Consider the following 72,089-nt stretch of genomic DNA (forward strand, 5'->3'; position numbering starts at 1 on the left):
AACCAAACAATATTTTTGAGCATTATAAATCCGAATATAGTGACTTTGTTCTTATTTAGATGTACCTTGAAGGGTAATTTAAAAAAAAATTATAAAATATACTGAGAGTAACATAAAATTTTAAATAATTGAACAAAGTGTAACTAGAATCCCCCTGTCTAATTGGAGAAACCCAAAATACCCCCATTTTTTTTTTCCTACAATTGATAAGAGATTAATTTTAAATATGAAAAGCATTTTTATCAAACTCAACAACTAAAGTCCAATAACAACTAGAAAGCTAGCAGATACGAAACCCCATAATTCAAAATACCCACATGTTACCATTGACAATTTGAAAAATGGACCGAGTTGAATGAAAATTTTCTATCACAAATAACAGCGTTGAAATTTTTAAAAATAATAATAATACCCACTTGAAATTTAAGTTGTTAAATAGAGAACTCTATTATTTATATTATTAACACTTCTCTTGAGTGTCGCATAACTCTCCTCTATTACTAAATCAAAAACATGTATAAATGGCGGTATTTAAACATACAATGTAAAACATGTTCCGCTAGCATGCTTAGGCCCTCGTTTGAGGATAGATTATTTTAATAATTTTTTAATTTTTTATAAAAAAATATACAAAAAAATAGAGAAAATGATATGACTACTTATAATAACTTTTTAGCTAAAATAGAGAGTTGTCAAACGAGATATTAGTCTTGTAAATGTAACAAAACAAACAACAAATAGAGAAGAAAAAAAGGCCAAGATTACATTGCATTGATCTACTTGTGTATGCATGAGAAATGTCTATATTTATATATGATAATACAATTATATCAAACAGCGTTGCTACGCAGTTCAAAAATAAGGTGGCTCGAATACAAAACGACATTGTTTTGGAATTAATTTTTTGTCCCTTTCTTTCTCTTTTCTTATCTGTTTCTTCTCTTCTTCTTCAATGAACAGTGTTCATCTCTTTCTCTCCATCTGTTCACAATCACCAAACTGAAATCAAAATCATTTTTTTTTTCTTCCGGCCAGCCAACAGACTACAAATAAGAAGAAGAAGAAAGAAGAGAAGATGAGAGAAAAGAGATGAACAAAACATCATCATCATCATCATCACACACACACACACACACACAAAGGTATAGATTTGTGTATAGACACAGATACACAAATATATATATATATATATATATATATATATAAATTGAATATATAGATATAAATTTGAATAGATAGTCAACGAAAAGTCAAACAAATAAAAAAAAATCAATGGATAAAATTGGAAACAAAATCAGCTTGTTTGATTTTGGTTTTCAGAAAATTCCACTCTTTTATTTTTCGTATTTTAATGTTTTCAATGAATTTTTTTTAATATTTTAAGAATTTTTTTTTTAATTTTTAGATACACCTAATATAAATACACTTAAAAAGTATAATATTTGTAAAAAAAAATTTAAAAAATTCAATAAATACCAAAAAATATTTATAAAAAAAAGAAAAAGAAAATTCAGTACATTTTTCGTATTTTTGTGTATCTATTAATTTTTTAAAATATTTTTCACAAATATTTTACTATTTAGATACATCTAAGTAAAATACATCTAAAAAAATGGTTAAAATTTTAAAAATATTCGCCAAAAACAAAAAAAAAATACGAAAAATAAAAAATTCAATTTTCAAAATGCTAAAAATTGAAACCAAATACATTGAATGTCTTCCGGGACTTCTCACAAAACTATTTGACAAAGTGTGAACCTCTTACCAATAAAAAATATATAAAAAAAATAAAAAAAATTACTAGACTTAATGCCTTAGACAATTAATAGAGTGGATTTTTTTTTTTTTTATATATCAATTTTCTCAAAATATTAAGCATTCCTATTATATATTAATGTAAATTTACTAACTTATTAAACCTTGGAATAAATTTTTTTTTCCTGATGGTACACTCTAATCACATATACATATTTTTCATTTTTTTCTTTAAGTTTCAAATTATTATTATTATTTTTTTCTTCCACCAAAATTCTAAAGCTCCCTAGTGTCCTTGATTTGAATGATGATGATGATGAAGAAATCCATGAGCATGCGTGAACAACTTTGCTAACTAATACATCTACAATAATGATAGAAATTTTCACAAAATACAATCCCCACAATTTTCAAAATGATCTCAATCATTCATTTTACTGTTAGACATAATTTTCAAAAAAAATTCAAACACATCAATGGTCAATACATCATTGGGATCATGTAAATCCTCCCTTATGGGGGTCCCAAATATTTTCCAATACCTCTATATATATACTTCATCAAAACTTATCATTATCACCAATATTATTGTTTCTTATCCTTGTGAATAGAAGAAAGTTTGAATAAAATTAAACAAAAGTTATGTTAGAGATCCCAAATAATCTATCAAAATTTCTATTAAAGCTCTCACATGGGTGTGGGACCCACACAAACCCACATGTGAGAGTTTTGGTAGAAATTTTGATAGATTATTTAGAGTCTATAGTATTTTTCATTAAACAATTGATAAGAATAATAATGAAAACTGCTTTTTGAAATAATTCATTAAAAAGAAGATAAGTATTCACATAAATATTAAAGTACAATTCTTGATTATTGATTATTGATTTTTTTATTTTTGTTTTTGTTTTTGTTTTTTATTTTTATATTCAACCTGTTTAACGGCATTGTTATTCGAATCTGAAAGTCTAAACCAAACAATATTGTTGGGCATTATAAATCTGAATATGGTGGCTTTATTTTTATTTGGATATACTTTGAAGAGCAATTTGAAAAAAAAAATTATAAAATATACTAAAAGTAACCTAAAATCCTAAATAATTGAGCAAGTGTAACTAGAATCACCCTTTCTAATTGGATTATCGACTAGGGAAAAACCCAACGTAATTGATAATACTCCATCTGTCTCTAACATGACGAAGATGAATGAAGGAGAAACCCAAAATACACCCAATTTTTATTTATTTATTTTTTTTTTCTACAATTGATAAGAGATTAATTTTAAATATGAAAAGCATTATATTAAACTCAACAACTAAAGTCCAATAATAACTAGAAAGCTAGCAGATACGAAATCCCACAATCATAATTCAAAATACCCACATGTTACCATTGACTATTTGAAAAATGGACCGAGCTGAATGAAAATTTTCTATCACAAATAACAGCGTTGAAATTTTTTAAAATAATAATAATACCAACTTGACATTTAAGTTGTTAAATAGAGAACTCTATTATTTATATTATTAACACTTCTCTTAAGTGTGGCATAACTCTCCTCTATAAATAAATCAAAAACATGTGTAAGTGGTGGTTTTCAAACATATAATTTAAAACATGTTTCGATAGTATGTTTAGGCTTTGTTTGGGAGTAGGCTATTTTAGTATTTTTTTGATTTTTTACGAAAACATGTACAAAAAAATAGAGAGTGTGATGTAATAACTTATAGCAACTTTTTAGTTAAAACAGAAAATTGCCGAATGAGATTTTAGTTTGTAAATGTAATAAAACAAACAACAAATAGAGAAGAAAAAACGGCCAAGATTACATTGCATTGATCTACCTTTGTATACATGAGAAATGTCTATATTTATATGTGATAATACAATTATATCAAATTTGAAATAAATATCAATTTTAATAATCACGGGATTTGATTATCTGTGAATCATAAGATTTTATCTTCAATAAGTCGATTCACTGATAGATCATGAGACAACATACCCACCCTCACAACTTCAAACTCTATCATGTGCAACTGCAAGTTGTATAAGTGAAAAAACATGACTGTTGCAATGTTATATATGGGATCAAGAGGAACCAATGGTCCACTGAGAAACCAAAAGTCTAACAAGTAATGTTGATTTTTCATAGAGTTTCTTTTCGTTTGTTTGGACGAGAAATATTTTTTGAAAAATATCTTTTTTAATATTTTTTGACATTTAACGTGATGAAAAATAAAAGTTATTATGAAATATTTTTCATGATCAACAGAAAAGTAAGTCTATTTGTACAGAAAATAATATTCACTTCTAAAAGGTGAAATGTTTTCAAGACTAATATTACTAATGTCACCACACTACCACCCCAATAGCAGAGCTAGGAAATTAAACTAGAGGGGACACCTTACAATTTCAAATTTTTTTTTTCATGGTTAACTATAAAGTAATAATAATTTTATGAGTTAAATTTAAATATAAAAATTTAAATATTCGTTATTAATAATAATATTAACAAATTAAAATTCTATAATGGCATCATGCGATGGTAATATAAGTTTACAATTCTAGCACAAAAAATTACAAATTAAAATTCCTAATTTTAAAAAATAAAAAGATGTCATTTATAGTATTATAAAATTTCTTAAATGTTTATTTGAGAGAGATAGTATTACTTATAAATGATATGTTTTGAATAAAAATTATTAGATTGTCCGGAAATATCATATAATGTTACCTATGTAGTGCTCCCGACATGGGAAACACAACTCACACTAAGTGAGCCATTCATTATCACCCAATCAGGCCCGGCCCTAAGATTTCCAGGACCCAAAACCGATAATCAACTACTAAATTTCTGGGGGCCTTCACATTTTTTTTTTCATTGAATGATTTTTTTTTTTTTTTTAAGGTAAAGGACAAAAGATTTAATTATGTGATATGAACAAAACACAACACAAAACTTTGAAATTATGTGATATGAACTATTAAATTTAAACAAATTCTTCTTAATGATGTAAATACTAATATTATAATAACAATTAATTAAGCAAAAGACAAGACAAATATTTAATTAATTAAATAGAAAAGAAAAGAAAAATTACATATGCTTGCTGCTGCTCCCCTTCGTGTGCTCTGCTCTGTTTATGTGCTGCTGCTTCGTTGCTTTGTTGGCTTGGGTTGCTGTCAAACAAACTATAGGGAAAATTGGATTAAGAGAAGGTAGGGTTAGGAATTAGGAATTAGATTAACTGTTAAGCCTTTCAAACTACTGCTTTGTTGGGCTGCTGCTGTCAAACTGTTGGGCCTTTCAATTTTTTAGCAAGTACTTAAAACATACTTAATATATTATACTAAATTATAATAGGAGAGACCCATTTTTTGGGTCTATTTTGAGAGGCCCTAAGCCATGGCCTTATAGACCTATGGCGAGCCAGGCCTCCACCCAATTACCTAACAATAGTGAGATTTTATATTTCATCCATAAATTTCAGGTTAGACTATTAATTTAGACCCTTACCTAAACAATATCACATGGTACTTCCAAAGTACCCAAAAACTACCTACAAACAATGCAAAAAACCTCAACTAAAGAACATGTTGAGATGAGTGTGAGGACACACTTTGCATAGGAATATATATTCAAAACTGAAAAAATAAGTAAATAATAATAATAAAAATAAAAAAACTTATTGAGAAAGCCAGGGAAACACATGACCCTCCTAGTCCAATGTTAGCTCCGCCACTGACCATCCCCACTCTCACCTCCACCATTACAACGGCCATTACAACCATCACTGTCGCCACTATACCACCTCCATTTTTGTCCCACCACCACCACCAAACATAGAAAAATATTTTGTTAAAAAAAAAAAATTCCGAAAAAAATATTTTTGTTAGAAAATATTTTCTACCCAAATAAACAGAAAGTACCACTCCCTTAATAGGAGTGTAGGACACATCAAATGAACACTCCCATTAATTGGTCAAAGTCAATACTTCTGCAATTAATTCTTCCCTGTCCTAGCTATTTCAACAAGAATGTAAAACAGAAAATGTATGAAATATCTCAACATTTAATGTCAATCTGAAATAAAAATTACATATTTACAAATAACAACTCTAAAACAACACAAATGAGACAGAGAGAAAAGAAAACTGCACAATGAGAGTACTACTTAGGCCATGTTTGTTTGGGTGGACATGAGCTTGGGATTGGACTAATAATCCAATAAAATTATTAATCCGATGTTTGGTTAAACAATTAAAGTACGGACTAATTATTTTAAACTTGACTATTAGTTAAGATAGGATACATAATCCAATGGATTCGTAGTCCTAGGACTATTAGTCATGGGAATACTAATCCAGTCCGCCCAAACAAACATGGCCTTAGAGTGGTGTATACTACAGCATTAGCTCTCCCATTCACTTCGACTGTACAGAACAGATTGCTAGTCATTTTCCCTAAAATAATTTCAAACCCGCGGCTTATTAGCCACAGCAAGTTCAACAGATATAATGAAAGTCGACTTTCCTGCTTCCCTCAGATACTGAACGTCGCCGTTCATGAGCTTCACCAATTTTCTGCTTACCAGCAGGCTGATGCCCTCCTCAGATGCATCTGCATCGCCTCCAAACATCTGGCTCAAAAGTTCTTCTGGCATGCCACCTCCAGCATGTGTTATCCTAAATCCAAGAAAATAGTTCTAAGAGGTTGAGTGATTTTGACCAACCTTCTAAGAAATCAGTCTATAAAAGCAAGCCAAAAGCACTACCACTTCATTAATTTACTTGTACAATTATTTATCATTCTTCCTCTATTTTGCATGAATTTCTTAATTAATAAACATCAGCTCTACCATTTTTGTTCCTCGTGGCATAATGTTGGCACAAACCCGCTTGAATGTATCCATTTAATGTTAAATTATGTAATTGTACAAACTGTAAACTAATTTACATAGTAGAACCATTTAGATGAAGTAGTATACACACACTTGAGGTTTGAAATGTGTATTTAAGAGCCTCATGCTAAATAACAATCTACAGGGTTATCGGAGTACATTTGGAGCTAAAAAGCACCAAGACTCCAAGATTGGTGTGGTCTCCTTGTCCGACATTGCGGAGACAGTGTCCATGTGTCTAACACACCACATGGTGTGTCAACGTTTTTAATTATTTATTTTTTGTAGGACATGTTGGGGACGAGTTAGGATACTTTTATAGTTTTTTTTTAATATATAATTTTATAAAGTAAATCTAGAGTCAAAGAAAAATATATGAGAATAAGTAAAAATAAATAAAAATATATCCACATATATCTCTATGTTCTAAATTTATATTCATACACATAGTAAATAAAAATATATAACAAATATATATATTTATATATATTTTATCCCCATTGTGTCTGTGTCCTAATTTTTCGAGAATCATTGTGTCACATATCCGTACCCGTGTCCGTGTCCGTGTGTGTGTCCATGCTTCTTATATTTGGACCACTTATATCTCATTTTCTTTAAATTTTTGTATCCACAATTTCAAAGTAACATTTTCTTATTGAAAACACTATAGTGAAATTCTTTATGCAAATAATCATACCCCACACATAGAAAACTCAGAGGAGGCTAAATGTTGCTTAGCCCTGCATAAGAATAAGAATGACTCAAAGTCTCAGTGTGTTAGTATGCATACCTGAATTCCAAATGCACAAGCTGAACAGATTGTCCTAAACGATCTTTGGTCAAATTAGCAGCAACAACGATCTGGCCTCCATTTGGTGTAAAAGTCACCGACATTAACAAGAAATCGGCTAGGACCTGTTGAAGCCTCAGACTATCTCCATACAGGGTTTCAGACATGGTCTCTTCCGTTAAATTATTAACTATTCTAATACCTTTCCCATTGCTCTTCATTGTTACTTGGCTAATGGAAGCAACCAATACTTCATGAAGAGTAAACTGAACCATCTCAAGATCGGAGTACCTGTCAATATTTGGGACAGAAATGCTAAGGTTAGAACACATAAGGACAAAAATCAACAAATAAACAGAATCGTTCTACCTTGTGGTCCTCTTTATCTTTTCTCACGCATTATGCATTCATAGTTTCTTAGGACCTGCTATGTGGGCAACCACACAAGTCCCAGCAAGTGATACACTTAATTTGGATCGTACACTCCATGTCTTCATGGTGTTTGGATCTTGGATTTGGGGAGGGAAGGGAAAAGAAAAGGGAAGAAAAAAATTAAAAAACTTAACTTATATTTTATTCACATTTCCCCTTTCTGTTCTTTTCCTTCAGAAATCCCTCTTCAAATCCAATATCCAGACGCAACCTAAAGGGTATCTCATTGGAAAAACACTCTTCCAGAGGACAAATAAATGGTTTAATTTTCATATCATAAAGTTCAAATTCAGTTCAGTATACCAAATCGGGAAACTTGAGCAAACTAAGCCAAACATGGAAGAAAATATTATTATAACTCCTTCAATTAATGACACATCCTTTATTTTTGGATTCGTATTTGATCTATTAAGCTCAACAAGAATTTAAAGCTGGTTTTTGTCAGGTTTCAATGTGGAATCCCAGATGTAAGATAAGATAATTTAATATTACCCAATGTAATTAACGACAAAAGCCAAAGCAAAGAGCTGCTGTGATCTCATGTTTATGGGGAATGCATATATGTATATATATATATATATTTTTAATGCAAATGGATAAGAAAATGACTCATTATAGTGAAAAGGGATTTATCATACCCGTCAATGATGGAATCAAGATCTGTGTCATCAAGAATTTTATTCATCTGACTCTGGCACTGGGCACTGGTACACAGAAGCTGTGTCTGTCCTTCTCCCAACTCCGTTCCCTCCATCATTTTCTGAGAAAATATAATCCCAGAGAGGGGATTCCTGATCTGCCTCCTAATATAAGATAATGCTTTTAATCTATTTAATGCAGTTTTCTCTGTCAACCGCTGAACGTGAAGTGCTTGTTGCAACTCTTGACTTGCCAGTTGCAAGAAGCAAAAAGCACCAGTGACAACACCCTCTCTATCCAACTTCTTGCTCACACAAAGAATACACTCTACATACTTCCCACTCCGCGAAAAGAAACCAAAAGCAATCTTTTCTGATTCCTGGCCCGTCATAGCATTGTTTAGTACGATACCAAGGTTTACAAATGCCTCTTGATTCTTGAGGCGACAACATGCCATGTGGGTCCCAAAAACCTCAGATAAAAGCATTTTATCCATAATGTCTTCTCTGTTCCACCCAGATATCTTTTCCATAGCTGGGTTCCACTCACAACACCAGCCAAATTCGTCAGTGCCAAATATTGGAGGGATCAAAGGATTTGGGTCCCGAAGAATAGCCTTGTAATCACCTTCAATTCTGGTGAACTTGTCCATAACGGTCTTCTGGCCAGTAATGTCTTGTGCCACAAAACAGACCCCCACGACATTATCTCCAATGGACCTACTTGCACAAGCATTCACAACTAAGCTGATGGGACCGGAGTCTCTCCTAGATCCGTGTGTTTTGATCTCAAATTGGATACTTTGCTCCTCTTTGCCTGATCAGAAGACAGCACAAGAACAAAATCAAAAATCAAATGCACGTTATGACATAGGTATATAAATTGTATATCCTTTCTTCCAAGCCTTGTGGACAAGGGAATATTTTGAAAATTCTCTTACGTCATAAATATATAAATAAAAAAAAAGGGCATAGCTAGAGCATGAAGCTCCTGCTTAAGCGGGGTCTGGGAATTCTGTTCCTTCATATCCTAATATTTTTAGTTTAAATAGGTTGGCAATACAATATTATGCTTTGCTGGTCTTCTTTGTCAACATAATGAATCTACATAAAAATTGAGATTAGGCTTTATTTGGGCCCGCTTATAAGCCCATTTTGCATAAAAAAAAGCTTCAGGCAATTTGCCATTCATTTCCCACCAAAAAGCCAACTTAAGCCACTTAAAAAAGACGTTAGAAAAGCCAAAAAATCTAAGAATATGCCAAGCAAACTAGCTTTTATAAGCACTAGCTTATTTGAGAGCGTATTTTAAGCCAATAAGTTAGCTTATAAGCTGAGTACCAAAGGAGGCTTAGACATGCTTGTGCTATTGAACAAGTATATAACTAATGCTAAAGAGATAACTAATACTAAAGAGATAACATAGAAATAACTCAAATTAATAATTCCAGTAGGACATACCCTGCAATGCCGCGTATAACATCTTCTTCACAATATCAGCTGAAGAATCTTCCACGACTGAGAGCAAATGCCTCCCAATTGCTTTGTCAACAGGAAGACCAGTTAACTCTGCAATTTTCAAATTCCATCCATTTACCAGCCCATCTACGTCAACTGCCAAGATTGGTACTGTAGCAGTTTCAATCAGACGAACCATCTCACTTGTCACTGCCTCCAGTTCCTGTATCCCTTCAATTTTGAGCTCAGTGAGCCTCATATGGATAGAATCAGTACTTGCATCCATGGCTTGATCATCTTTAAAAGCATTTCTCAAAATAAGCTGCAAGGAGTGAATTGCATCCATCTCATAGTCCTTCCAAGCTACACTTTTCGTTTTCACAACTTCAAGAAAAGCTTTAAACGACAACCTTGGGTGCATCTTCCTACCATCATCCTTCTCACCCGGTTCATGCTTTGCACCACCCCATCGAATTTCTGCAGCAGTATGAGACCTGAACCAGAAGAGCATGTCGTTGGAAGTTATCCTCACACTTGCCATTCCACATACTACATCACCAACAGCAAGAGCCCCTGGGAAACCAGCATCGTACAAACTATCTGTACTTAAACCCGTGGAATCCGTATGGTACTTGGAGAGCCAAGAGATGATGTCAAAAATTTGGAAGTCAGTTGGAGTTATACCCATTTTGTGAATCTTATTTTTGTACACAAGTGCAGCCCCATCACATTTCACGAGGTCCATTACATTCGGGCTCTGTGACACAATACCTAGTGGTGCATCGCTCATAAGCACGTCACACAATAGTGTTTGCGTACGTAGGATATTCTTCTCCACGATCTGATTTTCCAACTCTAATTCCTTGTTGACATGGATAGCAAACACTTGAGCAAGAAACTCACACGCATAACGAAGAGGGAAGGGAACAAACCTTGGAGTTGTGTTATGACAAACCACCAAACCCCAAAGCCTCTTTCTCTTTTGTGGCTGCGAAGAATCAGAGCTCTCTCCTCCCTCTTCGTCCCCATCATTGATTACAACTGCCATAACTAAAGAAGCAATAGAGTTCATGTTCTCCATATACTGTAAATGGCAACTATGTGGTGCTCTAAGGGTTGAACCGCACAAGGTTAGGTCAAATGGAAGCTTATCATCTTGAAGCACCTTCACATGTTTTGCACGACAATCACAGATCATACGGACCTTATTCTTCATGAATAAAAATCGTGCAGCTTGAGGGATATCCGTTGCTGGGTAATGTAAACCAAGATAAGGCTCAAGGCCCGGTTTTGTGATCTCAGACACAACCTCACCGTGATCATCATCATCGTGAAATTTATAAGCCATCACTCTGTCATAACCAGTGAGTTCAAAAACCTCCTGAACCATGGTATCACATAGCCTTTCCATGCTGCCACTTGGCAAAGCCTGCAAGCGAGTAATTGCCTTAGCAGCAAGCTTGTAGGATTGCAACGCTCCGGCAGCAGTCATGGGGACTTCAAAAGGCTTCACGGGTTCAAAATCAATTATCAAACTACCGGTTACTCTATGGACAATTGCATAGAAAGGCTTCCCGGAAGTTTTGCAATGGACTAAAATGGGATTCAAAAGTGAAACCTCACCCAAACCAAGAGCCTTTTGCAATGCAGCCGCGCTAGGGCCAGCAAAGATGGTTCTCATATCGGTTCCAATGCCAAGAGCTGAGTGATCTCCGACACTTGGAACCGTGTGATTAACCATTGTTAGCATTTCAGGAGCATTCTCGCTGTAGGCAATCACTTTGAAAGTCTTCTCATCGAGGGCTAATAAACATCCAAATGGTTGGATCAGCTTGCCTTTTTGTATTTGATTGAGGTAAGCTGTTGTTACTTTGTCAAACCTAGGTTGTTGTTGATCTCCAGTGACTGCTCCAGTAAAAAGTACTGAAGATGAGTAGTTGAATGAACTACCTGACTCCTCAAAATCTGCGTGAAGCTTCGCATCTACGGTGGTCTGAGCTATAATTCTAGCACTGTGTTTTGATCGCCCTGAACTGCCTGAAGACTGGCTAGGTCTTGAAGATGACATATTCACTCAACCTGAAAAGAGAAACACACAAGAGAGAGAGAGAGAGAGAGAGAGAGATGAAGAATTTATAGAGCAGTGATACACGTTTCACATTACCAGAGAAAAGAAAATTGAACAGAGAACAACAAAAAAGAGTTTCAGAATCTATTTTACAAAATATTATAATTTAATAATTTTATTAGCTGTCATTATTATCGTGATCATCATGATCTTCATACTAGAATTCTGGAATTTTATGTGAATATGATTTCTATGATGCACAAATCAAAACATCAGATTTTCATAAAGCCTTTATTAAGATCAGAAAATCCAATAATAATAAGAATCAAATACTCCACCTAATTAAAAGCAACTCATCTTTCTCTTTGACAGAGAAAACTACTAGGAATTAAACTAAATTATGCTTTTAAGTAAATAGCAATTCTATGCAACCAGAAAAAATACTCAGAAAAATGTCTAGAATTTTAAATGGGTGGATCAGATTGATGTAGGGTGTTGTCCACATCACATCAAGTTAAATTTATACCGTACATTCAAATTCTAGGCACTTTTCTACATACATGTCATTTTTGTTAAGCAAGAATTATAACCAAAGCCATAGTTGCTGTTATTTATAGTTACTCACTTTATGAAGTATAACTTCAAAGTAGCTGCAGTATGTAACTATGATATATGGACTGATGTTGGCTCAAATCATTTCGAAAATACACTCCCATAATTATATTTTATTTTAATTTCTTTTTTAGATAATAATACACTAGCACAAACTTCAAAGAAAGAAATACATATTTTGATACAAATAGCTCTTAATATACAATTGTTTCACAGATATGCTAATGCTTATGCAATCAAAACTAAAACTTGTATTAACTAAAACAAGAAAGAAAGAGACGAAGAAAGAAATAAAAAGAAGAAAAAATTTATGTGAATGTGCTTGTTACTTTCTATGATGCTGAAAACATCAGATTTTCTTTAGCTGGTTGTATTCGAAGTATGGATTTTGGTAGGGATTTGAAAAAGAAAGGGAAAAATGTGTGAAATTCTCTTTTCCTTTCCCCTTCCCTTTCCAAATTCCTATCCAAGTCCGTGATTCAAACACTACTTAAAGATTTTATCAAGATCATAAAGCCCAATAACAAGAATCCAACAGTCCACCCAATTAAAGGCTACTCAGCTTCACCTTTGACATAGGAAACTAAGGGGTTTTTTGAGTGTCCTAAATAAGTGCATTGTTTGTTTTTTTGGACTAAAAAATTGAGGAAAAAAATATGGATGTTTGAGTTAACTTTTTAACTTTTTATGAAAAAATGTGTATTAAAAAATTATTAAAATTGGTTTGTAGAGAAAAATTAAGATTGGGAGTTGTACACCTGTAATTGTTGGAATAGTGTTAACTTTTTAACTTTTTAAATAATTTTTTGACTTTTTCTTATCTCACAAACTTGGCCTAATAGTAACTAAACCAAGTTACGCTCTTTAAGTAAAGACCAATACGTAGTCAGAAAAAATATCCATATGAATTTGAAATGTGTGGATCAAATGGCCATACCACACCAAGTTAAATTTATATATCTATGCCATATATTCAAAATTTAGCCACTTTTCTGGGTACATTTGTTAAGGAAGAATTATAACCAAGCCCTAGTTGCTCTGATTCAAAGTTACTCAGTTTATGATATGTAACTTCAAATTAGCTGCACTATGTAACTATGATCTATGGACTGACTGGAGTTTTCTCAAATCATCAGAGGACAAACTCACACAAACTTCAAAGAAAGAAGAACAATTTTGATATAATAGCTCCTAAAATACAATCATTTCAAAGATATGGATACACAATTAAAACTAAAACAAGTAATAAACTAAAACAAGAAAGAAAGAAGAAAAACTTAAAAACCTCAGTGAATATAGATATAGACACATGAGAAAGTGAAATCTAACCTGGGTTTCAGCTTGAAGAGGCCAAAACAGAGAGTGAGTGTCTAATATCAGATCAAAACTTGTGCAAAATGATATACTGAAACAGCATGCAGAGCTAGAAAATAAAAAGGCCAAGTTGGCCAGCAGTAACCCTCAATTCCACCATTGAAAAGCTGAATTCCATTACCCCCAGAATCTCGATCACCACCTCTCTCTCTCTCTCTCTCTCTCTCATCCTTTCAATCACCAAAAATGGGGACCACACCCACACCACCACCTCTGCTCACTCATCAGAAAAATAAAAGAACATTCTCCAATACATAATATTTATTTCCATTAATAGTAAGAGAGAGAGAGAGAGGGATTAGCAAGAAGACATGAGGGTGGTGGTTTTGTTTCCACTTTTTCCATACATAATGGATTAAAGCAGAGAAAAATGTGATTTTGATTAGCTGGTTATACTTTACATTAGCATATACAAATATAAAATTGTATATTAAAATCATTAGTCGGTTGAGTTGGGTTTTTTTAATGAATATATATAGAAGTGGGATCACAAGTGCATACACACTTACCCAATTCTTATCATGATAAACTGTGTGTGTATATAATAAAATATTAGTATATATGCACGAGGTCCCGTTTCTGGGATTTGAGATTTGCACTTGAAACATAGCAAAAAATGGGGATTGAAAAGAAAAGAAAAGAAAAGAGGATTGGGATAAAGAGCCCATGATGGCCATCCTTGGTCGAATAGGAACAAAGAGAGGAGTTGTGGAGTTCACGTGGAGACCTCACTCTTCCCAGACAGATTTCAGGTTGCAGAAGATGGATGACCCAACCAAACCCACATTCTGTTGGGTCAGACTCCCAGATTAACCGACATCTGACCTGACCTGACCTGACCTGACCATGCGCAGGCACAGGACGAGGGAAGGGAAGTCTATCTCTATCATCTCTTAGCACCCAGCTCTAAGACCAAGTTCAATGGAAATTGTTATTATGGTCAAAACATGAATACGAGGGTCAATGGAGACTAGCCTATTATGGGTTGCCTATTTTTACTATTTTGAGAATACGATTAAATGTTATTTTTAATTTTTAATTTATTTTAAGTTATATTTTTTTATATTTTTAATTTTTTTTAAAAAAAAAAGGTTTAAAAAAAATTTAAAAATCAACTTTTAATCATTTTTTTAAAATAATCTTAAAGTTTCGTTTGGGATGTAGATTGACTTGTTGACTATTTTAATTTGAGGCTAAAATAATCTCGTTTAGAATGAGTTTTTTAGTTTTTTTTCTTATTTTTATGAGAAAAAAAATAAAATGATTATTTTGGGATATGATAACTTTTAATATGAGACTAAAATATTTATTTTATCTTTTTGTAACTATTTTACTCCTAACACATCCCTAACCCACATTCCAAACCAAGATTAAAATTGTTAATGTGTAAAATTATTTTTTCAATTGTTATTTTTGCAGAGTCTTTGTTATTAAATCAATTTGGTATTTATAATTATTTTAATTTATTTTGTTTTGTTATAAAAATAGAGTGAAGCACTAATAAATCTTAAAATATGATCTTATGAATTGTTTAGTCTTTTTTTTCTATGAACCCAAAAGTCTCATTAAAGTGGAAATTACAAAAAATGATAGTCACTTATACATTTGGGTTTAATTTTTTAGAGATAAAAATGAGTTTCTTCAAGTGTAAAATTATACATTTGGACAATCTACACTATAGAAGAATTGGATTTTTCTTCCTTCTAGAACAAATCTTACATTACGAACAAAAGCGAAACACTCTAATATAACACTCTAATAATATAATACTCAAATATAACGCAAAAAAATTCATTAGTATACTTTTTTCCCAACGTAACAACATAACACTCCAAAACAACTCTTTAGTGTTCTTTTTCCAAACGTAATATTCTAATGTGACACACAAAAAAAAAACTTCTTAATGTACTTTTTTTCCAAACGTAACAACGCAACACTCCAAAACGATTTCTTAGTATATTTTTTTCAAATGTAATATTCTAATGTAATACACACACACACACACAAAATTCTTAGGGTACCTTTTCTCAAACGTAACAACGTAATACTTTTTTTAAACGTAATACTCAAATGTAACACAAAAAAACATCTTCGTGTACTTTTACCAAACGTAACACTTCTATGTAACATACAAAAAAAATTTCTTAGTGTACATTTATCAAATGTAATACTCCAATCAATGTAATTCCAAACGTAATGTAACACACACAAAAACATAAAATAAAATAAAAATAAAATAAAAGCTACATAGTGTACGTTTCCTAAACATAATACTCATAGTTTGAAATTATATAATTGTTCAAAGCTTACTAAGAAATTTTTGTATTTCTTTTGGAATGGTTATTTTTTTGGAATAGTTTGAAAAATCACACATATTTTTTTAGCGTGTTACATTGAAGTGGTATGTTTAGGAAAAGTATATTAAAGAATTTTTTTTGTATGTTACATTGAAGTATTACACTAAAAAATTTATTTAGATTATTATATTAGAGTGCTACATTTGGGAAAAAAAAATACACTATTTTTTTTTATTTTTTTGGAGTATTACATTAAAGTGTTGCAGTTTCAAAATTACACATTTGCTTAATGCTTATTAAGGAATTTTTGTACTCATTTAGAAATGTTTGAAGAATCCTATATTTCAAGTCATTTTTGTACTTTTTAAAAAAAAAAATTGCAAATAAAAAAGATTCTCATATAAAAATTTATCCTAAATTTGATTCCCATAAATTGTGTATCTTACCTTTCTAAAATATATATATATATATATAATGGAAATAAGGGTATGACCGTAAATCTAATTTATAAATAATATATTAAATCTACATTTTCAAAATTAATGGGACTAATTGGTCTATAAAAAAATTCGTGGGACTAAATGGATCACCATTTTTGAATATGGGATTTATAGGTAAATTTTCCATAAATATAGATCTCAAATATATTTTTAAAAATAAATTATATATTTTTTTAGATCAATGTAATAAAATAAAAATATTATGATTATTGGATTAATTTAATTTTTATAGATAATATACACAAAGGATATGTAAAATGAATGGTTTGGATCATTCAAAAAAGCTCCCTAAGTCCCTCAAGTTTTCTTTTAAGTTTATATTTGAATTTAAAAAAAACTCAACATTTGCGTTGTGTTTGGTTGAAAAATTTTGGAAGAGATTTGGAAAGGAAAGAGAAAAGATAGATAAAATGTAACTATACCTATATTTTATTTAGTTTCACACACTTTTTCTTATTTTTTTTCCAAATTACTTCTCAAATTTCTTAACCAAACACAACGTTACTAAATTACAACCATTTGATCCCAACAAGAAGTTTCAATGTCATATTAAAAGAGTTATTATAAAATTGTTAAATTTTGCATCAAATGTAGCACAATATTTGACACAACCCTAAATTATGACTAGAGTTTTTATCTCTTTATCTTTCATAATAAGATTTACAAATGACATTTTAATTTAATTTTTTGTAAAAAAAAATAATAAATAAATAAATAAATAATTAAAAAAAATGTCGAATGCACCATTATTGTTAAAATTTGACAATTTTTTTTTTTAGGAACTGATATTCTTTATACTATAGCATTACCAAAATTTAACTTATATTTAGTTGCTCGAATGGTTCTCTTGTTTGGTGTATCTAGGGCTGAGTAAGGAATCTGTAAAATCCGTAATTCGATCCAGTCCAATCTAATCCAGTAGGTTTGGATTGGTTTTTTGAATCCGTAGTTCGGTTCTGGATTGAAAAATTAAAAATCCATAGTTCACGGATTGGTTTCGAATTGAACCCCACGGTTCCGGATTCGAACCGATCCGGACCGTATACAAATAGTCTATATTTTTAGTATACACCCTCTTGCATAGTATCTTCTCTTATTTCATATAAAACTTAAATACAAACCTAAACTTGCATAGTATCTTCTTTTATTACTTTTGTTTGCTAGTTTTTAGTGTTAATTTGTAATGATCTAAATACTTATGGTAGAACTAGTTTTCTTGTGGTTGTTTAAATTCTTGAACAATTTGTCGCTATTACGAAAAAATATGTTGCTATTGTGAAACTAATATGGTGCTATATTTATATTTTTATGAAATTAAAGTGTTACATATATATTTTTTATTATTTAATTATGTAAATCTGTGGTCCTAAACCGATCCAATCCGTGTTTAAATAGATTGGTTCGGATTGGTTCCACGATTTAAACGGATTGGATTGGTTCCAATTTTTCAGGATCCATAGATAATGGATTGGTCCTGATTTTACTCCAATCCGGACCATGCTCACCCCTAGGTGTATCCTTAAGGTGTGTGTGTTTTAAAGGATTAGGGGACTAATAGTCTATTATTTGTTTGAAAAATTTTGCTCCGGAATAATAGTCTCCCGGACTATTAGTCCCACAAATATGGGACTATCCTATCCCATGGGAGGGGGGATAGAAACCAAGGGATAACTCATCCCATGTGATTAGACAATGAAATTACATTTTTTCCCTATAGTATTTAATTACATATTATATTTAGTAAAATTCAAAAAAAAAATTAAATGTCTCAATTTGAAAATAAAATTATTTTATTTAATTTTTATTTTTGTTTTATTTATTTAAGTTTTTAAAATATTTTTTTATAGATATTTTATTGATGTTTTATTTTAAATTTTTGTTTATATTTTATTTAATTTCATTATTTAAATTTTAATAGATGTTTTATTTTATATCATTATTTAATTATTATTATTATTTAAAATAAATTTATTTAAAATTTTAATTAAAAAAATAACATATATTTTTATTTATATTTAATTTATTTAATTTTTTAAAAATAAATTTATTTAATTGTGCAAAAATAAAATAAAATAATTTTTTATTTAATCTAGCTAAAAATAATTAAAATATTAAAGGGGTTGTTTGGGATGACCTAAATACGTGCACTTTTTGTCTTTTTACGAAAAGATGTGCAGAAAAGTAGAGAAGTGATGTGATGGAAAAAAGATAAAAAGATAAAAAGATGGATTATTTTTGGATTGCCAAACTTGGTCTTAATATTGCTATTACTTAGTAAATAATTAAAAATGATAAAATAATCATTTGAGTATTTATCTTTCTCCATAATATCCCAAACAAACATTGGATAACTAAAAATAGTCCAATCCAGACATCTAATCCCATGACTAAACAAACATAGGATACAAATTCAGTCCAATCAAATAGCCCCGAGACAATGTATCCCAGGACTAATAGTCCGATGGATTACAATCACCCATTATCTAGTCCGTCCAAACAAACACACCCATTGCATTCTGAGAATTCGGATGAGAGTGTTTGACACAATTTCTTTTATAATTTGTTAGATAGAAATCATTTGAACAAATTTTTTCTTTTTTTGACTTTCTCAAAATTAGGGAGAAGTGTTTTTAATTTTTACTTTCTGATTATTAATTTTCAGCTCAAGAAAAATTATACTAAATAGGCCCACTATATGAATTGTCATAACTATATTTTAACAATTATTGTGTTTTATTGATGAGAAAATTTTATAATACACAATAAAAAATGAGTATATTATATGCCCAATTACAACATTTTGTGGTTTTAATTAGTTGTGATATTAGTTATAATATATTGTGATATTGATTGCAACTTATAACTTATTATAGTTGTTATTTTAGTTATAACGAAAGAGATATCAAAATCACAAAATATTATAACTTAAATACCGTACACCCCAATATAAGAGTGTGTATTGTAGAAACTCTCTCAATGGAATTTTCATTGAAATTATCAAATTTTTGCATTGCTATTATAATATCAAATTTTGACATTGTCATCAACGTGTAAATGTTATTGATAGGGACCCAATAGTGATTTAAATCATAAAATGTAAGATTGTTGTGTCAAAAATACGCATGTATTAAAGTATGATTGCAATGTTTTGATATTTTGGTATTATATTATAGTTAAAATTTGACAATATCTCTTATAATATTGGTTGATCCAAGAATAAAAACCTAATCCAGACTAAATGTTTAAGAAAAATTTCACTCTTGTAGTATTAGTATGTTCTAAAAATAAAGGTTCAATTTAACTAATTTAAATTCACAATCTAAATTAAAGATCCTTACAAATTATGTGTAACATTTAATAATTTTGTACCTAAAAATGTCATAATAGTGACATTTGACTGATATTGTAATTGGTTTAATTTTTATTTGATATTACAATTTTCTATTTTGTTTATTTTTTTCCCCCCTAGATTGGGTGATTTTGTAGATTGAACTTTGCTAAATTACAAAGGGCTATTTTGGGAAGATGATTACTTTTAACTCATTTTTGGTCATATTATCTCTCACATTTTTTCAAAAAAAAGTCAAAAAAATTAAAAAGTCAATTTTTAACTATCTTTTCAAAATAATCCAAAGAAAACAAGACTACATTTTATCTTTTTAAGTTTTGTAATAATTTTTTTCATGCCTCAATTTGTACAAGTAAATTTTCTCAGTAAGTACGAGAGTTCTACAGTAGGAGGTATTCCTGTTTATGTGCTTTCATGGAGAGAGTACACTGGAATCATTCCAACCCCTTTTGGCCTTTGTTTGGCAATTTGGGTCGGGTTAGGTTGGGTTTGAGGCTATTTTACAAAAATGTAAAATAGATTTTTTTGACCTAATAAGATAAAACATGACATCCAACTCATAATCATTACATTATTTCTCTCACAAAAATTAAAAAAACCGTAAATCACATTCCAAACGAGACTTTTTAGTCTCAGTCTAAAATAGTCAAAAAGTTAAAAAGTCAAAAAGTCAACCCATTTTCCAACGAACTGATCGAGTATTAAAGGACCAAAAAAGGTCTAGCTAATCAATTGATCGAAAACAAGATATATTTTTAAGTGCTTATTATTTTACATATATAAGTAGGTTAAATTGCATTTTGCATTCTTGTACTTTGCACCAAATTTTACTTTGATCCCTACACATGAAATTATAACAGTCAACCCTCTGTACTTTTAGTTAAATCTCACTTTGGTCCCTGCACATAAAATTGTAACAGTCAATCCCTCTATACTTTTGGTAAAATCTCACTTTAGTCCATATACAAGTGTCAATGTTCCCTTTCTGTTACTCATTTTTTTAAATATTTAACAGAATCTAATCATGTGGTAAGAATGTGATTACAACATGAGTGTAAGAAAGGAAAATCATCCATATTTTTCACCATTACACACTTTGTCCCAAAATTTACATCAAAATATGATTGTATTAGGTTAAAACAAAACGCATATTATAAACAATTAAGAAGATGAATTAGGGTTTTGCATAAATTAGAATGACGAAATTCTATTTTTCACGATAACATTGTTTTCTGTCTATTTATCTTGCTTTATGTTTGATTTCTTTGTCACATATTTTTTTTTTATTTCAAAAAATCTATTTTCTTACCTTTTCATCCTAATTTTTACCATACAAACATATATATATATATATATATATTATATAACTTTCATATGCTTATTACATAGGACAAAGTATATTGGTGGAAAACATAGATAATTTTTCTCTTTTGTTCTCATTTTGTAATCACATTTTTGTCATATGACTAGATTTTGTTAAAGATTTAAAAATAAAATAACAAAAGATGGATATTGACACTTGTATATGGGATCAAAGTGAGATTTGAGTAAAAGAGTAAGGGGTTGACTGTCACAATCTTATACGTAAGAACCAAAATGAGATTTGACCAAAAGTTTAAGAGGTTGATTATCATAATTTTATATATAGGGGCTAAAATGAAATTTTGTACAAAATACAAAGATATAAAGTGTAATTTACCATATACATGTATATATATGTATATTTTTCAGTCAGTTTGCCCTTCATTTTTTTTTTTTTTTTTTTTTTGAACGGAATTTTGCCCTTCATTTGTTCCTCATTTAATCCTTTTTTCCTCTTTTACCTGGCACCCTTTGCCTCTTTTACCTGGCACCCTAAAGCCCATCCCCAACAACAACCTAGCAAAATCATGAATTTTCTCTGCTAAAAGATAAAGGAAAAAGGAAAAAGGAAAAAATAAAATTTTTAATTTCTCACTTGTTTTTATGAGTGACGTAAAATATTAAAAAAAAATATGAAATATTAGATATTTAAAGTAATCTTTGAATATTACTATTCAAGTAAAAGATAAGGATAAATTACACTGACACCCCTTAAAGTTTGTTTTTAATACAAATATTTCTTTCACGTTTTGAAAATTATATTCTTCTCCTCAAGGTTTAAATTTTCATTACAATTTAATTCTTCTTATTAGTCAATCATTAAGTCAACTAAGGGGGAAAAAAATGATATACGAAATTAATTTTTTTAAATACCTATTTTACTTTTGTTTATATATATAAAATTGACAAACAATTTACCGTTTAAGAAAATTTTATATGCCTCCGTCATGGCCTTTGGTTATGACTTATTATTGTATTAGTTATAATCAAAAGGTATTTGGTTATAACTATTTTTTTTAGTTATGATTAAAAATGATCTAATTATAATATTTGTGATAATTAACACCACAAAATCTTGTGTAACATAGCATTACCTAAATGTTTAATAGTATAATAATATATGTATTAAATGAATTTTTGTCATTTCTTACGGATTTTCTTTACTCATCTACTAATATTATTATTTTTAAGTGTTTTTTAATAAGAGTAAAATAGGCATTTAAAAAAATTCATTTCTTATATTAGTTTTTGCGTTGGTTGACTTAACGAAAGGATTAAATTTTAATAGAAGTTTAAACTTAGGGATGGGATATAATTTCTAGAATGTGATGGAGGTATTTGTATTAAAGACAAAGCTCAAGAAATGTCTGTGTAATTTATCCAAAAGTTTAAAACTATGTAATTTATCCAAAAGTTTAAAGAAAGTACTATTCACCCTATTTGGTTTAAGTTTTCAGAATTCACTTTTCATAAAATTCTACTTTTTCATTTTTTCGTATTTGTTTGTTTTCACTGAGTTTTTTTAATATTTTAAATAATTTTTTTTTTAATTTTTAAACATGCTTAACATAAATACACTTAAAAGTATAACATTTGTGAAAAAAATCTTTAAAAAATTCATTAAATACCAAAATTACAAAAAAATACAAAAAATCAGTACATGTTTTGTAGTTTTGTGTGTTTATTAATTTTTTAAAATATTTTTTCATAAATATTTTACTATTTACATATATCTAAGAAAAGTGCATCTAAAAAAGTTTTAAAAAATTACTTAAAATTTTAAAAATATTCACTAAAAAAAATATGAAAAACGGAAAAACTCAATTTCTAGAAAACTAAATTTAGAAAACTAAAACCAAACACACTGATAAACGTTTTGTTTGGGAAGAACTTTTTTAGTCTGATTTTTTTACTATTTTAACTTGGCTAAAAAGGTTTTATTTGGGTTAAACTTTTGATTTTTTTTTAAAATTTTATGAGAGAAAAAAAAAATGATCATGATTTGAATATGATATTTTATTTTATTAATTTTTTTAATCTATTTTATCTTTTAATGAGCCAATTCCAACCACGTTGCCAAAGGAGGTCTAAGTTGCTAGCAAAGGGGAATATCTAATCTGTTAAAGATTATCCGAGTCTGATTAAAATATATTGAGTGCAACAGTTACACTATCGCATGTGGTATTATTGGGTTAATAAAAAATCACAAATAAAAATTAAGGAACAATTATCTCTTAGTAACCTAATAATATTATGATCTGTACTATAAATAAAAATGACTCATTAAATAGTAATGTTGTCACCTAATATGGTGGTTAATACTTACGGTTGACTGACAAAATTAAACTTGGGGAGAAATTGCTGGGCTTGTTTGGTTTGTTTTTAGAAGCGTTGTTTTTGAAATTTTTTTAAAAAAATTTGTTTAGTTTGTGATTTTTCTCAAAAAAAATTCAAAATCACTCTCTTTTGCACATCAATCAATCACTTTTTCTCTTACACACATCTACTTAATTACAACAAAATATCAAATTATTCCAAACTTTCCCAAACTACTTTCAAAATATATAACCAAACAAACCAAAAAAATTTTTAAACTCTCTCTCCATTTTTTTTTTTTGAAAATCACTCTTTCAAAAGCAAACCAAACACACCCGTTATCTCTTACCTTTTTTTATACAAAACATTCACTACAAGAAAACACATTTTTGGCGACCACTTTTGGCTACCAAAACAAATTTAGTCGCCAAAAGTGTGGGAATTGGCTACCACAATTAATTTTAGTTGGCAAAAGTCATCTTCTTAGCTACTAATTTTTTTTCGTAGGGGAATGTTGATTATTGGCGACTACAAAAAGTTTAGTAGCTAAAAATATTACAATTTGCGACTGAAAAAAAATTTAGTAGCTAAAAATATTACAATTGGCGACTAAAAGAAATTTAGTCGGCAAAACTGCCAGAAATTGGCGACGAAAAGTAAATTTAGTCGCCGTAGGTATAGATTTGGCTACTAAAACCTTTAGTCGGCAAATGTAAAATAAAAAATTAATTTTGAGCTTTGGCGACTAATAGTTTAGTCGCCAAAAGTTAATTTTTAGCGACGAAAAATAAATTTAGTCGCCGTAGGTATAGATTTGGCTACTAAAACCTTTAGTCGGCAAATGTAAAATAAAAAATTAATTTTTATCTTTGGCGACAAATAGTTTAGTCGCCAAAAGTTGATTTTCAGCGACAAAAAATAAATTTAGTCGCCGTAGGTATAGATTTGGCTACTAAAGCCTTTAGTTGGCAAATGTAATATTAAAAAATTAATTTTTATCTTTGGCGACTAATATTTTAGTCGCCAAAAGTTAAAATATTTGGAGGGAGCTATTTTAAATTTTAAAGGGATTTGAAAAATTAATTGGCGACTAAAAAGTTTTAGTCGCTAATGGTGTAATATATATAAATATATATAGCATTCGCTCCTGTTCTCTGTTTATTCTCCTTCACCACACGAAACCTCACCCCACTTTACATGACCACAGACCACCGCCACTGCCTCAGATGGCAACAACCACTGCCGCAGATCGCCGCCGCCACTGCCACCTCTGCCGATCGCCATCGCCATTGCTGCAGAGCACAGGTTCTCTCTCTCTCTCTCTCTCTCTCTCTCTCTCTCTGCGCGCTCGCTCTCGCTCTCTTGCTCTCTTTCGATCGAGCTGTGTCTCTGTGGTACAACTTAAATTCTTAATTTCTCAAAAACAAAATATAAGAACTTGGGTCAATTGAAACCCCGATCAATTTATATGACAATGTTGTTTTCACAATTTGCCCTAATTTATATGATAATGCTGTTTACACAGGTTGGCCTTACTAATATATATATATATATATATTATTGAACTTTGTAAATAAATTACTTACAAGAATATATGCATGAGTAGCTAAGAGTGTGGAAAGACTAAAATGTGATACATTGGTAGCAGTGTTTGGTCTCTATCTGGTTTACTGAAATGCAGGTAAAGTAGTGTTTGGTTTACTGAAATGATTATAAATAGGAATAGAATATATGAGGCTCGAGCTGTGTCTCTATCTCCCTTCCTCTATTTCTTTCAATCTTGACAGGCCAGATTTCTTCAAGTTGTTTTTTGTTCACATCTACATTTTTTTTGCTCACCAACTGTTCGACATTTGGTCTGTGACATGTAGAAATGAATTGTTTAAGTATATATGGACCCCAAAGCATCTCTAGTTTGCTCACCAACTGTTTGACAATTTATTTGTGATACATAGGAATGATCTGCTGGAGCAATTTTAATTGTGTAGTTTTGTGGATTTTTGTTAATTGTTTCTATTGATACTAATGTCCTCGATAGTAATTTGCTGGAGCAATTTTCTGCTGGCAAGATTGATGCAAATGGTTGAGCAATTTTTTGCTGGCAATTTTAATCTGCTTGATAGTAATCTGTTGGAGCAATCTATTGATACCAATGCTCTGTTTGAAAATTGGTTTGTGATGCATAGTAATTTGCTGAATTTTTGTGATGCATAGGATTTTTTTGAAGATGAACAAGTTCTATACTTTTAGTCAGCAGATTCGACCTTCATTTCATTACACTTTTGGCCACAAGAGATGAAGGAGATAGGTCAAAAATGAAGAGAAGGCTGGAGGAGACGAACAAGTTCACATCTTCATTTCATTATTGTGTTTGGTATGCAATTAGGTGCTAAGCTTTCCTTTGTTCTTTCTTTACACTACCATTGAGAAGATGCTCATTTTTCTTTCAATTCCTAGATGATGAAGAACAAGAAACCAGCTAAGCTCCTAATGAGGCTACTAGGCACTGTTTTTTTCTTTTTCTTTTTTCTCTATACAAAAACCTATGTTAGTTAAACCTATGTTATGTAATAACTGTATTAATGTGTTTTCTATCCAAACTCGGATCGGATAGATATTAGTTGTTGCTGTAAAGTGAGAAAATTAGAAAGATTAAGAAAGACAAAATACTTAAACTTAAGAAGGACAAAGTGTAGTTTACTCTTTTAAATATTATATGTTGACATAAACATTTAGTAAGAAAGTCTAATAACATATTAATATATGCATACAACAAACTGTTTAAGAGTACATTTTAAACTCATCCTAATAATCTAAACACAACTGTGCTTGAAATAGGGTCTAATCTAAACACAACTGTGTTGGATGATTTATTAATAGCAGAGGATGAAATGATTGATAACCATAGAGATGTGGACAGCAAAGTAGGTTTATTTTCTGTAAGGTTGTCATAGGTTTTCTATTATTTAGATGGTTTTATATATATTCTATCAACATAATTGTTGAATTAATCATTGAGAAATGAGTTATAATTGATAATGTAAATAGAGTCTTAATGCTCAAATGACTAACGGCATTCATGGCAAGGTAATATGCGAAGTGCTTTATGTATCATTCAATTTGGATTTACCTGTGGAATGGAGTCCATGTTTTGATCTGTACAAGGAGTGTTATTATGTATTATAATACTAGTGAACTAATCAAGAAGGAAAAAGATTTTTATTTTTTAATAGAAAAAAAACTTACTGATGCATAGTCTCCTCCTGACTATTAATGCTTACTGTTAATTTTCTAGTCAGATACATTATATGTTTGGTTCCAGTTGGCTTGCATTGCCTGATTGAATTTTGAATGTCATTAAATTTTGCAGCAATCTCTATTCATGGTTTCATGCCACAACTATTCATGGAGATAGGACACAGCAGGTGAGTTGGTCACTGGTCACATTATTTCCACGACCATTGGTGGCAAAAGTGGAGAACCCAAACAGGTAATACTACCTTCTTGAATACCCTTTTGACTTGCTCTGAACAAGTTGAGGCTTGAAGAGTAATGAGATTTGTTGTTGAGGCTTGAAGAAAGTCCCTCATCAACAGTTTGGGGTGGGAAAATAACTGGAATCAAGTTTGGTTTGCCTACTTGTCAGGAAATTGTAAGCATAATCTCTTTTTTGGCGTTATTTGTTCAGGAAAATAACTGGAATCAAGTTTGATTATCACTAGGGATTTTGAAACTTTTTTTTTGCTTCTTTTCTTTTCTTTTCTTATCTTTTCAATTTGAATAAAGAATTCCTATCTTATCCTATTTTTGAAACTCATGTTGTTAGGGTGGGGCTTGGTAATGCCCTGTTTTCTGTCTATCCATGTTTTTGTTCTTTTGTCTTTGTTTTTGCATAAAACAAAATAAAAAACAACATTTGGTACATCATACATGTGTTTTTAAAAATATAAAACGAGATTAAGAAAACATGTTCAGTGAGTGGAGGGAGGAGGTAGTGGTCCGAGGGATAACACAGGAGATAGGGAATGAAAAATTGTTTTGAAAATAATATTTTTTCTTCAGATTTTGAAATTGAAAATTGTTGTCTTTTTTTTGGAAACTAAAACAGTTCTCAGATGTGTTTTTTCATTTATAGTTTTAAAAATTCTTAAAAAAAAAAACTGGGCCCTAGAAGATTTGAGTCCTAATATTGTTCCAGACTTATTTTAGATCTTGCGATGGATGTAAACCTCCTTCCGAACAAATTGTCCTACAATTGGCATTTGATTAAGTGCAACTTTGGATCTTGTGACCATTCTGGTTGAATAAGTTGGTATGATTCCTTTTATTTATTTTTTTGTTAGTGCACATCATCCAATAGTGATTTCCCTATAAGCCATGCTAGTCAGTTTTCAAATTCGTTCCTTGGTTTGCCGCTTGAATCTGGAAAATGTGAATCATGTAGTGCTGCGGAACCCGGGACATGCGAAGGTATTTTTCATGTTTTAATCCTTTTTATTTTCTGATTACACTGAGAAGTTTGAATGGTCATGACCGCTAGACACATTGAAGTATTGCTAAAGTTTTGTTCATTTTTTTACCTTTCAGGTCACTTTGGGTATATAGAATTACCAATTCCAGTATATCATCCTTCCCATGTGAGCGAACTAAAGCGGTTGTTGAGCCTGGTTTGCTTTAAGTGCTTGAAGTTGAGAAGTGGGAAGGTAATGGATATGTTTATAGAAGGCTCCACGTAAAATCTATTTGTCATAAGTAATTAAATCCTTTTGCTATCTTGATTGAGAGGGTAGCAGATTATTGTGTTGTGTTATGGTAAGAATTTGAAGCTCTCGGTGATTATAGATCATTCTGCCATAATATATCCTATATTTGATTATTTAATAAAGGAAGTTGGTAGACATTTGAGTGTGGTCACATATGTGGTGGCCCTTTTCTAAAAGTGTTGTGTGAATATCATTATTTTTCTATTGTTTCTCTGAGACATTTAATTTTATAAATTGTTTCTCTCTCCTTATTTTAACTAAAATGTAGAGTTAATTTGTGGAACTGATATCTCAACATAGAAGTGTTATATGTAAGAATATCTATGTCATTAACAGGGAAAGCTTTTAAGCCTTCTTAACATTTTATAGGCACCAAACTAATGAATTTTATTGAAGCTGCAATGAAGATTGAAGTATTTGTAATTTGTGATGCATTAAAACTAGTTGATTTAGATTGTCTTTTTTTTTTTTTTTTTTTTTTTTTTTGGGGTAATGGTTTAGTATTAAAATTTAAAATTTTATGAATATATATAAATTCATTAACAATATAAGAGAGTTACATTGCTTCAAATCTAAATGTAATGTTAGAAATCATACTTTCCTATCCTCTTTTTTATTTTCAATTTCAATTAATTGAAGCACAAAGCAATACACTTTCTGAAAAATCTATTTAGTTGGGTTTTAAATCAATCTGCATATCATAGATGACTGCCTATGTGTTTCCATGATAACCCAAAAAATAATAAAATAAAAACCAAACAACTGACATTGTTTATGAATGGGAATTGAAGAAGCAGGCCATCAATTTCCTTCTTTGCATTGTTGATGGAAATGTCTCCGATGAATATAATAATGAACATGTGGAGTGTTCGATGTATATGCCTAGTCTTTTTGCTACTTTGCAGATATATTGTGAATCCTTGTTTTAAAATTATAAAGGTGGATCAAATTATAAAGTTTTTTTTTTTCTTCCTAGTGCTGAACAATGACTCTTTGGTCCTTGTGGAAACTCACAATGGCCTTACCGTAGTTCTAAGAACTTTTATTTGATATAGATTTAGGTTGTTCTTTTCATTAGTCATGAGACCTTTGATTTGGAACTCTGATCTATGCTTAGGAAATTTGGGAATTCATTCATTTGTTCTGAGCAACTTCTATTGGATATAATAATTATTAGGACAAATCTACAATGTGTGTGCACCCCTAAAAAGGGTATGGAAGTGGTTCCTTTTCAAGATAATGGCTTAATCCTAGATGGGAAAGGAAGTGATCCTAATCATTGTGCAGTCCAATTGTAATTGAAATATTCTCACTAACAGGGACATCAATAGATTTTGTGGAAGGCAAAACACTCAGCAATTTGAAGAGAAGATTATTCCTAAAAAATCGTTTTATTAAGCACTGAAAATGCTTTTCATTTCTTTATTATGGTCACTATGTCCATTGTAGTTTTCTAGTTTGCTCGAGAATATTGCCTTATCTTAAGTGGGAGCATCGTGTAATGGATCACATTTTTTTTAAATTATCTTAAGCAAGATAATTATTTACTGAAGGTATCCAGAGTTGTTCATCATTTGCGCATAACACAGAGCAACATGAGTCAATGGTAGGGCATCATTTTATGTTGACCGATTAGTTGGTAACCGTAGGCATCGTAGCTCTGCAAGTAGCAGCGTGCATGATCTGTCAAGGAAAGTGACTGCATAATATAATCCATTGACTTCATCATTTTTTAAAATAAATAGGGGAGCTTAAGAGTTAAAAATGAAGCCAATGCTACAGACCCCCACCATTTTGGCACCCCCAGCACCCCCAGTGCCACATGGGGGGCTGCCAATGGCCAAACACAAAGAAAAAAAAAAAAAAAAAAAAAAACAATTTTTTCAACCAATCACAATGGACCCCCAGCACCCCCACTGGGGGTCCCAAGCTTTATTCAATTTAAAAATGGGTTTCTGTAATTTCTTGTGAAATTAAAATATGATCATCATTGTAATTTGCTTCAATTAAATTTATATTGTATTTTGTTGTTTATTTCTTTGATTGCTATCAATGACTTGCAAATGCATCACCCTTCTGTTTGTATTAGTCGTTTCTATAATTATGATATACACTCTTTGTCCTAGCAAACATATGCAGTGAATCATAATCAATTATGATGTAATTTCTTACAGCCAGAAAACTATTGGTCACCGTACCAATTGCAGCAAGTGCAAGTTGGGCTGAGGGCAGTTTTGTAGAGATTGCTTATACACAAGGTAAATTTAAAAACATATATTGTCTATCAAAAAAATATTTGAGGATTTTATTTTTTCCCCAAATATTTGCAAACTATGTGATGCAAAATAAATGGAAGCTGTGTTGAGGCTTATTGAAAATTGAGATTTTTTCTTTGTTGTCAGAAAAAAAAGGTGAACCATGTTCTGTTCCTTATCGAATAAAATTTGTATGCATCAAGCCATAAATAGCGATTTGATGTTTTTTTGCAGTAATTTTTAAAATTTGAACTCTTAATAAGAATAAATATGCTTTTATCTTACTAGCTTACATGATATGTAATCCTAATCGACATGTTTAAAGTCTTACCTCCATCATATGAATAAATACCCTTTTCTGTGAATAAACATTTTGGAAGATTAGCCATTCAATTAGATATACCACTTGTAATGGTAGTGCTGCCCATGAATAAAGAGAAATATACAATTGGAGGTGTGCAATTACAACATGAAGCATTTACTTTATTTTTAATCTATTAACCTTAAGATGCTATACGACATTGTTTATTTTCAATATATGACATTGTTGTTTGTGATGTTATTCCTCTTAAGATTGGTGATCAGGTGAGTGTAGCCTATTTAAGTGGGTTTGATTTGTCGGACATACAAATTTGTTTTTATGAATCCACTATTGCAACTGTAGATATTACTGCTTATGAACACGAGAAAAAATAGGTTGTTACCTTTCCATTTTTCCCAGGTCCCAGCAGATGGAATCATAATTTCTGGTCATTCTCTTGCCATTGATGAATCTAGCATGACTGGGGAAAGCAAGATTGTAAGTTATTTAGAATCAACACAGAATGAGGATTGTTGATGGCAAGTATCTCGGAAGTATTTGAGCATTTAGTTTTCTATGTGATTTATTTAAATTAATTCACCATCAAAAAAATATATAAATGTGTATGTATCATATTTATAATCACCTAATTTCAAATTCAACCCAGTGGGATTCATTTTATGCCTTTACTCATTTTAGCTGTGCTCTAGCAACAATGAATTGTACTCTCCTTCACAAGCTCTGGTCAGGACCCATATGGTGTGGAAGAAGGACAAGAAGAGAATCAGGAGAGTGAGGTGCACCTGCTATTTCCCTTCCCACTGTAGGCATCCGTAGTGTGTGTGTGTTGGGTGGGGGGAGCCATCCTAACAATAACTCTTTGGTCCTTGTGGAAACTCAGAAATGAATGTATATTTAAGAATGCAGCACCAGAATTGTATATTTTACACTCCAATTTTATTTACTAATTTTAGGATTGATTATCAGGTTGATATTTTGTATTACATATGTCGAATGGGGGGAATATATTTTGTATTACATATTTTGTATTACTAAATTATTGAGGTTGGAATATACTTGGGTCGTATGGAATATGTATTACATATGTGGAATGGAATGGAATTGGATGTCAAATGGAATTTTTGGCATGCACATTGTCGAATGGTTGATAATATATATTTAGTATTGATGGATTTTATTGATTATACATTGTATAGGTTGTACTAATAATGGATACAGGTGGTTCAGAAATTTAAAAAAAAAAAAAAAATTGTAATATAGTATTTGGCTACTAACTATTTTGGTAGCCAAAAACTATTTTCAAATGCTTTGGCCACTAATAATGTAGTAGCAAAATGAATAAAAGTTGGTATCCTTTGGCGACCAAATGCCATGGTCGGCAAATAGTTCAATTAGCGACTAAAACTTTAGTCTCTAAATAGTTCAAATTAGTTTGGTTATAACTTTCGGCGACTAATATTTTGGTCGCCAAAAATATCACTTTTGCCGACAAACCCAACTTTAGTAGCCAAACGTTGATGTTTGGTGACCAATAATTTAGTAGCTAAAACTACATTTTCGGCGGCTATTTTTTTAGTCGCCAAAGGGTCACATTTGCCGACTACACAAATTAGTGGCCAAATGTTGCATTTTTAGCGACCAAACTCGCGTTTAGTCGCTAAAACATTCGCCGACAGGGTTTAGGGGAATAAATTGGCGACAAAAAAATTTAGTCGCTAATTGGTTTTGGTGACTAAAAAGGTGACCTTTGGCGACTAAGATTTTGGTTGGCGAAAGTCTAATTTCTTGTAGTGATTAAGTGGAAATTTTGATAGAAAATTAGTTAGGGTTAATTATCTTTTAATACAAACATAAATATAACATGATTTAATAACATAAATATTCAATAAGTGAGATTAGTATTGAATTTGCAAAATTGACACAAATAATCCGTTTAATAAATAAATAATTACTACCTAGCGAAAAATAAATAAATAAATAATTACACATTTTAATGTTATTTCTATTAAAGGATGCCATAAATTATTTATTTTTATTTTTTTATATCTATTTTGTTACTCAATCCAATTAATAAAATGGACAAATTACCTACACCTCCCTTGAGGTTTAACGAAATTACAGATTTTTTTTCTGAGGTTTCAAAAATTACATCCCGTCTCATCGCAAATAATGCCGTTAACGGATATCATAAATTGACTAAAATGTCCTTTTGACAAATAAGGGAAAATTATTTGCGCCCCCTTGAGGTTTACCTAAATCACAGATTTTCCCTTGAGGTTTAGCTAAATTACATATTCACCCCTGAGATTTAGCTAAATTACAAATTCTTCATAAGGTTTAGCTAAATTATCATTTTTAAATAAGTTATGAAATGTAAAATTAAAATGGAAAAACACCTATCACACTAAAAAAAATTAAGGTTTTAGAGTTCAAAATTTAGGGACAAAATTATTTTTAGGGACCAAATATTTTTGTTACGAAAAGTGTCGTTATTATATTTTTAGCAACGACAATTGAATATTAGTGATTAATTATTATCTTTTTCGCATCAAATTTTTTGTCTCAAAAAATAAATCATTTTGGGACCAAATTATTTTGTCTCTAAAAGTTTATTTATTATTGATATTTTCAAAATTTTATTGCTAAAAGTCTTATTTTTGACTTTTCAAGACGACATTTTAACGATTATCCTCACGACGATAGAAATTAGTCCCTAAATGTCTTTTGCAACAAAATTTTCACTTTTAAAGATAAAAAAATTGATATCTAAAACTCTTATATGTTATAGTGTCATATGGTTAAAACATCATAAAATTAACAAATAATTAAATAAGTTAAGAACACAAGAAATAGCTTGTCAAAAAATTGTTAAAATATGTTTGGTTTGATTTTTAAATATTAATTTTTAATTTTTAATTTTTTTTAAAAAACTTAAAAATTAATTTGGTTAAGAAATAAAAAAATAAAAAATAATTATTATTTTTATTTAATTTTATCTTTTGAGTGGTTAGAAATAATTTTTACAAATTAAATATATTTTTTCATATTTATTTTCATTAAATTAGTTTTTATTTATTTTTTTTAATATTAAATTTTTTTTCTAAACAAAAAATCAAATATGGTTCCAAAAACTTAACTTTTTTTTTTTTTTTTCATCTTACGTAATTCTTTTGTAAATTTTGTTGATTTATCAAAGGGATTTCAGTAGGGGCAATATCGTCCATCAATTTATATTTTGATGATGTCAGCTAACTATTCTTTATGTTTAGTTAACGGTAGGAGTTAAATTGTTATGCAAATATAAATCTTGGAGGACGGGATGTAATTTTTAAAACCTCAAGAAGAATCTGTAATTTAGCTAAATCTCAATGGAGGTGTTGGTAATTTGCCCTAATAAAAAAGTATGCAAAACAAGATTGTATTAATTACACTAAGGCCCCTTCAATTACAGTGAAATCACTTTAGTCTATAATTTATCAACATATACACATTAAATCACTCAATTATGAAAATCATATAGATTGACTCATTTTAAAGGTCGTGTGAGAGGATCTGAAAGGGGTGAAAGTGATACATTTTAGTAGTTGAAGAGTCAAAATGCACAAGTTTATAAATAAGAAAGATAAATTAATGTTTGTTAATAGTTAAGAGTGTTTTAGCATAAATAACCTAATAAAATTTTAAAACTAGTACAATTTTTTTACGATCAAATATTTTTTATTTACTATTTTAAAATTAATCTAACAAAAGTATATTATTTAAATTAAAAAAATAAAATTAAATTGAAATCAGATATTTTAATCAATAATTCATATGATAAATTTTAAATTATAAATTAAATTAATGTAATGATAATTTTGATATGAACCCGAAGGAACAGATACAAGCACAATCAATACCACATGATGCCCACCCTAGCAATCATGGCACATAATTTTCGGCTTTCCTTCTGTCTTCATTATTTTTATGACTTTTTATTCAGCTCTATTTTAAAGAAGATAATTCATTATTAAAAAGACAAATGACAGAAAGTATAATTAATAATTTTGCTTTAAAAAAGATTTGCTCTAAAAAAGATTTGCTCATATCATCATTGTCAACCTAATTCACATCCTTGTCTCTTATCCAAAACATATAATATATATATATATATATTGATAGATAGCATAAATAAATGGTCTCTATTCATCTGGTACAGCCTTGGCTGATTTTGAAAAACATTTTTGAATAGCATATATATATAGAAAGTAGGTCCATCAATTTGGCTGAAATCACTGTACTTTTTCTAGGATTTTGATATACAAAATTACTAATTAAATTTTCATATTAAGTTTTGTTAATATTTTTTTTAATTAATACTATGCCATTTTGAAATAATAATTTTAGGCGTTCTTTCTTAATAGGTGTAGCCTTTTTTTAATAAAAAAAAAACGATAATATTTTATAGGCCTTAAATATAATTTCTGAAAATTTATTTGCGAACAATGTTATGTATAATTATATTTTTTACATCATTTTCTCATTGCTAGACATAAAGTAATGAAATTTACATTCACAAATGCACACAATATCCATTCTTTTATCTCTATGAATAAATAATAATAAGTAATAAAATTATGTGTATCATTTTCCTAATTTTCCCTATTCGACTGTCCTAGCCTAAGAATCCTTATACTGGGCATGGGCTGATGGCCCACTTAGGCGTCCATGATTTATAGGGTGTAGACTTAAGAATAAAGCATAGGTTCGATCTCAAGCCAAACCAAGTTAGGGAAATGACTTAAAAGTATTCTTATGTAGTATGGCCCGAACCTCGCCAAGCACAACCCATGTCCACCCCAATCTAAAAGGAACACTTTGAGTTAAGGGAAAGTTAAAATTTTAAGTGTATATATGACTTTCACAAAATGAGACAACATATATGACAAATAATGGATAACAAAAAGGCAGTTTCAATGCCCGAGACTCCTACTACTGAATGAGAAAAAGGCACACCCCATGTCCGACGCTTAGTCTAAAAGGAAAACTATGAGTTAAAAGGAAAGTTAAAAATCTAAGGCCAAGTTTGATATGTGGTCAAAAAGTCAAAAAGTCAAAAAATTATTTAAAAAGTTAAAAAGTTATCACTATTCACCAAAAGTCAAAAATTACGACTGCACAACTCCCAATCTTAATTTTTCCCTACATACTAATTTATACAATTTTTTAATACACATTTTTCCATAAAAAGTCAAAAAGTTAACCCAAACAATCATATTTTTTTCCTCAATTTTTTAGTCCAAAAAGTTAAAAAGTGCACTTATTTAGGACATCCCAAACAACCCCTAAGTGTATATATAACTTTTACAAAATGAGACAACATATATGACAAACAATGAGTAAGAAAATGACAGTTCCAATGCATGAGACTCTTACTACTAAAGGATTTGAGAAAAGTCAAATGTATATAATCTTACCATTTGTTGGCTGTATAAATTGTATAAGCCAACTACGATTCAACACATGGCATGAGAAGGGCAATTTAGGAAAGTAATATAAATCGCCAACCATAGTCAGACATGTGTCAACCCATACTGATAATAATGGGTCTGCGTAGCACTGGAATGATCGAGGGATATAAGGTGATGTGGCTTAACGGTTATTCACAAGGTTCAAATTCAAAATCAAGAAGGAAGCCTAACTGCAAACATGGCATAATGAAGCTAACTGTGAGAAAGCATGATCAGAGATCATGAAGGGACGTTTCGACGATTAGAAGTCCATTTCGACGGTTATCATTGAGAAGTATAAATAGCAGAGAAGGCCCCAGAAAGAAAGACCCCGGTCTCAGATCTAGAAACTTGTTTTTATCTACTTTATTTTCCTTCCAATTTTTACATTTCTTGTTCTTTACATTTCTGTACTTCAAATTCCTGTATTACACTTTATTCATAGGAGTAGTTTCGAATAGTTTGTTGCTGTAAACCTCTACCAGACTAGATCAGATCATTGTAAGTTTTCATTTTAACTTAATGAAATGCTACAATTGTTCTTCATTTAATTGTTGTTTACTAAATTCTCCTAAACAAGCGACCACTAAAAGTCCTCTTCATTGAATCTGAAAGAACTGAAACACAATCGTCTGATAATTGGTTGGCAATTAATCTTCTGTAAAGACTTATTGATCCTTGCTAGCACGCTTAAAATTACAATATTAACCTTCGAAATCCAAAAAAGCCAATATATATTTTTGGCACGCCCGGTGGGACTAATTGAAATGGTTAGACGTAGGAGACAAGGAGAAAATGAATGACTAGAAGAAGGTGTGGAAAGAGGTAAAGGTACTTGATCCGAAGGATAATGTGATAACACATCCTATAGAAGCACCTATCTCATTAGAACCTATGGTCGAACAGACCAGTAATGCAGAACATGCACCACGTGTCCAGAATAGTGGACGAGACCATGGAATTGGACCATCTACTGTTCCATCTACTCAGCCAATGAATCCGTGGGGAGGCCTAGTAGATGCCATAGGACAGCAGTTAATGAACACAATGGAAAGATAGGTAATATCCTTTATGGATCGGATGAATACCCATCAACTAACTAACACAAGGCATATAGAGGAAATTTCAAATGTCTCTCAGCAAAGATTGGCTAGAGACAAACAACGTATGCAAAGTAATGGACATACTAATGGTCAAACTAGTAATCAAAATTTTGAAAGACCATCACCTCAGCCTTGGTATGAGCCTCTTTCGAGGCCTATAATAAATCAAAATGCCTCATTACTTAACAGTGAAGCCATTGGTAGATCTGGGCCAACACAAGAGAATGGCATGGTGATGTTTCCAAATCCCATGTTCAAAGTCATACCTGGCACAAAGGGATTCACTAATCCTTTGTTCGAATTTGTACCCGGGGGGTTAGAAGGGTTTCCTGCGGTTGGGAAAGACACAACACTTGTTCCTCTTATTACAGCACATTTCGCAGATCCCTTTGCAAGGCAGGCTCAGAGAGGTCAACCATACCCTCAACAGTAGCCAGCACCACAGGGACAGCCAGTCTCAAATATACCTCCCTATGGACCAAGAGGACATCAGGCACAAGGTTTTTCACCAAATCCTGTGTTTGTTCCTCCAGTGGTGGTTCAACAAGCACAAAATATGGTTCCTAGGAACTAAATTGTTGATATTGTTAGAGAAATGTATGGACCTATGGCTTGGGGGGTTCAAACTCCTGTGTATAGGAAACCATATCCATAATGGATGGATAGGGTACATGAATACCCAAGAGGGTTTAAAATACTAGACTTTGCTCTTTTTTATGGAAATGAAAACCAGTCGACAGTAGAACATACTGCTAGGTTCGCTGCCTAATATAGTGAATTTACCAATAATGATTACATGAAGTTAAGACTTTTTCCAAATTCTCTAACCGGGGCAGCTTTTGTATGGTATATTAACCTTACACATAGCTCTATCCAAACTTGGCAACAAATGGATAAGGCATTTCATGCCTAATTCTTCCAAACGGAGCCAGAAGTTTCTATGGCAGATTTGGCAAGGTTAAGCCAAAGGCCTGATGAGAAGGCTGTTCAATTTATTTCCAGATTCAAAAGAGCACGAAACAAATGTAGAATCATTCTACCATAGCCTAAATTTGTGAGATTGGCTCAAAATGGTTTAGAGTTTAGGCTTTGAAAGAAGTTTGACTCAACTGAGTTTTAAGACTTAGTGGAATTAACCTATAAGGTGTCTAAATGTGAATCATTACTTGAGGAAGAACAAGATCGAAGTAATGCATCATACAAGACATATTATAGAGATCCTAATTATGAGATTGATGCAGCAGAGATCGTAGGAAAAGAGCTTGTGATCTGTGCGGCGTTAATTCATAAAGACACTACAATAGATCAACAGTTTAAAAAGAAAGACCTTCATAGGAAATATTCTTTTGATTTAACAAAAGCAGATGACATTTTTTTATCATTTGCTTGCAGCAAATTTCCTAAAGTTACCAAAATGAGTCAAAATTCCTTCTCTAGAAAGACATAAAGGAAAAATACATTATAAATGGCACAATTCTTGGTCTCACTCAACTTAAAACTGTATTGTTTTTTGGGACAGGATCCATGAACAGATTCGAAAAAGGAGTCTAAAATTCTCAGCTAAAGCAGAGAAAGCTATGGGGATTGATACTAATCCATTCCCAGAAATTGCCAGTCATACTGCTGTCAAGAAAGATGCTAGAAGTTCACCAGCAAATAGGCAGAGCTCTGCAGATCAAAGGGAAGACTCTGATGAGGAGGCACTGGATGATGACTCTTTAGAGGCAGCTGTCATGCAAAGAATGTGTCCCAAATGCAGGTTAAGCTACAAATGGTTAAAAGGGCTCCTAATTGATGAGAAGCAATATTACAAGGATGTGCAGAGACGCCCTAAACCAACTAGTGCCTTCAATAAAAGACCATACCCAACTGGTCCTAGATAGCAGCCATTCTTGGCTGGACCAACAGCCACTAAAGTATATTCCAAGGGCAAGAGACCTCTACTTGAGTTCAGACTACCCAACTATTATAGAATGGAGGGTAATCATTCTGAGAGGAAACTTGAAGTGGGCTCAAGTTATGGGATCAGAGCCAAAGATTGGCCTCCTAAACCAACCTTACACAAGATGGAAAGTAGCCACCCTTATGGAAGGCCTAAATTAGGTCCAAGACAAGGGGGCAGAGCCAAACAATGGTCTCCACAGACGGCTTCGAAATTGGTTTCGAAGACAGAAAGAGACAGTTCAACAACTGAGCTAGTGGGTTCATGGGTACTTGGGGTTCCAGATTGGTTTGTCATGCAGAACAAGTCTAAGGAAATTCCTACCTAGAGAAGTGTTGTTGGAGATCAGGGTAGGATGGTTAAACCTCCCTTAGTGACTCTAAATAATTGGGTGTTACTAAAACATCCAAAAACAAAGGAACCAAATATGGTCCCAAGTGTAACATGTGGAAGCTTTTCTTTGAGGGATGTAAGATCATTATAAGAGGGTTGAGTGATGTTAGCCATATACAGAGTGCTAACTTATTTATTTACCTGCAGGTTTTGACAACTGGCTGGTACTTGGTAGGGGATGTTATTGTTGTGGGTTGAGATTTGTGAGCTATAAATTGTTGTAGTTTTTTTATTTCTCTCTCAGAGAGTCCATGGTTATTCCCGAATACCTATCATTGTTATTAGTCTTTGTTGAGTTGTGTGTACAATGTGAGTTGAGTGACTTAGCCCATATATATTGTGAGCTTTGTGCAATATAGTGTCATAGGTGTTATTGTTTTCATTGTTTTATATATGTGTTGTTGGTTTTCCCAGGTTACTCTAATCAGTGGTGGAGTAAGCACTGTGTTGTCCCTATTGAGGCTACAGCTTGTCAAAGGATCACCAGGACCAGGCTGCATTGCTGCACCAGTCTAAGTAGAGTTCCTTCACATGGAGAATACTTTGTCTTTCCTTTTACTTTTTGTAATGTTTATAACTCTTTATGGGTTTTTTTTTTTCTTCTTTCAGTTCTTACAACTTGGATGTTTTGTATAAGTGTAATATTTGGGTTTGTAACAATTTTCCTTCGTGTTCCTTGAGTTGGTGTAAGGCTTGTGCCAATGGTTACATAGGTGTTCTTGAACAGTTTTGTATTTAGCTGGTCTAGATTATATTTCTGTTCTTGAACAGTTTTGTATTAAGCTTGTGCCAATGGTTTAGTTGGTCTAGATTATGTTTCTGTTCATGTTCCCTATCTGTTGATTGGAATATGGATCTTGAATAGTTTCGTCTTCTTGGTTGGCTTTTTTTTTTTTTAGCTGCTTCAGGTCCTGGGGTATGCCCCCTGTAATCTTGTAAATCTTTTGTTTTTATTTATGACTTATTCACCAAAAAAAATATATATATATGGTCTCAGTGATTTCTAGGTCCCAAAGGAGGAAGATCCAGTGAAGGTATACGCAGTACCAAAAGGATCTGAAAGAAAGTGGGGAAAGTTCTTTATTGGCCCAGTCAAAAGGCCAGACAGAGGAAAGAAAAAGTTCAAAGTTGGATCATAGTCCAAAATCGATTCCTCAGGACAGAAAGAGTTTTAGCAAAAAGCAGTTGGCTAAAGTTCACTCTGAACTGAAAGTCAAAGAAAGATCCAGTTTAGTAGGTCTTGAAAAGGCTTTGATGGAAAGCGACAGTGAGACAGAGGGAGAAGTTGACCTAGGCCAAAGGAAAGAGATGGTTGAGGAGGAAATGTTTGAAGCCTTCATGGCTGAACAAACATGTTTGGTTGAAAAACCAGCAGGAACAGACCATTCGAAGGAAGTCACTAGTACTGAAGTTCCAGAGTGTAGCATGGAGGATGCTTCTAAGGTAACTGAATAAGTTAGCCTGGAAAAGAAACAAGAGCAACCGACAGTTTAGTTTGGCTCATTTCCTCAAGTGTTAGTGAATATGGTACATATATTGCCACAGGAGTTCCAGGCTGAGGATGGAAACCAAGAAGGTCAGGAGATTGACCCTATTTCAGTTTCTAGTGAAGACTCACAGGTTAGCATGATTCAAGATGAGTCTAAGATAGCCACACCAATGGAAACTGAAGATGAGAGTGAGGAAGTAAGTATTAACCTCTCATACCCTTTTGAGTATTACAACATCCATGACACAGCATGTCAAACCCTTGTATATCAAGGCCTTCTTCGATGGGATACAGATGAACTGAGTATTGGTGAATAATGGGGCAGCAGTAAACCTGCTTCCGAAATCTTCTTTGAAGAAACTAGGAAAAAGGAACCCTAGATTAATCCCAACTAGCACAACCATTGCTAGTATTGCTGGAGACAAACAGATGGCTCAGGGTATTCTATCCATCAACCTGAGTGTAGGAACCAGAGATTGCATGACGACATTCTTTGTTATTGACAGTAATGCTAAGTATAATGCTCTACTTGGTAAGGATTGGATTCACACCAACAAATGTGTGTCTTCCTCTCTACATTAGAAGATAATGATGGCCTTGTGCAATGGGGAGATAGAGGAGATCAATGCAGACCCTCAACCCTTTGTCGTTTGTGCTGACTTTGTGAAGGCCAAGTTATACACTAAAGGAGTAACACCACTCAGTATATTGAGAAAACCCGATGGTTCAGCCGAAGTGACGGCTGATGAGAAAGTAGCACACCTGAAGCACTTGATACAGAAGAGTGCTGATGAAGAATTCGTCGTCAAATATGATAATGATGCCTGGTTGTAAAGAAGAAGGTACGTAAGAAGCCAGACCGTTGGCTTTAGTTAATTTCACAGCATTGAACTTAAAAGCAATAGTCCAAAAGGTTCAGAAACAAGAGAAGGAAGCCATGATAGTTGGCTGTAAGCATAAACAACAACAGGTCAGACCTTTGGCCTTTGATAAATACTGTGCATTGGACATTGAAACAAAAGTCCAGGAAATACAGGAGGAAGAAGCCTTATGGACAGACTTTGTCTATGAGAAGGAAGGTAAAGATGTTGAATCAAAGAAACTGGGAGTAGAACAAAGCAAAGAAATTGCTTCGAAGACAAAAGAAATCAAAAAAGAAGCATTAGTGAGTTCTCAGATACAAGACCCCTTGGAAGAGGTTAACTTAGGAAAAGGTTCTACACAACAACCCACCTACATTAGTGCTTGGTTAAGTGCTCTTGACAGGGACCAGTTGTTGGTGGTCTTAAAGAGATATAAAGATTGTTTTGCATGGTCTTATAACGAACTGCCAGAATTGGATAGGTCATTAGTAGAACATAGGCTCCCTATAAAACCTAATTTCAAGCCATACAAGCAAAAACCAAGAAGGATGAGTCCTGAAGTGATTCAGAAGGTCAAGGAGGAAATTCTTAGACTCCTTAAGGAAAGCTTTATTAGGATAACTAGGTATGTTGAATGGCTATCCAATATTGTGCATGTAGTTAAGAAGAATGGTAAAAACCTGAATTTAGGCCTCGTTTGGCAAGAGGCTATTTTAGCCAATTAGCCAAAAAGTTACTAAATTATCCAAAAAGCCAACAACCTATACCAAAAAGTCAAAGATTCTCTTTTCTCTCTACTTTTTGCACATCTTTTCGTAATTAGCCAAAAAGTCATTCCAAACATACAAGTTTTTTTTACCTACCTTTTTAGCCAAATAGCCAAAAAGTTACTAAATTAGCCTGTTCCCAAACGAGGCCTTAGTAACTCCAAAAGATGAGTACCCCATGCCCATAGTAGATTTATTGGTGGATAGTTCAGTAGGGCACAAGATTTTATCAATGATAGATGGGCACTTTGGTTATAACCAAATCTGCATTGCAGAAGAGGATATCCATAAGACAACATTCAGATGTCCTGAGAATATTGGCACCTTCGAATGGGTTAAAATGCCATTTGGCCTGAAGAATGTTGGGGCTACAGATCAAATGGCTATGAACACTATCTTTTATGATCTCATTGGAGGATATTTAAAGTGTTACATTGATGACATTGTAGTAAGTCCCAATCCATGGAGAAGTATTTGTTTCACTTGGAAGCCGCTTTTGAAAGAATAAGAAAGTTCAAGTTGAAGTTTAATCCTCTTAAATGTGCTTTTAGCGTATCAGCTGGAAACTTCTTAGGCTATGTAGTATATAAGAAGGGAATACAGATTGATCAAAGCAAAGCCAAAGCCATCATTGAAGCCAGGACTCCATCAAGTAAGAAAGAAGTACAAAAATTCCTTGGACAGGTTAATTTTCTTCGAAGATTTATTTTTAATACTGTAGGGCAAACTAAAGTGTTTTCTTCCTTATTAAGGTAGAAAGATGAAAAAAAGTTTGTATGGACAGTAGAGCATCAAACTGCTTTCAAAGGAATTAAAGTCTACTTGGTCAAGCCTCCAATGCTGATGCCACCAAAGGGTGATAAACCCTTGAAGTTGTATATTGCTGCAGCAGAAGATTCACTGGGAGTTTTCTTAGCCCAGGACAATGAAGAAGGCAAAGAGCAAGCAATTTATTACCTTTCTTAAATTCTTGTGAATGTAAATATTCAACTGTAGAAAAGTTGTGTCATGTATTGTATTTTGTTGCAATGAAACTAAGATACTATCTTTTACCTACAACTGTCTTGGTAATTGCAACCACAAATTTGGTTACATATATGTTGTCTAGACCTATGTTGAGAAGAAAAATTGGCAAATGGATACTAACTTTATCAGAATTTCATCTAGAATATGTCCCCTAAAAAGTAGTAAAATGACAAGTTTTAGCTAATTTCTTGGCAGATTATCCATGTCAGACAGAAAGCCAAGAGATAATGGATCTTGGTATGGTTGGTATTGAACCATGACAAATGTGGTTCGATGGATCAAAAGCCAACGGTCTAACTGGAATTGGTGTGGTGATTAAGTCATCATAGGAGGTAGAAACCACACATGGTTTCAGAGTTGATGAAATTACTTGTTCTAATAATCAAGCTGAATATGAAGTTTTAATAATGGGACTGGAAATACTTATTGGATTACAAGCTCATGCAGTTGACATATTTGGGGATTCTCAATTGGTGGTTAACCAAGTGAAAATAATTTTCAAATGTCAAAGTGCAAGCATGTTGCCATACTATGTTGTTACATTACATTTCCTTTCTTAATTCCAGATAGCAAATGTGACTTATGTCCCAAGATTCATGAATAACAAAGCTAATGATGTGGCTCAGAAAGCTTCAAATTTCAGGAGAAGGGATAACACTCAAATGTACATAAGCCAAACAACATATCAAAAAGTAATACCACCCTTAACTAAAAGGAATGTGGTGTTAGAAGTCAATCACAATGACTTACAAGAACAAGATTGGAGGCATCCAATAATGCAGTATCTAGCTGGCCCATTTTCGAAAGCTAGCAGAAAAATCAAATTGCAATCTATGCAATACATAATGTATGGTAATGCTCTTTACAAAAAAGGGGTAGACGGGTTATTATTGGAATGTTTAGGGCCAAAGGAGGCATTGACAACCATGGCTGAGGTTCATGAAGGCATCTGTGGTGCTCATCAGCTTGGTGTGAAGATGAGATGGCTGCTTCGAAGACATTCCTACTATTGGCCAACCATCCTTAAATATTGCATAGAATATGCTAGAGGTTGCCAGGCATGCCAAAAGCATGGCACGATAAGACATGTACCCATAATTGATTTGTATGCGGTTGTAAAGCCTTAACCATTTAGAGGATGAGCTATGGATATGATAGGAAAAATATATCCACCCTCTTCGAAGCATTATTGTTTCATCTTAGTGGCCATAGATTACTTCACTAAGTGGGTCAAAGCTAAACCATATAAAGCTGTAGACTAGACCGAAGTTATTGGATTCATTAAAGATCTGATCCACAGATTTGGTATCCCACAAACCATAACTGTTGACAATGGAACTGTATTTGATGGGAAGATGATAAAGTCTTTGATGACAGAATTTGGAATTAGCCGTGTTAATTCTACCCCCTATTATGCACAGGCAAATGGTCAGGCATAGTCATCCAATAAATCTTTGAAAAAAGGAATACAGAGAGTTGTGGAAGACAATCCCAGGGATTGACATAACTTATTATTGAATGTATTATAGGCTTATAGGACTTCTCCAAGATCAAGTACAGGAGTTACTCATTATGCCTTGGTATATGGGTATGATACAGTGTTACCTGTAGAAATTAACATCAAGTCCTTGAGGGTAAGATGCCAGGATCAGTTAGCTCTTAAGCAGTACCATCAGAGTATGTGCTTAGAGTTAGAGAATGTGGATGAAGCTAGAATTTTGGCATTAAATAGCATTATTTTCCAACAGAAGAAAGCAGCCAAAAACTATAATAAGAAAGTCAAGCACATTAGCTTTGATGAAGGGGATTTGATATGGAAGACAATACTCCCAATAGAAATTAAAAGTCATAAGTTTGGAAACTGGTTGCCTAATTGGTAATGACCATATCAAGTTCATAGAGTTTTGCCTTGGGGAGCATATCATTAAAGAAATTTGAATGGATATGTACACCCTAAGAAAATTAATGGCAAATATTTAAAACCTTATTATCTAACTGTGTAGGAAACACAAGGAGTATAGTAAGTGTTAAATAAAAGAAGCATGAAAACACTCAAATAAAAAATAAAGATTTTATTTTATAAGGAGTTGAATACATGCAGCCATAGATTGACCCAAAAGTCAGTATAATGTTTTAGTTATTCCTTTACAATAGACTCTCTACTCTTTAGAGATGGGAACAACTGAATGGCCGTAGTCATCTCCTGTTTCCGATCAGCCAGTCCTTGGTTGGTGATTTGCAGCTTGGTGGCAGTTCGATCCAAAGCCAGGTTGACTACTGATAACTCTTCTTTTAGTTGAGCTTCTTCTTCAATAGTTGAGCTTAAAATTTGGAGACAAAGGAATGTTGTTCTTTGAACTCAGACACTTCAGCATTTATTTGGAAAACAAATTTATGGTCTCTCAATAATTTCTCCTCTGCAGCTTTGGTAACATGGCAGATGTTGATATGAAAGTCAATGGTAGCTGCTGCTTGAGATAAATGACTTGAAATAGTCATGCTGGATTGCTCAACAGCCTTGCAGCACTGGAGGAAACCATTCGTGATAATAGGCCTTTGCAAGGCTTCGAAGGGGATCCTCGAGAAGAATGTCAGCAACTCCAAACAACTGTCCACATCTAATGAAGGCAAGAAAGTCCTACTGGTGGAGGAGGAGCTCTAAAAAATTTCTAAGAGAAAATCAGCCAGAACTAATGGCTCAGTTTCATTACTAGATGTTGGAATGGTAGAAGGCATATCAAAAAGGCTAGCTAGTCTAGCTTCGAAAATGTCCACCTCTTTTGTTGACATGGTTGGTGCCAAAAGGGCTCTGGTAGAAGAAAGAGATAGCTGCATAGGGATAGGAGAGGAAGATGAAGTATCCCTAGCAGTTTCCATAGTCTTGGCTACCAGTAAGTCAAGAGAAGAGGGACTGGAGCTAGATAGGGATAGTGGACAAAGAACTGGTGAGCTACCAGTCTCTTCTCTAAGGGAATCAGCTATCACTGGAGATGAAGTAATAACTGGAATTTTCTCAGGAGGGGAAGGAGCAGCAAGCCTTAAAGGGAGAATAAATTGGGCAGAGTTAAAGGATAGAAGATGAAGGTATGGAGTTAAGACAAAGGATAGAAATACATGAATGTTTTGCCTCAAGGAAGGTATGAAAAGTGTAGAACCAGGGAGTGAGTGTAACGCCCTCAAAATGAACCTATAAATCATACATTCAAGACATCCATAAACTTAAGAGAATAAAGCATAATTCTATTTATCAGAGTATTCATTACAACAGTGTTACATGTTGACATCAAAAGTAAATGCCCTACGGGTTTACAACTTTCAAAGCCAACACTTGGTTACAAAAAGGAGAGTACTAACTCAAAGCACAAAATAAGCCCTTGGCTTGATTTACATGTAATACACAGAATAATCACAAAAGAGAAGTCTTCAGCTTCTACAACCTCCCAAGCTACATCCTTGGAGGCGGCATATCACATGTACCTGAAAATGATGTCCCATATTGGGTGAGCCAACGCTTAGTAGAGATATGCTAAACATAATATGAGCAATAACTACAACGTTAGCATTTGATAAATGTTACTACTTATAAATCAACTTACAACATTACCCAGCTCCATGACAAATATGTCCATGTTTCATTCCACTTTCCTTTACTTAACAAATTTTCAATTTATGAACATGGCTCAGAACCTGGCCAAACAATTTAATGAGACCACAACTCATATCAAAGCACTTCCTTTTCAAATGAGTCAATAACTCATATCAACAATACTTTAATTTCAAATGAGATAACAACTCATAATAAGACACTTCCATACTTCACAAATGATACACAGATTTGCTGTATCAATGGAGTTCATCCCCTATCTCCTCTCAAATAACATCCGGTTTAGGAGTCTATCCCTTATCTCCTCTCAAACCGTGGAGTACATCCCCTATCTCCTCCTACACAATGCAATGTATATAAACACTTATCATATACAAGATCATTCAATACACATATTCGATGTATTATTCCAACCGTCATATTTAATGACATATTCAACGTGATTAGTTTCAGTTTTCCCTAATCCACATACAGTGTCTACAACAATCAAGACTAGCCTCCACCGATAGTCCAAAGCAGTTATTTCTAAACAGATAATAAATGCATCAACAGATAAATTATCAATATTTTCAAAAGTGAGTGATTAATCAATCCAACTTCACCATTCTTTTTCATAACTTCTCAATTTCACTATTTTCAAGCCAATTTCATTATTTCATAATGAAAGTAATTAATTTCACTAATGACCCAATAAAATCCAAATATGGCATTTTTCCCATTTTCCCAATATTGACCCAAAGGTCCAAATATCATTAATAAACGTTCATAACCTCATTTTAAGACCCACATTCACATATATAGTTCAAAAGGAACAAAACCCCTCTTTTCAATATTTCAAACCTCAAACCCTAACTTCCTAAATCAAACCATTTATACAAAATGCCCAACATCTATGTTAAAGATCATAAAAATGAGTAGTTATCCCTACCTCAAATGGAGAGACCAAATGGAGAAGATGAAGGATTTTGAAGGTGCTCCAAACCCAATATTTTTCAGATTTGAATGTAGCCCAAGCCAAGCTCTACACTTTTTGCAAAGGAACTAAGGAAAAAGATCACTCAAACTAGATCAAACCTTGGAGAGAAGTTGAAGTCTAGAGTGAGAAGCTCTCAAGTTTGGGTTTTGAAAAGTTAGAGAGAGAGAGAGTGCCGAAAAGTGATCCAAAAAGCTGTATGACAGACTGATATACAAACAGGTCCGCTCGAGCGTCAGATACAGACTTACGCTTGAGCGTCAAAAGCACCGCTCGAGCGCCGGATGCACACTTCCAGAAGTTTTACAGACGATGGTCCCCGCTCGAGCGTAAAAGTGGATGCTCGAGCGTCCGATGACCTGCAGAACAAAAATGCTGAGAGATGAATAATCACGCTTGAGCGTCAAAACGCCCGCTCGAGCGAAGAAGCAACAACAAAAGGCCCGCTCGAGCGTGAAGGCCAAAATCTGGGCATCAACTTTTGGTTTCTAAACACAACCAACCTGTTCCCAACCTGCCCAACACAACCCAAGACTCAAATATAAAGAGTAAATGATAGAAATAAGAATAAGACAATGACCAACAACCACGGAACCGAGTCCAGAATTGCAACACCCTGTCCCACATCGGAAGTTTGCATGGGTGATCTTGGGCATATAAAACACCACTACCTTGCTACTAAATAACTTGGACTTAAGCTTTTGGGTATTGTTGGTCAACCTACAAGTTATTTGGGCCAGCAAGTAGTGGGGCGTTACAAATGGTATCAGAGCCGACCCATGCACACAACCATGTGGGCCACTTATTCTGGGCTGGCCACGAGCTTGTCGTGGTATTCTGATTGATTATAGACCCTCGCGAGGACGCGAGGATTTATAAGTGGGGGAGTTTGTAACACCCTGTCCCACATCGGAAGTTTGCATGGGTGATCTTGGGCATATATAACACCACTACCTTGCTACTAAATAACTTGGACTTAAGCTTTTGGGTATTGTTGGTCAACCTACAAGTTATTTGGGCCAGCAAGTAGTGGGGCGTTACAAGAATACAATTAAACAAAGAAGGGAAAACCAGGATCGCTATAGTGGGAGTATTACTTGAATAGGCTCCACATTTCGAGGTCTTTCAACTTCAGATAAAACTGAAGTAGTCCTTATTGAAGGAGAAGACAGAGTAGTTATTGCTGCAAAAGAAGAAATACAAAGCAATGTTAAGTTTCAGTATCAAGAACTTGAGAAAGGAAATTAGAGACACGAAAGGAAATTACTGGTTTCAAAAGTGGTAGCAATGGTTGGAGAGCTGCGAAGGGTATAATGTTCAGCAGTTTGTTATTTCCTTACAGTTTCTCTTTGGAGTTCATTAGCAGCAACAGCTTCATCCCTAAGCATTTGCCGTTGTCCCATTTTCTCAGCCCTCTGGAACACAATGATTTCTTTAGAATGTTCCACTTCCACTGCTTTAATAGATGCTTCGTGAATGGGGTCCCTAGTGAAATCAGAGAGAGAGACTGTCATTTTCTTCTTTCTTTTTAATGGTGCCTCTTTCTCTTTTTCTGCTTCCTCTTCCTCTACGTGAGCCTCAGGTACCTTTTCTTCAGGATCAAGCAAAATTTTCCTTTTCCTTTGTTGCTTCTGCTTGCTCTTAAGGAGATTTAAAGCTTGAGCTCTTTGAGGAGAGTCTCTCTGTGAGTCGCTTACGCCACCTACACCAAAGGAGGAACTATGAGTAAAAGGCAAAAGTGTCATAAAAGGAGAAAAGAAAATAAAAGAAAAGAAGCAGCATTGCATACTTTTCTTCGAAGTAGCTCGAGTAACTCTAGGAGGAGTTGAGGCAACAGAAGCAGACTTTGTAGTAGCCAAGGTAGGAATTGGGACGGCATGAGCAGTAGAGGAAGTAACCACACCAGTTCCTTTAGACTTGACTTGAGGCACGTCTAGTACCATTAATAGATCTTGAGGAGGAATGGCTAAGTGCATCTCCATACTGGCCATCCATCAATTCTGGTACCTTTTTAGTATATTGCTTTGAGGTATGAGGGGTAGGTACTCAAAGTCAATTAGATCTTGGATAAATTTAGAAGTTGCTTCTTCCAATATGGATCTTCGAACCTTCAAATCTCTGATGGCAAGGCTTAAATTGGACTGACTGCAGAGAGAGATAGGGACCCCTTGTGAGAATCCAAATTGCTTAGCAAATTGAGCAGGACAATAGGGCTTTGAAATGCACTTATAAGCTCTGGGGTTCATAGTACCAATGAATAGTTCCCTAGGAATCAGAATAGAAGTCCACATGTTTTTGTGCTGAAGCGTAGAACAGGACCTATCACTCAAAAAGGTCCTCAGCCAGGCTGGGCCAATATTGGTAGCTTCGAATGGACGGAAAGTGTGAGAAGAAGGGGAAGCTAGGAGTTGGTAAAAGAAAGAAAAGTAGAAGGCGAAGTTGGAATGATAAAGTGAAACATTGGCTAACTTCATACCATGAGTGGTAGGGTTTGGCTCCAAAAACTTTAAGCATTTAGACTGTAAATCAGTGAAATATGCAAAAAACCAAAGTTGAAGTATCCCAAATGGGCATCCTTGACTGGCATCCATAGGTTTTTCACAAAAAAGAGAACAAACTCTATAAACATGACCCAAAACGTATGGAGCTAAGGCCACATTTCTTTGTAAAACAAGGGCTTTGGCAAGTGGGGCAAACTCAGGCATGATCTTCTGAGAAGAAGTACAGAAGAGGAATTTGCAAAGCCAATACAATAAAAAAGAGAAAAATTCCCTATCAGTCATAGGGCCTTCTTTTTTATTATGAACCTTGACAAAGTCACTATAGGAAGAGTTCAGATGGGAGAGAGAAAATGGGGTTTTGAGGTCAAGATAGTCTGGACTAATGGGGATACAAATAGGGGATAATCCTAACAGATGCCAGATGTCAAGGACAGTAGGAGCCATCATCCCACATTTAAATTGGAAGAAATTGAAAGCAGAATTCCAAAAATAAAGAGCAGCAGGTATTAAAAATGGTTCCTCTAAAATGGTGAACCTGGACAATTGAAGGGCGTCGAAGAGGCAAAGCTCTTGAAGATCCAGTGTTCTAGCAGGGACGACCCGATCATACCATTCCGACCACTCTGGTCTTACTCTAGGCCAGCAGCGATGGGGTCAGCTCATCCTTCAGCTTCCCCAATCAAGACCGCCTTCATAAAGGAGGGAATGATCCTCTAGACGCGAATACAAAGCTGGAAGCTCAGTGAGAATCTCCTTCAAAATGGGCCCAGGCATGTATTCTTGTTGTTCATGGCGATGAGGAATGAAGATGCGCCCGTCGATAGCATTTTTCTCACCAGCCTTGTATTTCTCACATTTTTCATCAATGATCCATTCTAAGGCTACGAATGGACTCACACGTTCCATAATCGGTATTTTCAACGAGGAAAAAGCCATTGACAGGAGTTTTTTCAGAAGACGAAGTTAAGAAAGAAGGTAAGGGAAAGGAGAAGTCAATAGAGATGAAGGGTTTGTGTGTTAGGCGAACAAGTGAATTGGAAGCACGAAATAAAAAGGTTTTTAAACCTTTCTGTCTGAAAAATACTCAATCGTTTTAAGTGGGTAGAATTCATAAAGAAGTACTAAAGGTAAGGATGCGAAAAGTTTCTCTCAATGTTGATAATTTGGGAGGGAAGCGTATCTCAAATACTAATATTGGCTTCGAAATCAAATGTTTGGCTTCAAAGCCAAGCTTTGGGGCCAAAATCAGGTGACAAACATTCAGCTAGAGCTTCGAAAGCGGGAAGTTGACTTCGAAGCACATTTCACACCTAAGAGTACAAAAGTGCCCAGGTATTTGTTTACTTCAAAAGGATTAAAGACCTGCTTTTAGGTTTCTTGGTGAAAGTAAAATCCTTTGAAGCAAAGTTTGAAATACTCTGCGGTTAGAATTTGTTTTTTCTAGGCTTCGAATTGACGTAAAATCAATAGTTGGTGTAACAAGCCCGCGGGGGGAACCTCATGCTACAGTTCGGACTCGATTTGTGTCACGGTTCTTAATCTGAACCAAAGAGTCCAAATCTGGCAAATCGTTTGAGAAAACAGATTTTGTTGAAAAAGTAGTGCCAAACATGGACTGCTTTGCCAGATACAGAGTCGCCACCTAAATATTTTAAAATGGGGGAATTTAGGAAACCCTGACTCGGTGCCGAAGGCCACGTGTCCGTCATCACCGGAGTTGTCTCGGCTCGGGAGCTTGGGTACGATCGGGGAAGGTCAGCTATGAGCACCCCCTTTTGCCCGGTCCGAAGACCGGCCTCTACTAACCGTGATATCCGTATTTGAAAACTTTATGTGTTCTTATTCCATTTATTAGCCTAGAATTACAATGTTATGCGCGCAGCAAACAAGTATAGACTAGATTGCCTAATTTGGAAACAAGCATTGCATATCCGTTTGTTTTGAAAAATGCTTTGGATTTGCTACTCGCAAGTAGGCTAAAACACGGATTTCAATGAGTTCTTCCAACTCAAACAATCCAACCTTCACCCACAGGCATTTCAAACAGTTTAACACATAAGCATTTAGCCGCATGGCAAGCATACTGTCATGTTAACATTCACACACATGCGAGATGCTAAAGCATAAATACTTACATCGTACTCCGTGCCAAAACAGTAAACTAGTTAGCAAAACATGCGTGTCCTAGTTCATGCTAAATTGTCTAATGCAACACATACAGGATGCAATTAGATGGGCTCGGCTAATCTTAAACATGGCATGTGAAATGCAATCAACTATCACATAGTCAATTTTTGAATTGAAGTACAAATGCAGTTAGCGTGATGTACCGAGCCCAATGCATGCAATACAAATGCACGGATGCACACATGCATAGCATAAGGTATGCTAAAATAAATGTGCCCTAATCTACCATCATAAGCAGGTAAATAAAAGGGAAGAAAGAAGTGGGGATTGGAAGACATACACACCACCCACGCACACTTATTACAGATTTGCCCTCGCTCGGAGGGACCAAATAAATATTACAAATTAATTAACTACGCAAGCTAATTAATATTACAAATTAATTTAATTAACGAATTAAATAAACTAAGAAAAGCAGATAGATCGCCTCGGGAAACGCGCCGCCATGCATAGGCTGCCTCTGTTTTCCTTCCTTCACTCCCCTGGAGGCTGTCAAAACCTCAGGACTGCATCCTTGGACAGAGGGGATCACCACCGGCTAGATGAAATTTCCACCGGCAGTGTTGTATGATCATCGGCACCAAATGAAGTTGTCGGCAGAGAAGTTGTTGCCGGCCGGCACCTTACACTGCCGGTCGGCAGAGTATTCCTGCAGAACCTGCAACCCACAGCAACAGAGGACAAGGCAAAGCATGGCAGCACATTTCAAGGCATATATGCACCAACCATGTCTCTTATCATTGTAATGACTCAAAGGGACATGTGCCTCGGTTCTCGGACCACCAATCACGCATTTCCATGCATGATGGCCCAAAGAACCAAGTATGCAACTTTGATTTCAAATGTATGCAAACCAAATCAAACCAAACAAGGCCCAATTCCTATCATCAAGTCAAGGAACAAGGCATGCATGTAAGATGCAATGCAACCTAAGGATGCAAGCTAAGGATGCAACATGGCATGGTGACAAGCTTACATGCAAGATGAGCATGCAAATAAGCAAAGGATGGTCTTAAACATGAATTAGGCAGCTCTAGTTAGGCCCAAAACAGTGGCCAATGGAAGAAAATGAAGTGCCTCGAAATGCGTGCGCACGGGCACGCAAACCGAGGCAATGGCATATGCAATGCAATGGCTAAAATGGCATATAGAATGCAACATGGACTTATACTAACATGAGAGAGCCTCAGCCGCACTCACATAAGAGGCCGATGAATGAAAATGGAGTGCCTCGAAATGCGTGCACACGGGCACGCAAACCGAGGCAATGGCATACGCAATGCAATAGCATGGAAATGGCATGAAATCATGCTAATGGAATTTCAGCACTGAAATGTGGGGGAAAACAGCCCCGAAATGAGGCGAAAACACAACCGATGCGTGGAATAGTCCCGAAACATGGACTTTTGGCACCCGAAATGGCTTACAGCTATACAAAGCATGCACAATATGGACATGGAGAATGAAGACAGAAGCAAAACAGCTTCAAAATAAGCATTTTTCTAGTACAAGTCATGGCCAAACAACAAGCAAAGATAGGGCAAAACTAGCATGCAAGAAATGGCCCTAAACATGAGATTAAAAAGGAACTCATAGGTGCTGGCCCCAAACAGGTTAGGGTCCTTCAACAATGTTGAAGAGGGACCCAAAATAAGACTATTTACAGTTTATGGCAGCCCCAAAAACAGTATACAAATATATTAGAAACGCAATGCAAAAATGAGGCTCAAAAGTGGCTATAACATGAGGTATACAAAACATTCATCAAACAAGAAAATACCCTTAATAAAACATGTTCAGGAGGTCAAAATAAGGCCACTTTTAGTTCGGATTAAAGTCCAAAAACATCAACTTCGGGGGCTGCCAAGGTATACAAAAATGGGACCAAAAAGTGGATATAAAGGGAAGTACAACATGGAAGTCTCAAACAGTGTTGAGCCCTTCTTCAATGTTGAAGAGGGGCTCAAAATAAGCCTATTATCAGTTTACAACATGCTCCAAAACAAATCACACACAAGCTAAAAATATCATGCAAGAAAATGACATTTTAGAGGGATAATGAAGCAAGTGCAAGGTGGAGGGCTCAAACAGGGTTGAGCCCTTAATGAGACATGAAAATGAGCTCAAAAGAAGGCCACTTTCAGTTTTGGCCGGAGCTCAAATATACCAGAAACTATGGCTTAGATATGATGCAAGAATAGGCTAGAAAAGGGAAGAAGAGGACTCACCTTTGTAGACCAATGAACCAGCACCTCTTGGACCAAGTTTAGGTGCTCCTAAGCTCTGGAGAACAGCCTCAAGCTGCTGGAATGGGCGTTGGATGCCTTGTGCTATGAGTTGATGAAGAAATGGCCCAAGAACAAGGGTGTTTGATGGTTGAATGGGAGAGATATAGAGAGAGATCAAGGGTTGTGTGTATGTATATCAGATATATTTATATATCTCTGGTTTTTTGTTGCCTCAAATCTCTAACCTAAACAAAGGAGGAGGAGGGGTGCTTATATAAGGCATTAGAAGCACTTAACTTACAAGCTAAGTAAAGGGAAAGGGTCAAAGGGGTTCAAGGGGGGTGCAAGGCTTCTAGAGGAAGCTAAAACAGCTGGCCAAGCTTCTTGGAGAAGCTTGGCCAAAGGGTTCAAGCTTCTAGAAGGTTAAGGGGTTCAAAGGCTCACAAGGTGCAAAACAAACACACATGTGCGTGGGGGATCGATTCTGTGCATTCCAGCTGGCACAGCTGGAATTCACTCAATCTGCAGAATGCTCCGGAAGGTCGTCGGCTAGCAAAAACTGCCGGTCAGCAAAATAAAGTGCCGGTCGGCACAATAAATTGCCGGCCGGATAAATATAGTGCCGGTGGATGGCCGGTAAGGTCAAAAAACTGCTGGTTGGTGTCCAAATTGAAGCCCCGGAAGTTAGCTTTCCAATGGCGCAAACCTTGCATTAAAATTCCTCCTGTGCAAAAAGTTATGCCCTTTTTCGTGAAGCCGCGCAGATTCGATTCAACCGGGATGATGCCCGACTTCAACCAATCATATCTCCCCCACCCGGACTTGGCTTTAAGAGATTCTTGAGTGCAAAATGAAGCCCCGGAAGTAAGCTTTCCGACGGTGGTGGCCCCATAGCTAAACGCCAAGTGTACAGATAGATAAGCCTGATTCAGCGAGGGCTGCTCGTCTCTCTCTTAGCAATTCTTGCCTATCTTCTTCTCCAACTTGGCTTCTCCTCTCCTTTCCTCTTTTCTTCAACTCCAAAACCCTAAACAAAGTGTTTTGAAAGATTTGCCTCTCTTCTAGCCGAAGAAACTGATTCTTTGCCCTGCACATCTCTCAACACTGAGCAAACCGTCAGTAGTGCCCAAGTCTTAAGGGCGGTCAAAAATGGGGTGTCTACAGTTGCCCCTCTTTGACAGAACTCGAAAGTCATAACAATGACGGGAGTGAATGTCAAAGCCCAGAGACGACCTATTTTTGACAAGGCCGAAGACTTGGACAAACAAACAAAATACCGATAAATAAATGGTTGCGCCCACAGGCTGCCTACGTATCCCTTTGCAAGGAATCAAACCAGCGTAGTTCAGGGGGCAGGATGCAAATGATATGCAGGAAGACTTTGATAATTGGACTTATACGCTACGCGAAGCCAGTTTTGAAAGTTGGACTTATACGCTACGCGAAGCCGGTTTTGAAAGTTGGACTTATACGCTACGCGAAGCCGATTTTGAAAGTTGGACTTATACGCTACGCGAAGCCGGTTATCACTCATGATCATGTAAAGAGAGCTGTAATGAAGCAATTATGTGAAATAAATGCAACATTTTAAGCGAATGCTAGGCAAGCGAGTAAGCTCGAGCCAAACTACACCTCGTGCAGAAAGGATGTAAGAGAATTATGCAATTCTCACGAACATGTGCGTTAGATACACAAAAGTGAACGAAGTGTGATAGATACACTAGGTGGACAAACATGCGTGATAGATACACATAGTGAAGAGAGTGTGATGGACATGCTTACACGAATAAAGTGTGATTGATACACTAAACAAAGCAAAGTGTGATAGATACACAAAGCGAAAAAAGTGTGATGGATACACTGAGCAAATATGTGATAGATACACTAAGCAACCGTGTGTGGTGGATGCACAAAGGGAGCGTGTGATGGATACACAAAGTGAACGTGTGATAGATACACGAAGTGAGCATAGTGTAATAGATACATAAAAGGTGAAGTTAGTGTGATGGATACACTATATGAGGCAAAGTGTGAGCGTGTGATAGATACACAAAGTGAGAGTGTGTGATTGATACATAAAGCGAACGTGTGTGATTGATACACAAAACGAGCATGTGATAGATACACTATATGAAGCAACATGTGATACATACAGTAGTTGAGCGTGTGATAGATACACTAAGCGAGTATGGTGAGCATAGTGTGATAGATACACAAAGCGTGAACACAAAGTGTGATAGATGCACTAAGTGAACAAGGTATGATAGATATACTAAAGGTGAACACAAAATGTGATAGATGCACTAAGTGAACAAGTATGATAGATATACTGAAAGCGAGCACGAAGTGTGATAGATGCACTTAGTGAGCAAGTATGATAGATATACTGAAAGCGAACACGAAGTGTGATAGATGCACTTAGTGAGCAAGTATGATAGATATACTAAAAGGGAACACAAAGTGTGATAGATGCACTATGTGAACAGAGTGTGATTGATACACTAAAAGCGAACACAAAGTGTGATAGATGCACAGTGTGAACAGAGTGTGATTGATACACTAAAAGTGAACACAAAGTGTGATAGATGCACAGTGTGAACAAAGTATGATTGATATACTGAAAATGAACACAAAGTGTGATAGATGCACTATGTGAACAGAGTGTGATTGATACACTAAAAGTGAACACAAAGTGTGATAGATGCACTATGTGAACAGAGTGTGACTGATACACTAAAAGTGAACACGAAGTGTGATAGATGCACTTAGTGAACAGAGTGTGATTGATACACTAAATCGATGAAGTGTGATTGATACACTGAAAGTGTGATACAGAAAACGAGAATGTGTGTGATAGATACACAAAACGAGTGAAGTGTGATTGATACACTAAGGCAAATGAAGTGTGATTGATACACTAAGGCAAATGAAGTGTGATTGATACACTAAGTAGATTAGAGTGTAATTGAAATTAGAGTGTAATTGATACACTAAGTGAATGAAGTGTGATTGATACACTAAAGTGAGTGTGTGTGATGGATACACAAAAGTGAATGACCTCAAAACGGAACTTCTTCGAATGAACCGTGCATACAATATCGTGCATGACTGAGGAAGAAACTTGATAGGTGTAATGCATTACAATGCAAGTGAAGTGGGTGCATAACAATGCAAGTGAAAGAGTGCATAACCTTGAAGCAGGATTGATCTTGTGCTTGAGGTAGAGGTACACTCATATTTCGGAGCACTGACAAGGCCCTGAAGAGGTATGTTCGGAGTACAATCACGGAATTTTCTGAGGTTGACACAAACTCAGATACTTCGATTTTCGCTCTTTTGTTTTTGCTTTGCAGTCTGGAACCATCATAGCTTCAGATAGGTCCTGGTTTCACCGTTCGCACTTATCGGGGGTGGACCCTGCAGTTTTATGGAAAAAAGAATCTTGTTTTGCACAAACGTGAAGGATGGCACAGCACTCTGAGCACAAAACGATTTATTTTTGAAATTGAGAGATGAGTTTTCGACCAGGTATTGAGCCTACGACTGAACACAGCGAGAAAGACTCAACAACGGAAAACAAAAGGTAAACAACCTAAACACGTCGAGACACGCTCGGAACGACTCAAAGCAAGAATCGAGACAAACCAAACAAAAGACACGCCACACAGACATGCACAGGGAGCCTGTTTCACCGGGTATTATTCCCACCCCTTCTTATTTGTGATTCTCACATCACTCGGCTTTCAAGCTCTATTTTTCTGAAAAAGCCCTTTTTCTCACTTTTTCTCTCATCGCACATCTCTCTATTCTTCAATCTCTCATTTTTCATCCCTCCCCTGGGTGGTTGATGGATAAGCTGGAAATTGTGGGCTCTTGCCGTTGGTATTCTACCAGATTCTCAATCTTGTTCACAACAGTGAGCTTCTCCTATAGAGGGGCTGCGCTACAACTGGGTGTGTAGCAAATTTGCAGCTGACATCGGTTGATGATGCCCTGCTGGGGAGTTTGGACGTGGTTAGATCTGTCCAAACAAAGGAGTGGAATATCTTGATCCGTTCCCGTCCGTGCTTCGCACTCGGCTTGATACCTCGTTGCTTGGAGGATGAGAGAGCTTTTAGCCCTTTGTTGTTGACTTCAGAGGTGCCCTTTTCTGGCAGGTGCCCTTTCTGGCAGATGCATTGACAACGGGGGAAAGACAGGAAACCTGACTCAACTGTGCCCCTAGTTCATCATTTTGACCATTTTTTGTTTTGGTTTTCTACTAAAACAATTTTGACCAATATGAGAGTTAGATTAACATACTTGTTCGATTTTTGATTTGAAAATCATGCAAGTCAGGCTATGAGCACTGAAAATTTTCCTTTTTTGGGTCCAAGAAATGGTCCAGTTTTTGGAAAAGATGGAACAATTTTCGAGAAAAGTAGTCAGCTTCAGTAAAAATTCTCAAAAACTATTTTTGCAAACGGCCAATGCTTAACAAGCACGGAACCCACTCTTGAGACGCACAACCTCGGATTTGGAGGAAAATTGCCCCTTTGCTCGAAGAGAGCTACATGGCAACGGAAAGTTGCCCCTTGTTTGCACGGCACCGCAGCGCATTGAATGGCAACGGAAAGTTGCCCCTTGTCTGAATGGCCCCGTAGTGTATTGTAATCAGTCCTCAGAGCGATGATTGCAACCGAACTCCCGGATACAGAAAAGACAAAGATGACTAGAACCATCACATGGACACAGTTGAATTTGAAGTGTTTTACGGCTGGACTTCAAAATGAAGTTGCCTACGTATCCCAAACATGGGAATCAAGCCTTACGTAGTTCCGGGGTTAAGGTACACTCGGGTATTTAACCTCTCCTTTTTAGGCTCTAACTTTTGCCAAGGCGCCCGATGCGGGTTTTCGACCTTGCGAGCTTTGTTTTTCTTTTCTTTTCAATTCTTTTCATTTCTTTTCTTTTCATTGATTTTCTTTTTTTGTTCTTTTCTTTCTCTTTTTTTTTCTTTTTCTTCTTTTTTCTTTTTTTGTTCTTTTTCTTCTTTTTCTTGCTCTAACTTTTGCCTGGGTCGCTCTTCCGGGTTTTCGGCCCAGCGAGCCTCTCAAGGGTAAAAGTGTAGCTTGGTCCATGCCAAATGGTTATAGGGTTTCGAAGCCATCCGTATCCAGGAGAGTGGCTGTTGATTTGCAAGAGGACTCATCTTCGGCTCTTCGAGCACGTCTGACATCTTTGCCCCTAGTTTGAGGGGGGGCTTCTGATCTAGCTTTACAAGCTTTCTTTGATCTGATCTTCTTGATCTGACTTTGGTGCCTCTTGTCCGAGGGCTGCTTCGAATCTGGCCACACAGGCCTCATATGGCGGTTGACCATTGAACATTCTGAATTTAAGTCCGAGGTTTGAAAACAAATGGACAGAATCTTGAGGCTGAAAGTGATCCTCGGTTGCACAATCTCAAGGGCGATTCCACACAAGTCTTCACAGGACTGCGCAAAACATTTTTCAAAAGTTTTTAAGAAAGCGACAAATCGCTCGCACTGAAGACAGTGTGGGACCAATCTGGATCAAGCCAGGATCCTTCTCAGTACTCACGCTAACAAGCATGATTTCATTCATTAAGGGCTTAGCACGCCTCTCTTTCTCTCAATTGATCAAAATTTTGCAAATCCCGAGGAATTCCTTCCTCTTCGTTTTCACCGCAGTGTTCAAAAAAAGTTTTGAAAAAAAAACTTAGGTCGATACAATGATTTCAAGGCACAAAAAAGGCAGGCGAAGAGCACTGTCATTCCATTCAAACTTCTAGCACAACTGGCACACGGCGGAAGCAAACACAAGAGTGTGAAAATCACTGATGTTCATTCAAATCTGTTGGCACAACTGGTTCCCTGGCAGAAACAGACTCAAAAGGACAAACACAAAGCAAAATAGTGATATCCGAAGTAACACCCCCGGAATCACCCGACTTTAACAAAACAGGACTGACTCGATACAACAAGACAGACCCGACTGACTCAGTATGAAAAGACTGACTCAATACAAATTGAGAAAATTGACCCAATACCCAAGTCAGAAAACACAAAAACTAGCATTCGTAAAATGCTCAAAACAGTGCGTGCCAAACGCCACATCTGGAGTAAACTGAGTGCCGCCCACAGGTGGTTCATCTCCTGATCACATATTCGTACTATCCATCGAGTTCACTGATCCAGTGATGATAGACTTTACTGAGCTGGCGCGGCAATGACCTTGTTGTCAAACAAATCCTGTACATCATGGCGCAGACGAAAGCAGCTATCGGTCTCATGACCGGTTTGTTGGTGGTACGCACAGTACTTAGTCTGGTCATGCTTTGCAGGGATAGGATCGGGTAGGGGCCGTTGTTCCAACGGTTTCAGATGTCCTTTCCGAAGTAAGACCTCCAGAGCCTTTGACAAAGGCATATGGAGTGGAGTGAAAACCCTCTTGACTCGAGGTGGATATTTGGTTTTTTGTGAGCTACTTCCGGATGCACCGGTGAATAGGGTAGCTATTTTTGATGCAGTGGTGGTAACCATGTTTACTTCAGAAGATCTTGAACCTGCATCACCACTGGTGGTCGCATTCGAATTGCGGGAAAATGCCCTCCTGGGCTGCTCCTTATCCTGGTCAAACAGACCTTGCCTCATTGCATCCTCGATCTGCACTCCCATCTCATGCAAGTCTGGAAAGGTAGGGAAGGGGATCACGATCATTTTCTGCATTAGCTTGGGCTGGAGATTGCGCACAATCATCCGTATTTGATCCTTATCTGTTGGCCTAATGGTCATCATTGAGGCCTTGGCCCTCCAGCGGGCCACGAATTCTGAGAAGCTCTCTTTCGGCTCCTGCTTCATCGTCTCAAGATCACGGGTCGTAATCTCGATTTGGGTATTGTATGAATATTGTGTGACGAAGGCCTCGGCCATCTCCTCCCAGCTTTGTTTTACTGAATCCTCCAATTTGGCATACCAGGTGACTGCGATACCCGACAGGGTCCTGCCAAAAAGGGAGAGCTTCTGTAATCTTGTCAAGCCCATCGGGCGCAAAACATCTGAAAACAAGCTCAGGTGGACCATGGGATCTCCTGACCCATCAAAACGGTCGATGTGAGGCATCTTGAACCTATCCGGTAGAGTCACAGCTGCGTCGGTGTACCCGTCCTCAATGCTCGGGATGGACTTTACGCCTTGAGATTTCTTAAACAGCTTTTCAAGCTTGCTCATTTTTAATGCCATGGGGTCCACCTCGGACTCGAAGGGAGAATCCGATTGATTGATAGGAGTGGGTGCTTTGGATAGTTGAGGCGGGATCGGGGGCGGAGCTGGCCCCGTTGGAAGGTCGGTATCCTCCTGGACGTGGGTTGCCTCCCCGAGTATGGGAACTCTTGGTGGGGAGGAGTCTGGTGCGAAGTAGATACTCCAGTTTGCTGCTCCAATCTGGCAATTGTCTCTGCCTGTTGGGTTATGGCCATAGCCTGTTGTTTGGCGAATTCCGCTTGACGGACAGCGTCTTGCTGCATGGCTTTCATACTATCCTGGAGTTGGCGCACCATCTCTTCCAGACTCGACATACTGTTCTAATCTAACTGAGCAACCGGTATATCTGTGTCGGCAATAGGTTCGGAAATCTCAGCCTGACTGCTCAAAGATCACCGATCTGGTAGTTGCTGTACTGGTGGTCTGTGCCTGACTAGCCTTCTCTAGCCCTGATTACCCTTGAACTGAGTCTCTGACCTGACAAAGTCTATCAGCACAAGTCCGATGAACCTCGGGGGATATTGGAGCCTTCTGAAGCTATGGTTCCAGGACTACCTTGCAAAAGGGAAAACAGAGAGCATCTCAGCCTAATTTCACTGGAACAAATTTGAGCATACTAGGATGAATGTACCCAATACTGATCACTGTTTCCCAAATATCTGCCTGTAAACTGATACCCTCGGGTAAAACTGATTCCCCAAATACTGATGCTGATGCCCACAGGCCTGATGTCCAGACTTGTAAACTGGTATATGCATTCCTGTAGAGATACACTCTAAAAGCACATAGCAAGTAAGAGAGCCAAAACACCCCTATGTTGGGGTAGGGTTTCCCTGTCCTATTTTGTCAGGAGCTAGGGTTTCACTACGCACACAGCGGTTTCAAACAACTTAGCATCGGGTAAGCAACCTATCCTAGTTTGGAATGGTCACTATGGATCCGAATATGCACTAGGTTGAATGGTCAAAAAGGGTGCCTCGGTAAAAACCGGGGTTTGTGTTCCCATACTGTCAGAGCCCATAGCCAGTCAGCCTTATGGACATGCCTTGACAAGGCAAGCCTCCGGCAAACCGTTCAGGAATGGCAGATGGCAAACACTGTGTTCCTAGGCGCACCAATGCACATGCAATGCAAAGAAACACATAAATGAAGTCAAAACAGGATATCACGAGTTCGAGTCAAGCTCTCTAAAATCCCCAGCAGAGTCGCCAGAAACTGTAACAAGCCCGCGGGGGGAACCTCATGCTACAGTTCGGACTCGATTTGTGTCACGGTTCTTAATCTGAACCAAAGAGTCCAAATCTGGCAAATCGTTTGAGAAAACAGATTTTGTTGAAAAAGTAGTGCCAAACATGGACTGCTTTGCCAGATACAGAGTCGCCACCTAAATATTTTAAAATGGGGGAATTTAGGAAACCCTGACTCGGTGCCGAAGGCCACGTGTCCGTCATCACCGGAGTTGTCTCGGCTCGGGAGCTTGGGTACGATCGGGGAAGGTCAGCTATGAGCACCCCCTTTTGCCCGGTCCGAAGACCGGCCTCTACTAACCGTGATATCCGTATTTGAAAACTTTATGTGTTCTTATTCCATTTATTAGCCTAGAATTACTATGTTATGCGCGCAGCAAACAAGTATAGACTAGATTGCCTAATTTGGAAACAAGCATTGCATATCCGTTTGTTTTGAAAAATGCTTTGGATTTGCTACTCGCAAGTAGGCTAAAACACGGATTTCAATGAGTTCTTCCAACTCAAACAATCCAACCTTCACCCACGGGCATTTCAAACAGTTTAACACATAAGCATTTAGCCGCATGGCAAGCATACTGTCATGTTAACATTCACACACATGCGAGATGCTAAAGCATAAATACTTACATCGTACTCCGTGCCAAAACAGTAAACTAGTTAGCAAAACATGCGTGTCCTAGTTCATGCTAAATTGTCTAATGCAACACATACAGGATGCAATTAGATGGGCTCGGCTAATCTTAAACATGGCATGTGAAATGCAATCAACTATCACATAGTCAATTTTTGAATTGAAGTACAAATGCAGTTAGCGTGATGTACCGAGCCCAATGCATGCAATACAAATGCACGGATGCACACATGCATAGCATAAGGTATGCTAAAATAAATGTGCCCTAATTTACCATCATAAGCAGGTAAATAAAAGGGAAGAAAGAAGTGGGGATTGGAAGACATACACACCACCCACGCACACTTATTACAGATTTGCCCTCGCTCGGAGGGACCAAATAAATATTACAAATTAATTAACTACGCAAGCTAATTAATATTACAAATTAATTTAATTAACGAATTAAATAAACTAAGAAAAGCAGATAGATCGCCTCGGGAAACGTGCCGCCATGCATAGGCTGCCTCTGTTTTCCTTCCTTCACTCCCCTGGAGGCTGTCAAAACCTCAGGACTGCATCCTTGGACAGAGGGGATCACCACCGGCTAGATGAAATTTCCACCGGCAGTGTTGTATGATCATCGGCACCAAATGAAGTTGTCGGCAGAGAAGTTGTTGCCGGCCGGCACCTTACACTGCCGGTCGGCAGAGTATTCCTGCAGAACCTGCAACCCACAGCAACAGAGGACACGGCAAAGCATGGCAGCACATTTCAAGGCATATATGCACCAACCATGTCTCTTATCATTGTAATGACTCAAAGGGACATGTGCCTCGGTTCTCGGACCACCAATCACGCATTTCCATGCATGATGGCCCAAAGAACCAAGTATGCAACTTTGATTTCAAATGTATGCAAACCAAATCAAACCAAACAAGGCCCAATTCCTATCATCAAGTCAAGGAACAAGGCATGCATGTAAGATGCAATGCAACCTAAGGATGCAAGCTAAGGATGCAACATGGCATGGTGACAAGCTTACATGCAAGATGAGCATGCAAATAAGCAAAGGATGGTCTTAAACATGAATTAGGCAGCTCTAGTTAGGCCCAAAACAGTGGCCAATGGAAGAAAATGAAGTGCCTCGAAATGCGTGCGCACGGATACGCAAACCGAGGCAATGGCATATGCAATGCAATGGCTAAAATGGCATATAGAATGCAACATGGACTTATACTAACATGAGAGAGCCTCAGCCGCACTCACATAAGAGGCTGATGAATGAAAATGGAGTGCCTCGAAATGCGTGCACACGGGCACGCAAACCGAGGCAATGGCATACGCAATGCAATAGCATGGAAATGGCATGCAATCATGCTAATGGAATTTCAGCACTGAAATGTGGGGGAAAACAGCCCCGAAATGAGGCGAAAACACAACCGATGCGTGGAATAGTCCCGAAACATGGACTTTTGGCACCCGAAATGGCTTACAGCTATACAAAGCATGCACAATATGGACATGGAGAATGAAGACAGAAGCAAAACAGCTTCAAAATAAGCATTTTTCTAGTACAAGTCATGGCCAAACAACAAGCAAAGATAGGGCAAAACTAGCATGCAAGAAATGGCCCTAAACATGAGATTAAAAAGGAACTCATAGGTGCTGGCCCCAAACAGGTTAGGGTCCTTCAACAATGTTGAAGAGGGACCCAAAATAAGACTATTTACAGTTTATGGCAGCCCCAAAAACAGTATACAAATATATTAGAAACGCAATGCAAAAATGAGGCTCAAAAGTGGCTATAACATGAGGTATACAAAACATTCATCAAACAAGAAAATACCCTTAATAAAACATGTTCAGGAGGTCAAAATAAGGCCACTTTTAGTTCGGATTAAAGTCCAAAAACAGCAACTTCGGGGGCTGCCAAGGCATACAAAAATGGGACCAAAAAGAGGATATAAAGGGAAGTACAACATGGAAGTCTCAAACAGTGTTGAGCCCTTCTTCAATGTTGAAGAGGGGCTCAAAATAAGCCTATTATCAGTTTACAACATGCTCCAAAACAAATCACACACAAGCTAAAAATATCATGCAAGAAAATGACATTTTAGAGGGATAATGAAGCAAGTGCAAGGTGGAGGGCTCAAACAGGGTTGAGCCCTTAATGAGACATGAAAATGAGCTCAAAAGAAGGCGACTTTCAGTTTTGGCCGGAGCTCAAATATACCAGAAACTATGGCTTAGATATGATGCAAGAATAGGCTAGAAAAGGGAAGAAGAGGACTCACCTTTGTAGACCAATGAACCAGCACCTCTTGGACCAAGTTTAGGTGCTCCTAAGCTCTGGAGAACAGCCTCAAGCTGCTGGAATGGGCGTTGGATGCCTTGTGCTATGAGTTGATGAAGAAATGGCCCAAGAACAAGGGTGTTTGATGGTTGAATGGGAGAGATATAGAGAGAGATCAAGGGTTGTGTGTATGTATATCAGATATATTTATATATCTCTGGTTTTTTGTTGCCTCAAATCTCTAACCTAAACAAAGGAGGAGGAGGGGTGCTTATATAAGGCATTAGAAGCACTTAACTTACAAGCTAAGTAAAGGGAAAGGGTCAAAGGGGTTCAAGGGGGGTGCAAGGCTTCTAGAGGAAGCTAAAACAGCTGGCCAAGCTTAGAAGCTTGGCCAAAGGGTTCAAGCTTCTAGAAGGTTAAGGGGTTCAAAGGCTCACAAGGTGCAAAACAAACACACATGTGCGTGGGGGATCGATTCTGTGCATTCCAGCTGGCACAGCTGGAATTCACTCAATCTGCAGAATGCTCCGGAAGGTCGTCGGCTAGCAAAAACTGCCGGTCAGCAAAATAAAGTGCCGGTCGGCACAATAAATTGCCGGCCGGATAAATATAGTGCCGGTGGATGGCCGGTAAGGTCAAAAAACTGCCGGTTGGTGTCCAAATTGAAGCCCCGGAAGTTAGCTTTCCAATGGCGCAAACCTTGCATTAAAATTCCTCCTGTGCAAAAAGTTATGCCCTTTTTCGTGAAGCCGCGCAGATTCGATCCAACCGGGATGATGCCCGACTTCAACCAATCATATCTCCCCCACCCGGACTTGGCTTTAAGAGATTCTTGAGTGCAAAATGAAGCCCCGGAAGTAAGCTTTCCGACGGTGGTGGCCCCATAGCTAAACTCCAAGTGTACAGATAGATAAGCCTGATTCAGCGAGGGCTGCTCGTCTCTCTCTTAGCAATTCTTGCCTATCTTCTTCTCCAACTTGGCTTCTCCTCTCCTTTCCTCTTTTCTTCAACTCCAAAACCCTAAACAAAGTGTTTTGAAAGATTTGCCTCTCTTCTAGCCGAAGAAACTGATTCTTTGCCCTGCACATCTCTCAACACTGAGCAAACCGTCAGTAGTGCCCAAGTCTTAAGGGCGGTCAAAAATGGGGTGTCTACAGTTGGCTAAGTAGCATACAAAAGGAATCACTCTTTTAGAATAAAGCAGTGCAGTCCTTAAAAGAAGTTTCCATACTTCAGAAAAGTAGGCTGTTTGTTCGAAGCAAAAGTAGTTAATTCGAAACTGTTGATTGTATTAATTATATGATTGGGAAAAGAAGACCTAAGGCAGAGGTTGTCAATTAGACTCTATATATTGGTGAAGTTCAAATTAGGTCTTCAGTATTGCATTGGATATGTTTAAATCAAGTTTCAAAAGATAAAATTGGTGAATTCGAAGCTCTGATTTTCTTTATTTTAGATGAAAAGAATGAAATTAGACCATGCCGAATAAAGAAAAGAAAGCTTAGCATTATTAAGGTAAAAGTAATTACATCAGAATGCCCTTTTGGTTACATGTTCAATTTCATAAAAATAAGGAATATAGAAAATGGCAAGGTCATAGAACTTGTTCCAACAATGGTTAATGAATTTATGTTCCTTTTTTATTTTGTCTTCTATCTTCTCCAAGCTACGTTGCTGAAGCTGATATGCTCTTATTTGATGAAAAAGTTGTTCGGCTTTTATTTCGAACTTTGTTTCCTTAAATCCTTGTTATATCTCATCCATATCCAAGTCATCCCAGTATGCAGAGTCTTTATTCTTGAAGTCATTATATTCATCGATAAGGTTCTCTGCTTCATATTGGGTGTGAATTCGATGGGCTGAGATGTTGTCCAAAGATTGAGCGGTGGCCACAGAAGTTTGGTGCCAATGAAGAAGCAGTGGGAGTTGATTCAAAAACATCTAAAGCTCTGCTTGGGCAATAGGATTGAGGACATGACTTCGAGTCATAGCGTCACAAGCCCATCGACGGTTCTTAAGAGGAACATCACCCTCAAGAACATTGAAGGGCAAGTGAGAAAAGGCCGCAAACAGAAGCTGAGCTTGATATCACTCAAATATAGTGGGGGAAGTTGGAGGTTGATAAGAAGGAAGAAACTGATTCTCAGAGAGTAAGTCTCAGTTCTTCCACCCAATGAGGGTTTTGTGGAAGAGGAGGTGCAGGAGGATCCATCTCGAAAGAAGGAGGGAACTGGGGGTTGTTTACGCAATCAAGCTAGTCAGAAGAGAAAAATTTTGCCCTCTAAGCTAAGAATGACGGGCTGTACCCTTGTGCTTCCTTTGGACGACGAGTGGCTTGCACAATCTTCGTAAGCATGAAAGACGTGTACCATGCTATGAGTAAATTGTCTTTCAAACTGCGTCGGCGATCGATGAATACATATGGGTAAACCACCGAGCTCCGAACGAAAGGAGGGAAAGATAGAAGATCAGCGAATTCGACAAAGTGATGATTAATGCGCTCTCTCAGCTTGGATTCCTCACGTTCTGGCCAGCCTTTCCAGCCAGAAGTCTTAGAAGAAAAAGAAGAAGAAGCTGCAGCCTCATCCCACACAGAAGGTTTTTGGTAAGAAGAAGAGCTTCCAATATCCATGTTTTCAAAGTTTTGGGCTAGAGAATTATGAACAATAGGTTCGTAATCCAAAAGTTGATAGTTTGCAAAAGCTTCCATGACTTGAATATAGAGAGATGGATAGGAGTGGCTAATAAATGCATGAAAATTCTTTCGAGGGCAAACATTATTATCTAACAACTCTCGTATGCTCGATCTATGTCAAAACAAGTTTGTTTGGCCATGTAAGCTGTATCAGACCTTTCGAATGCTCAGATAATGGGAAATGTTCAAGGTGTGGAAAAGAATTTAATGCAGGCGGTTGCAGTTCTAAGAAGATGTAAATCCCATGCACGTCCTAGGATGTGGGTTAAGGTTTTTGATCCACTAATATCACCAAGTATTGAGTATATTAGTGCGGAGGGTAATGTTGGCTATATAAATTGTATAAGCCAATCACGATTTAACACGCGGCATGAGAAGGGCAATCTAGGAAAGTAATATAAATCGCCAACCATAGTTAGACACGTGTCAACCCATACTGATAATAATGGGTCTACATAGCACTAGATTGATCGAGGGATATAAGGTGATGTGGCCTAACAGTTACTCACAAGGTTCAAATTCAAAATCAGGAGGGAAGCCTAACTACAAACATAGCGTAGTGGAGCTAACTATGAGAGAACATGATAAGCGATAATGAAGGGAGCTTTCTACGGTCAGAAGTCCATTTCGACGGTTATCATTGAGAAGTATAAATAGCAGAGAAGGCCCCAGAAAGAAAGGCCCCGAACTCAGATCTAGAAACCAGCTTTTATCTACTTTATTTTCCTTCCAGTTTTTACATTTCTTGTTCTTTACATTTCTATATTTCAAATTCGTGTATTGCACTTTATTCATAGGAGTAGTTTCAAATAGCTTGTTGCTGTAAACTTCTACGAGACTGGATTAGATCATTGTAAGTTTTCATTTTAACTTAATGAAATGCTGCAATGTTTTTCATTTAATTGTTGTTTACTAAATTCACCTAAACAAATCACCAGTAAAAGTCCTCTTCATTGAGGCTGAAAGAACTGAAACACAATTGTTTGATAATTGGTTGGCAATTAATCTTCTGTAAGGACTGATTGACCCTTACTGGCATGTTTAAAATTACAATATTAACCTTCGAAAGTCAAAAAAGTCAACACCATTATATGCTTAAACTTATGATAATGAAGCAACCTCACCAAAGCACCAAGGGCGGGCCTCTTCTATAAACTTAAAAATGAAAACAAAGAAAATAAAGATAAAACCAAACAACTTTTGTCCTACATACATTATTGTTGGGGATTTAGACACTAAAATCACTTCAATATAAAATTCACTTGTACATAAAAATGTCAAAAATAAAATCATGAATCATAAAATTGATGAACAAAAAATAATAAGAAAATAAATAAATAATAATGAAAAAAGAAAATAGTTTGTAAAATTGATGAGAGGCACGACAAATCACTATCATAAAGTCATTATGTTTGTCACGTTGCATGATCGATGACTGACTGACGTGAGTGTCAAACTTTTAATATGAACGTTGCAATTAGATTTGTGGGGTGGTCTTATATATTTATAGGACTCTATAAACCTTTTAATAAAATGTGTCTTAAATAAATAGACATTTTTGATAATTTAAAATACATTATTTTTAAACTTGAGACTTAAATTTTAACAATTATGGCATTATTCCTAATGAATTTATAGGCTATCGTCTCTCTCTCTCTCCTCTTAATGTGAGTGCCAGTCACTCCCTCTTAGGAGGAATGACAACGAAGTCTTTTGAGAAGTGGATTATAATCTACTTCTCAGATTATAGCACACTTTCTTTTCTTACAAAAAATTAATTATAATCAAATTTTAACTAAAAAATTAATTATAATCATCTTCTCAAAATAATTCGGAATGGTCGTATTTGTAGTCTCCTACCTCTGTTCTTTATTTTGTTGGGGGCATTGATGGGACGGGGAAAATCGAGGATGGGCCAGTAGTAAGGAAATGTTGTCAAATCTTACTTAGATATTTTCTATCAATATACAACATCAAATTAAAATTTTTTAAGAGAAATAATATAAGAAACAATTAAGATGATCATAAAAATACATCCACATATGATGCAAAAGTTAAAAAAAAAGTCATATCACAACCTCAGTTTTAGTCTGTTTGACAACTTGACTTTGACTTTTTAATTTTTTTCATGGGATGAAAAATTTGTGGGTTTGGAATGATTTTTTTAATGATTGATTATGTAAATGAAGTGATATTTCGGGGTTTTTTTTTTT

At 35.4% G+C, this 72,089-nt stretch overlaps 1 protein-coding gene and 2 long non-coding RNA genes across 4 annotated transcripts; 2 read left to right on the forward strand and 1 right to left on the reverse strand.

The window, feature by feature from the left end:
* Positions 1-5,799: 5,799 nt before the first annotated feature.
* Positions 5,800-14,926, reverse strand: LOC114283102 (phytochrome A1). 2 transcript variants are annotated; one of them, XR_014329331.1, is made up of 6 exons: positions 13,987-14,926; positions 9,981-12,056; positions 8,520-9,336; positions 7,450-7,740; positions 6,147-6,444; positions 5,800-5,932 (listed from the first exon to the last, which is right to left on the reverse strand). XR_014329331.1 is itself a non-coding variant. In XM_028225934.2 (5 exons), exons 2-5 carry the CDS (start codon positions 12,043-12,045, stop codon positions 6,234-6,236), a joined length of 3,384 nt encoding a protein of 1,127 aa, XP_028081735.2. In that variant the 5' UTR covers positions 12,046-12,056; positions 13,987-14,393; the 3' UTR covers positions 6,084-6,233. The 2 variants fall into 2 exon arrangements, 1 of the variants encoding a protein (XP_028081735.2); XM_028225934.2 differs by lacking the exon at positions 5,800-5,932 and having other exon boundaries at positions 6,084-6,444; positions 13,987-14,393.
* A 12,342-nt stretch (positions 14,927-27,268) lies between these two features.
* On the forward strand, positions 27,269-28,947 carry LOC145790072 (uncharacterized). The gene is made up of 2 exons (XR_014328714.1): positions 27,269-28,325; positions 28,443-28,947. It is a non-coding gene; the product is annotated as an uncharacterized LOC145790072 (long non-coding RNA).
* A 1,847-nt stretch (positions 28,948-30,794) lies between these two features.
* LOC145790073 (uncharacterized) lies at positions 30,795-32,163 on the forward strand. The gene is made up of 3 exons (XR_014328715.1): positions 30,795-30,876; positions 31,595-31,672; positions 31,874-32,163. It is a non-coding gene; the product is annotated as an uncharacterized LOC145790073 (long non-coding RNA).
* The last annotated feature ends 39,926 nt before the right edge of the window (positions 32,164-72,089 follow it).

The sequence above is a fragment of the Camellia sinensis genome, chromosome 5 (assembly GCF_055761805.1).
Source record: "Camellia sinensis isolate YWXY chromosome 5, ASM5576180v1, whole genome shotgun sequence".
Classification (NCBI taxonomy): Eukaryota; Viridiplantae; Streptophyta; class Magnoliopsida; order Ericales; family Theaceae; genus Camellia; species Camellia sinensis.

Bases quoted from the DNA above. Each gene is read 5' to 3' on its own strand.
- LOC114283102 (XM_028225934.2), bottom strand. From the start codon at position 12,045: ATGTCATCTTCAAGACCTAGCCAGTCTTCAGGCAGTTCAGGGCGATCA. The intron at 9,337-9,980 runs GTATGTCCTACT...TCTTCTGATCAG, and splicing joins GTTATACGCGGCATTGCAGG to GCAAAGAGGAGCAAAGTATC. The intron at 6,445-7,449 runs GTATGCATACTA...TCTTGGATTTAG, and splicing joins CTTGTGCATTTGGAATTCAG to GATAACACATGCTGGAGGTG.